Raw genomic sequence first — 72,089 nt, forward strand, 5'->3', positions numbered from 1 at the left:
AAAATGTTACTAATGCAAAAACTCCTTCAACTAAACAGTTTACAAGACATTAATATCTACATTTGTTGCTAATATAACATGCATTTCTGAAAAGGCTTTAATACAGGTGTCATTCCATTACACACATAGTGGTGAGGAATCAGGGAACAACTGCTAAATTGTATTTCATTTTAAAGTGTCTATCAAGTCATTCATTAGCAGTAACACACTTAGAAATAAACACTTCCTTTGTGTTGCTTGAATGAAGAGTTCAGTGAACAGACATCAAATGTGAACTACAAAGAAATTCTTGTCACATTGAAACTGGTGGGGTCTAATTGACTGTTTCTATGATTAATCTGTGTCCAGACATGTTTACTGCTGTCAAACAGCCCATTCATTCACCAGCTGTTCGTGCCTCATGCACATTATGTTCTTGTTAATGTACCTGCATTTACAAATAAAGGAGCAAATTGGCCACATCTTCCTCGAGAAGTTGTTATGTAAATTAGTGCTAACTATTTCTAGTACTTCCAAGGCTTTCAACTTTATTCTCTTATGGATTGAAATAAACATTATTACTTCTTATTAGTACTTGGTCTGATAAAACTCAGAGCTTTAAAATAGCTTCAGCATCAAGGCATATTCAAGAAACAGTACGTTCAGTTCAGCTGTAAATATAGGAAGCTCTTAATGCAAAGTGCATCTTCATTCCATGTTGTTTGAATTCGCTTCAATTTGACTTCTATGTGTACCATGGTCTTCCATTGATTAACTGAGAAACGGTCAGAAAGAAACAGGTGTTGTTGAGTAGTTTACAGTGTTTGTTTATTTCCAGAACACCTACAATGGGTGAGTGGGCACAAGCAGCCACCCCCCCTTTCCACTGAGTGTGTGAAACAGGCTCCTGTTGCTCCTTGTGTTGAAGATCTTTCAGTTCTTTACTTGGTTTTTATACAGTACCAGTTTGGAAGATGCTTTTAGTATCTAATTACTTCATGTTACTCCAACAGTCTACCATGCGACCGGACTATAGTCAAAGCACTAGCAGTATATCTATAGCGAATTAATAAACAAACAACACCACACACACTTGTCTAGTGTATTAAAGGTTCGATTAAAACATAATTTCTACTTCTAGACAAATATTTCAATCCATAAGCATCATAGTAAATCCATGTTGCATGATGGTCCTAAGTATTGTTTATATGGGTATTGTGTTCAATCACACTTCTATAGCAGGACATCCTCAGGACACACTGCAGGAGCAAAAACAACTAAAACCACAGCTCACTCTCTGAGGGCTTCATTTAAAACCATGGGACAATGTGGATCTGGTAGATAGAGTTGCCAAATGCAGTTCTCTCTCTCTCTCTCTCTCTCTCTCTCTCTCTCTCTCTCTCTCTCTCTCTCTCTCTCTCTCTCTCTCTCTCTCTCTCTCTCTCTCTCTCTCTCTCTCTCTCTCTCTCTTTCTCTCTCTCTCTCTCTCAATTCAAATTGGCTTGACAATACAAAATAATTGTGTTGCCAAAGCACATACATGAACAGCTAAAATATATAAAGACAGAGAAAATGTACCTTTTAAGACGAACAGTATCCCTCCTTCCTCTATATCAAATAACTCCCTCCCTCTGGGACTAAATCGCTGAATTTGGGGAAGAAAATGTCCCTTATGTTTTTATATTTTTCACAATGTATTAGAAAGTGAATCTCTGTCTTGTCCTCTCCTGTCTCGTAATGACCACAGAGCCTGTTCTCCCTGCCAGCCAGGTTTGCCCGTTTCTTTTTCGATGGCCAGGTTGTGGTCACTGAGCCGGCGTTTGGTCAGGATCTGCCTCTGCTTTGTGTTTCTCATAGTTACCAGGTATTCTGCCAGGGTGTCATTTCTATGTAGGGTCCGATAGCACTCTAGCTTGTTTTGTGTTTTAGTGTTTGTATCCCAAAGGCCCAGACAGAAATGATTGAGGTGTTTTATAATTTGGTTGATACCAATTGGAATGGTTTTTGCAGTGCTGTCCTGAAGCTGGCTGATGTCAGTGTTACTCAGCTCAGTGAGCTTCAGGACCAGCTGGCTGAGGGGACTCTTTTCTGGGCTCAGCTCTTGGTATTGCAGGGCTTGATGATGGAGTCAGTTTGGGTCACTGTTTTTTTAGATGTATCCAGTATTTTAATGCTCTTTTAAGGATATTAATAATCAATGGATAAAGGACCAATCCAGCCCTGCATGCATTGTTTGGTGTTTCTCTTTGTAAATTAATTATGTTTTTGCAGCACTCTACATGCATCATGCAGTGTTTGTCCCATTTTGTGTAGTCCTGGTTGGTGTTTGGACCCCACACCTCACTGCCATAGAGGGCAACTGGCTGAATCACACTTTAAAAAATTCTGAGGCAAATTTTGTCGTGGGATTTATAATTTAGAGCATCCTCTTTATGGCATAAAGAACCCCATGTGCTTCTCCTTTAATGCAACCTCTGCTAGGTTAAAGCTCCCTGAGGCATTGATGTCAATTTTCACACCACACTTATTTGCTGAATACATTGACTTTATAATGTTGTATACTGTATCCCTTATAACACTTTAAAGATGTTTAAGAAATATTAATTTATGATAAATTGAATCAAATGCCTTTTTAAAGTCTATAAAGCAGGTGAACATTTTTCCTTTATTAGTTTGATGGATGTGTTTATTTATTAGGGTGTGTAGGGTGTAAATATGATCAGAAGTGCAGTATTTTAGTAGGACGCCAATCTGACTCTTACTTACACTGTGCTCAGTAAGGAAGGCCAGTGTCTGGGCATTAATGATACTGCAGAATACCTTCCCCAGATTATTGCTCACACAAATGCCTCGGCAGTTATTGGGGCCAAATTTGTCTCCACTTTTATATTTGTTAGTTGCGCAGTTTGGGGAGATGGAGCTGGGAGCCTCTAATTCCCTGTCAATTTTTCTATTTAAGCCCTCATCACTTTGCTATCTAGTATTTTGTTTTCTAGCAAACGCTCAGTCCCCATTAAAAAGGGTTAAACTGTCTCTCTTTGTCTAAACTTCGTCTTCTCGCTCTCTCGTCCGATTCAGATTTTTTTCCTACCTGTTCTGAAGAGTCTTCCTTCTCTCGCTGCAGCAGTTTCATCGCCATAAGCCTGCAATTATCTAATCCCCAGCCACGTCGTTTGAATCGGCGCTCCATTATTCAACCTCCACTGCGTCTCCTTTATAAACTTTCAAAAGCCCGCCTGCAAGCAACTACAAGTAGACGTGCTCCCCCACCTTGTCATTTGATAACACACAATTCTCTTACTCTCTTGTCTCCTTGCAGATGCCATTGCAGCCTCTGCTCCTCTCACGCCCACCTCAGCAGTAGATCTGCCAATCATCTTGCTTGCGTCTGTTCCCTGTGTGGGTTCCTGGTTTAGCAATTCACTACTACTTCTAGCTGCCAAGTAAGAAAATCATAATGGGGAAGGACATTAATTTGGATTCAATTTCTCATTTCAATGTGGGAACCCAGCTTTGTTCTCATTCTAGTTTCGTGCTTTCTAATGTATTACATGAAGCCCACTTGCATAACGTTACTTTCAGAACAAATTGCTGACCGCCTAAACTGTAACTACACTGCTGTGCTGCAACTTCTTCACTGGTGCCTCACAGGCACACACTGAAGACTAATGGTGGCCTAAGGTATCAGGCAGGGCTGCCCCTGTCTGGCATGTACTACTACCTTTCTATTCAACCCCTCTTGCATAGGATCAGACAGTTGTCTGGCATCCTGATCCTCGCCAACCCCTCCCAGGCTGTCAAGGTCTCTGCCTATGCAGAGGACCTGACGGTGTTTGTGTCCAGTAGGCAGGATGTGGAGATTCTGTGTGACTGTCAATGCCAGTTTCCTCTACTAAGATCAACTGGACCAAAAGTAGTGCCCATTTGGTGGAGTCTTGGGGTGACATTCGCCCCCCTGACCTCCCAGCAGGGCTTCAGTGGAGCTGCTCCTAAGTTCCTAGGGGTGTTCCTGGGTGAGGAGAAGGATCTCCAAAGAAACTGGGAGGGACTGATAGAGAAGGTGAGGGGCAGATTACAGGCCTGATATGGGCTCCGGCCACAGCTGTTATTCAGAGGAAGGGCACAAATTAACAAGTCTCGATCCCCCTCCCGTGCTTATTAACCAAATACTGAAAATGCTGCTGCACTTCTTCTGGCATGGGATGCACTGGGTAAGGAAGGGGGTTCTGTACCTGCCAGTACAGGAAGTGGGGTCTCATTGACATTAGTAGCAGGATCTCTCAGTTTCGTCTGCAGGCTGCCCAGAGGTTCCTGTACCCCCCCTCAGCACCTACTGCCCTGGATGCTGTTTGCAGCAGCCATCCTGAAGTGCATGGGGAGACTCGGGTATGACATACACCTGTTTGTTTTACACACACCGAGTCAGAACCTGACTCCGCTCCCTCAGTTTTATAGGAGTGTTTTTAGTGCTAGGCAGCTTTTAAAGGGTTTTGAGACTTGATGACTTTAATTGGCTTTGATTTTTATAGGAGCCTCTGGTGTGTAATCGAGTAATTAGAGCTTTCAAATTTAAAAGTTTTATTTCTTTACTAATTAGAGCAGGTTTTAGAAAGTGAGGGCTTTATTGGTTTTAATAATTTTTGCTGGATAAGTGCAGACACCCTAACCACTTGTCTAGGTTTCAGGTCTGTAAGAGTGGTAGCCAGGTCTCTTCCAGATTTGAGAGAGTCCCTCCCTTTTACAGCATTATTGGCCAGACAGCATGCAAACGCACAGAGCACTGTCTCAGTTCTCAAGACGCTCGTAGTGTCCAGATGAAACTTGACCTTTGTTTTTACAAAATGACAAAAGATTTGGACAAATTCACCCTGATCTGGGTAGTGGGAGATGTGCTTTGTGACACAGAAAATGAGGACTCTCTCATGACTTTTAACTCTTAATTATTTATTGTTGATTTCAATCACAATCTATAGCTATTTTAATGTTTATGGGTTTGTGTTTTATGAATCTTTTGCTTTTGCTGTCCATGTGTTTTATTGAATTAATTCAATTTATTTATTGAAGAGTATTTATTGATTATTTTTGTTGTACATTTTATTGTTTCACTGGTGCCCTTGGCATTTTTATCAGTGCTTGTAGGTTGAGAGGAGCCTTTTTGTTTGGTTAGTTTTCTTTATTGACTGATGTTTACTGTTGTCCAAATTAGTATCTCTCTCTCTCTCTCTCTCTCTCTCTCTCTCTCTCTCTCTCTCTCTCTCTCTCTCTCTCTCTCATAATAACAACCCATTCACAATGCCATTTTAAATTATTGCTACTTTACTGTTTAATTGCCTCCATTAAATTTGTTCAAACTAACTAGCAGAGCTGTGTCTCTGAGGTCAGAGTTAGTCCTGAAGTGGATCTTGGAGCAGTCTCACTCCTGGCCTCTTCTGTTCAGTGTCGTCGATGTTACAGGCAGAAGGGGAATCCTGACTAGCAAGATAAGTGGGCTGTTCCTGTTGACACTTTACATTTAGGTGATCAGACCAAAATTTGTGCACAGGCACTACTGTCCATGCATGTCCTTCTAAAGGTTGATGAGGAGTATTGCTGGGTAATAGCACAGCAAAGAGTGGTGAAGCACAGTGGGAGGACCATTAAGAACAAAGTGGTGTTAATGCATAGTCTAGTCAAGGCTAATTGCTGGACTCAAGGGGCTCCTGGCTCTCGTCCTGGGGAGGCCTAAGCCCATACTAAATGTGCATACACGCAATTTTATTATTAACTATCCATCATGGGAGAATAAACAGATATAAAAATGAAATATCATGCAGATGCAGAAGGCATGAAGCAGACCTGAGGTGAATGCAGACCCTAATGTACATTTCGGTGGGTGGGGGGGGGTGAATTGTCTGGATTGTAAAGTTGGTGGGGGGGGTGAATTGTACTGGATGTACATTCCACCCACCCCCCCCACTTAATTGTCTGGATTAAAGTTCAGGTGGTGTGGGGGGAATCGACAAAATGTAAAGCCCACCCCCCCCCCCATTTGGGGGGGTAAATCGTTGGCCCACCCACCCCCCATTAGCAAGGACCTAATGTCTGGAGCCCACCCACGGGTGGGGGGGGGGGGGTGCTGCTGGTGGCAGTAATGTAAGTTTTGTAGTTATTTATGCTTCTTTTTAGTGGCATTGGAATTGGAATTGGAATTGGAATTACTGCTGCATCACTGTAACTGTAATTGCAGTGTAATTTAATAGAATAGCATTGTAATAGTAATTGCAATTTCAGTAAACAATGCTGCTCTCATTATAATAATAACTGAGCCCATGTCTGGAACGCCCTGAACAGATGTGATCATAAATGGGTTACACCTTTACTGAAATCAATATATGGTAATACTAATAAAACTATCACATGCCCTCAGTCACGGAGAGGCCACAGTGCACAAACACAGATAAGAATATGCGCTTTGTTTCAGAGACATTCCAAGATCCCTGCATTGGCTTTTTGGACTAGGAGCTACGGGGCCAGCGCAGCAGCTTCCCTTCCCAGTCTAACAATGGGCTGCTTGACAAACAAGGAGAGAGCAAAGAGGGGAAGGAGAGCGAGTGGCTATCAGCAGAAATATGACACACATTCCTCAGACCTCTGAATTCCTATTGAAATATGTGTATGGGAGTAACAATTGTGGGAAAGGTTTTTAGGCATTTCAGTCGCATGACTAAACTATGTTTCAGGAAATGATTAAAAAACAAGCAAACTTACCAGTGTATAGGAGGAGTGAAAGAAGTGCTAACCAAGGCCTTCCCGTCCATTTCTTACCTCTCATTAGCACTAGAAACATTATCCCTGAGCTCCTTTAAACTGATATCTAACTAAGGCTGTCAAATCCATTTTCTTTCCACTGGTTAACATTAGCAATATTATCACTGGTCACCCTATAAAAGACTGCTAACCAAAGTTTTCAGTTTATTTTTGTCTTATACTTATTGGCAGCTCCCCCCCCCCGAGAGGTGGGGTGCTCTCCCCTCCACCTCCCCCAATCACTGGGTCCCCTTCCCAGGGAAGGATCCGACAATTCACTGACCTGCAGGACTACACCCATCATTATACTGACATGTTTCTTTACCTGTAGAATGGACATCTATAGGCAAAAATATAATATAATATATATATATATATATATATATATATATATATATATACACACACACACACACACACACACACACACACACACACACACACACACACACACACACACACACACACACACACACACCATATGCTGCTTGTTAAGAGGGGAGTAAAACAAGTCTGCAGGGAGAAGCATTCCGAGGACAGTCAGAAACACTGGAAAGCAACCCGAAGAGATTCAGTTGGCATGCTGCGCTGTTGTGCAAACAGAACAAATATTGCAAGCATCTGGTTATGATGTGAGTCTGTTTATTTTGGCAATAGACAGCCATTATCCCTCAAAGCTGGAGCACTGTACAGAAAAACAAAACTCGTTGCTTAAGAAAAAGCACTCTTTCCCTCAACTGCACCCCTCGCTCTTCTTCCATGTGGATTTATTATAGATTGATTGAGATATTAAAGTATGACCTCGTTCTTCCTGTTTCTAATCTCTGAGGGGAATATTTGGCTGCTTGTGATTCTTATCGCTTATCGTCTCTTAGTGAAAGGTTTGAACAACACTGGTTGTTTTTCATGCTCAAGGAGCTATGCCAGGAATGTTCCCTTTTCATTACAACTGATGCCAGCCTCCAAATTGATTGTGGAGCTGTTAAGAAAATAGAAACCTGATCTGACTCAGTCATGAGCAGCACAGTCCACATAAGCAGAGAAGGTATACCAAGCCCTACCAGCCATTGATTATGAATGAATGATGAGATCAAAACAAGTCCTGCGGATAAGGACAGTCACTGCTGTTAATGTCATTCTCCCTTATTATCACCACATTGAAATGTCCCGAGTGCCTGGTTATAATGGGAGGCACTGGAGACAAGTTCCAGACAATAATATGACTTTGGTTATTGTCACTCTCACATTAATCAGTCATACAACTGATTTCCCACTTAATATCACACTGGGAAATAAAAGCATAGGATTGGAAAGTTCACCTGTAAGGAAGTTGCTGTGAAGTTTTGAACACACAGTATATCAAGAGAATGGTGCATGCACTGTGTATGTCTAGAGCTTTCTAACGTTAAGAAATATAGCAAACAGACACATTAGTTGTGTCAACACTTGTAGGGTTATATAGTTAAACAGCAACAGCGGCATTTAGAACTGCTGCAGTTTAGTTCATTATCATGGGTTTTGGGTACTAAGATGGGCACAATTGAATCAAACCAGGTAGGTCAAGAGAAGCATGCAATAAAGAAGATAAAATAACAGCATTGGTCCATTCAGCAGATGAACGATGGATATACTATCAATACAACAACAGCTTGGGAGACGTCTAACAAAAATTAAATTTTATCAAGCCATCATTAATGAAGGCCCCCCCAATATGTTTCTCTTCAATCCAATGCGACTGGCAGGAATTACCCACAGGGTTTCAGCTGTACAGACCAGACAACACTCACTCACAGGACAACTCACCCACTGGCTAGACTAGGAACAGGGGGAATTCTGCAAACTCCATTGTCAAAGGAACAAGGCCGTCAGCCTCAGGGTGCAGGATGAGGAGCATCAGCATTCATCACGACCACAAGCCCATCAATATGGATTGAAAGAATTACCTTGTACTTTATTGAACAGAAAAACTCAATGTACAAATTCAATTAAGAATGCCAGGAACAAATCCATATATTTGACTCTCTCTGGCATTCATTCGGTGACAGCAGCATGTGTTTATGAACATTCTATGGGAGAATTCCAGGAATCATGAGACTTCATGGAGCAGGGCACTTATTAAGCTCTAATTTAATGATCTAAACAAGGATGGATAGGGATACTCCTCTTAAGACTAACATTTTCCATGGACCTAATTTTACTTTTTTATTGTATGCAGTATTGTTAATAAATAAGACTAGTGAGGCAACACTGGCAAGGACTGTCTCTCCTCATCGCACTACAGCAAACCCTGCTGGCCAGGCGCTCAGTGAACTCAAAAGAAAGCAACTGCAGGGCTGGCCTTTGTCGTCCAAAGGTCAGTAGCTTGCTGTCATCTGCTCTTGAGTTCTTGGGTGTAAAAGAGGAAGATGGCTTGGTTGTGAGAGTGGAGAACACCCACTGAACCTTCATTTCTCTCGAGCTGGGGGAATAGCTGCAATGATGGGAAAAAATTACTGAACATTTTAAATTGTGCATAAATTCAAGGGTAAAATAACTGGCCACAGTAAATAAAAAATGAAAGGAAGGGACCCTTTGAGTGGTGCACCTCTCATGTATATGGTAAAATCAGTTGTTTTCTTCATCAGAAACATGTACAAAATCAAAAACTCTTTGCATGAAATAAATATCATTACTATTTTCGTGTCCATATTTCACTAGATGGTGTCAAAGTTAAATATCCTCCCTTCTTGAATGGCACCCGCTTGTAAATGATAAAGATCCCTCAGTGCCTATCCAAGGTAATCAAACACACACAGGACTACTGCCTGGTGTAGCTGGAGATATGTCTCTACAGCACCTTACTGCTCCTTCTACTGGAAACCAGTGAGCACACACAAAGGAGACAGCACCCCCTGCTGTTAGCACATGTGATTACATACGCACTGGGAAGAGGTGGAGGGGAATCTGTCATCACCCAATGAGAACATCCTGTACTCCACCAGTGTATCATCCTGATTTATTACTCGATAGCAGTGGACATTACAGTATGTAACAAAGATAGCTCTTGACCATGGCTCTTTTCATTCAGGATAACTCTTGACCATGGCTCTTTTCATTCAAGATAACTCCTGACCATGGCTGTTTTCAGAGGATAACTCTTGACCATAACTCTTTTCAGAGGATAACTCTTAACCATGGCTCTTTTCATTCAGGATAGCTCTTGACCATGGCTCTTTTCAAACAGGATAACTGTAGTAGAGTAGCTTCAAGGAAGAGACTCAGAGGAAAGGAAACTGCAATTTAAGCACTAAAGCACTGTGTGTATTTCTGTGTTATATGTTGCGTGTTAATATTGGTGTATAGTCACTGGTACACGGGATATGATATGGGTTACGAGCATGAGTATTTAAAATGCATATTTGTATTTAGGCATGAGGATTGCACAGCACTTCACGTGCAGGTAAAATGTAATAATATGTGAGCGCTGGACGTAGCACTTTATTAATTCACATGCAGTAGTACTGAGACTCCAATTGAATGATTGATTAGCAATCGAGTCTCGCTACAGCTGCATAAAAGCAACATATTTGCACACACTCAGCGTTCGTGAGTGGAGAACGGGTGTGGAGAGGAGGTAAAAACAGCGTAAATAACAATTGCTATTACTTACTGGAGAACCAGAACACTACTTGTTTGTGTCAGTTCGTTCATTTCTGGTCTGACATCACCACACACGCCATCCTGTTACAAGCGCACATTTAATAAATAAAACAGGACTGGGACAGGGATGGCTGAGGTGGTGACCTCAGGCCAGAAGCAAGAACTGACACACACAAGCAGGCAGGTATTCGGATGCCAACAGACCGTGGTGTTATTTTCATTTTCCAACAAAAATAAAATAAATATTTAAACACAAAAACACTGCTCACAGAGCAAAATAAAAGTTTAAACAACTTTCGACACAAACACAAAACTGACTACAGGTCAGGCTGAACGCTAAGGTCAGGCTGAGCAATCGCCTTCACTGTTCTTACAGTTTTTATTTTACTTTAGGTTTGACTTCTCTTTCTTGCTCACTCTCATTCCTCCTCCGAACACCCACCTGGAACAGGGAGAGCTGCAGGATTTTTATATCAGTGACTGAGGGATTAACTAGCTATCAACGATCTCATTATCTCTTGGTCACATTCTGCACAGGTTTTCTAATTACAAACTGGCAGAGGACGAGCTGCCAACCCCCTCACTACCAGAACACATTCAAAACAAAACACACAGCCTTTCACATTTATACCTCATCATCATCATAATAATAAATAATAATAATAATAATAATATTAATAATAATAATAATAATAATAATAATAATAATACAAAACATATATACTAGAGGGCTTTGCCCTGCCCCCTCTAATAGTGTGCAGGGCTGTCTTCTGCTGCCCTGCTACAAGGACACAAAACACAAACAAAAGGGTACGAGGGCCAAAACAAAAGGTGAACAAAACACAAAAATACAGGCTGGGCACTTACCTTCACCACTTACAAAATACAATATGGAGACAGCGGGGCTTCTCCCTCTCGCTCTGGAGACAGCGACACTTCTCCCTCTAGCTTTGGAGACAGTGGGGCTTCTCCCTCTCATGCTGGAGACAGCAGGGTTTCTCCCTCTCACACTGGAGACAGTGGGGCTCCAACCTCTCACACTGGAGACAGTGGGGCTTGTCCCTATCGTTTTGGAGACAGCAGGACTTCTCCCTCTCATACTGGAGACAGTGGGGCTTCTCCCTCTCACACTGGAGACAGTGGGGCTCCTACCTCTCACACTGGAGACAGCAGGGCTTCTCCCTCTCACACTGGAGACAGCAGGGCTTCTCCCTCTCACACTGGAGACAGTGGGGCCTCTTCCACTCATGCTGGAGACAGCGGGGCTTCTCCCTCATCTGCTGGAAAGAGAGTGACTTCTCCCTCTCGTGCTGGAGGAAGCGTGGCTCCTCCCTCTCGTGCTGGAGACAGCGGGGCTCCTCCCTCTCATGCTGGAGACAGCGGGGCTTCTCCCTCTCACACTGGAGACAGCAGAGCTCCAGCCTCTCATGCTGGAGAGAACGGGGCTTTTCCCTCCGTGCTGGAGACAGTGGGGCTCCTCCTTCTCATGCTACAGACAGTGGTGCTTCTCCCTCTCACGCTGGAGACAGTGGGGCTACTCCCTCTCGCACTGGAGACAGCGGGGCTCCTCCCTCTCATGCTGGAGACAGCGGGGCTCCTCCCTCTCATGCTGGAGACAGTGGGGCTCCACCCTCTCACACTGGAGACAGCAGGGCTTCTCCCTCTTGCCTCCTGAAATGGCCACCCTCCCCTTCTTGCTCTTCCAGGCAAGTGGCAACTCCTCCTTTTCACCCTGGAGGGGGCAGCACACCATATAGTGCATGACATGCACAGGTGAAGCACCATGATAAGGCGTCCAAACCACTGCTCCAGGTGACTTGGGAGGCAGAGGGGACCATCTCTGGCTTTTGGACGGGCAGCTGGTCTTGGGTTTTTTGGCAGAACCACTCATCAGCTGACTCCACCTTGTCCCGGTGGTATGCATCCATAATGCAGGGAGGGCACTCTTCCATGAGGTGCCTGACTCCCTGCAGACTATGCACCCTGCAGCTCCTTCAGCTTGCCGTCGCTGTTGCTCGTCATGCCAGTCCTAGTTAAAGTCCATGACACATTTTTTTTTCATTTAAAAACAAAGAAATCCAAGTCTCTAAGGCACTTCTCACTTCCAACACCATATGAGGCACTGTAGCATCAAGAACGAGACTCAAGTGCAAGGAAGCTGCAGTTTAAACTCTAAAGCGTACATTTAATAAACAAAACAGGGCACAAAACACAAACAAAAAGACACAGGGTCAAAACAAAAGGTAAACCAAACACAAAAACATACTCTGGGCATTTGCCTTCATTACTAACAAAATACAATATGCAGAAACACAGACACAATACAGATTCCTGTCCCCAAACACAGGCTTTCTGCCTGTTTTTATGCAGGTGGCCCATCTCCAATTACCACCAATCTGCACTAACTGGAGAGTGGCCACACCTGTGGTTGCTAGGAGAGATGTTAGCCCTGTCCCTGCCACAATAACTCTTGACCATGGCTCTTTCCAGTCAGGATAACTATTGACCATAGTACTTTTCAGCCAGGATAACTCTTGACCATGGCTCTTTTCAGAGGATAACTCTTGACCGTGGCTCTTTTCAGAGGATAACTCTTGACCGTGGCTCCTTTCAGAGGATAACTCTTGACCATGGCTCTTTTCAGCCAGGATAACTCTTGACCATGGCTCTTTTCAGAGGATAACTCTTGACCATGGCTCTTTTCAGAGGATAACTCTTGACCATAGCTCTTTTCGGAGGATAACTCTTGACCATGGCTCTTTTCAGTCAGGATAACTCTTGACCATGGCTCTTTTCAGTCAGGATAACTTTTGCTATTTAAAATCCAACTTGTTTATAATTGATAGGGCATGCATCACAGCACGTTGACTTGCTTGGCTTTGGCCCACTGCCTTGTCTTTTGGGGTTTTGGTTTGACTGCCAACTAAAATTTAAAAAATGAGGTTTGAGAGAGGGAGGTCAAGTACAGTAGGTTTAATATACCTGGTTTGATGAGTATTGGGAGCAGCCACTGCTTGGAGGTTGACATGAATGTGAGACTTACCTCCTTGTCAACTTGACTTCATGGTTATAGAGATGTTCCTGTCAATCATATGATCATTTCTGTGTGTGTTTGTTAATTTTCCTGCCTGAATTTTCTCCTAGCTTTACATTCTGTAGCATTGCATTTGGAATTTGGCATCCAAGCCTTAACATTGGTTCTGTGGTGAAAACAGAAAAAACTTCCAGCTGAGATTTGATGTCCTCCGTGAATAACAGAAGTTTTTTTTGCGTAGATGTATCTGTTAAATAAAACATTATTCTGGCAACTTTTCAAGCAACTAGTTGCATGTAACATTTCCCCCACATCTGAAAAGTTGAAGCAACACCATTTTAAACAGTATTGATGCGAGTCCCTAAAATTGCTTCGCCTTATAAGCCCATGAAGCAACTTTCACAAAACTATTCCTGGCAACATTACCATCATGACATTTTAAGAAATGTTCACCATTCAGTCTGCAACACAATCTAAACTGGTTGTGGCTAAGGGGCCCTTGACATTCATACACTGCCAAAAATACTTTTCTTAATAAGAAACAGTTTCTTCAATCTTGACTTCAGCATATTGCTGTGAAATTGCAAAAGAATATCCCCAGGAACAAATAGCTTGAACAGTTTGTCAATGCAAGATCACACCATTCTCCCCCTGGTCCTCCAAGTGCCCTGCTTTCTGAGGGTTACACAGATTCCCCACTCTGGAAGCTTCACATTTTTGGAAGGTTTTCGTGCTTTGCTGAGACTCCATGGAGAGTGAAGTATCTACCATGCCAAATTCCTTCTCTTTTCTGTTTGTTGAGTCTCACAGTGCCTGTAACCATGGCGATGTAATTCCACAGTTTACGCTGGCCTCTATACAGTTTTAAAAAAAAGTCTTTTATTTTCCTTTTCTTGTGTTATTGCACAGCAAATTGAATTCCTTTTTTTTTTTAAAGGTATTGCTTTCCCCATACTGTTCTAAAAATAGTATTGACATACCAGAAATGTTCTTTGCTTAGTTATCTAGATTAAAATGTTATCACTAAACAAAAAAAAAAAAAAAAAAAAAAAAAAACACAGAAATGTTCTGGCTGTGCTTTCATTTGTTGAAATGTTTGTCCCGTAGGTAAGCTTTTAAACTGTATCTTTGGGGAACATACAAACTGGACTGCCAATTTTCTCCCTGATAGTGCACAGGTTTAAACTATCAAGGACTTGCATTTTACAATACAAATGTAGCACATTCTTTGTGCTAATAGTACACATTCAATCAGTGAACTTTTATTTTATATAGCGCCTTTTACAGTGGACCACCATCATAAAGTGCTTTACAAGATAATGAGGAACAATGCATAATACATTTAAATACAGTGAAATACAGGGCATAGTACATTAAATGCGAACAGCAAAAAACAATGCAAATACATTAAATACAGAATCATATGAATAAGATGGAGTGAAAAACCTGAAATAGCAATTTAGACAACAGCTAATAACAGATATCAGGCTTAAATAGTATTGAAAGCAAGAGAGAACAAGTGGGCGACTGTGGGAGCTGCACGCACTAAAGCTGGGAGAGAGTTCCAGAGAGTCGAGGCCATGAAGCTAAAAGAGCGCTCTCAGAGTGTGGTGCACTTTTGCTTGGGTATAACAAGCAACCCAGTCAGAGGACCTCAGTTTGCGTGCAGGGACATAGCGGGTCAGCAGGTTGGAGAGATACTCTGGACCTGTGTGATGGAGGGCCTTGTAGGCAAGCAGGAGAATTTCGAAAGTAATCCTAAAATTTACAGGTAGCTAGTGCAGCTAGGCTAGAAGGGGGAGTAATGTGATCATGTTTTTACATCTGATAAGGATCCTAGCAGTGGCATTTTGAACCAGCTGCAATCGATTTATGGAGCGTGATGCATCCGGAGGTAGTAGAAGGAGGATTTGACTACAGAGGAGATTTGGGCATCAAAGGAGAGGTACTATCCAGAAGTACACCAAGGCTTTGAACAGTGGAGGAAGGCAGCAGCAGACCGTTTCCCAGGAGCAAGGAAGCAATTTTGAGATTCTAGAAGTTCAGATTTGTTAATGCTGAGCTGAAGAAAATTAGCAGACATCCAGGCCTCGATGTCTTGGATCCAAGCTGAGAGCCAGACCATGCAGAGGGGCTACCAGGGTCGAGTTTTAGTAGAGCTGGGTGTCATCTGCATAGGAGTGAAACAAGAGGCTATGTTGGCGGATGAGTTGACCCAAAGGAAGCATGTAGATTTTGAAGAGAAGAGGCCCGAGAACAGACCCTTGAACGACACCCCAAGTGACCGAGTTTGTGTCAGAAATGCTTCCATCACAGAAAACAGACTGCATTCTTCCAGATAGGTAAGAGGACATCCAAGAGAGGCAGGTTCCAGAGATCCCAGCAAACTTCTGAAGGCGGTCAAGAAAAATGCTATGATCTATGGTATCAAAAGCAGCAGTTAGGTCAAGGAGGACAAGGACAGAGGGAGCAGTAGCATCAGCATTAATCAGAGGATCATTTATGATCCGGAGCAGAGCAATTTTGGTACTGTAATGCGGCCAGAAGCCAGACTGCAGAGATTCAAGCAGATTATTATCTGCGAGATGTTTTATCAGCTGGATGGCTATAGTCCTTTCAAGAGTTTTGGACAGAAAAATGAAGATTTGATATGGGACGGAAGTTAAATAAGGCAGCCGGGTCAAGGGAGGGTTTTTTGAGCACTGGCATTACTCTGGCAGTGTTGAGGGCAGCAGGAACCAGGCCTGAAACCAGGGACAAGTTGAGAGTGTGCATAATGGAAGGAGCAAGATCAGAAGCATAGAAACGGATGAGATTTGTTGTCTATGGGTCCAAGGGGCATGTGCTAATAGTTGATTTCAACAACAGGCTGGAGACATCAGTAACGGAGAGAGGAGAGAAGGAAGAGAGAGCAGGAGGGGCAATTGGAGGGGAGTCAAGGTGGTCAAGTACTATACTGGGTTTGTGGCAGGAGAGCGTAGAATAAATGGCGTCGATTTTGTTCCGAAAGAAAGAGGAGAAATAATGGCAGGTAAGAGAAGAAGACGAATGTGAGATTAACTTATCGATGGCTGGATGGAGGATTTGATCAGTGGTTTTAATGAGAATATTTGGTTTACCGAGTCCCATGGATATGATTTCAGAGAAGTACTTCACACTGGCAGCAGAGAGCACACGCCTGTAGCTACTGAGGTGATCGGTCTAAATCGCTTTGTGAGCTGTTAGTCCAGATGACCTCCATTTGCGCTCAGACTTGTGGCAGGCAGACTTAAGGTGATCTTAACGTATAGCATAATGTACAGTTTGTAGCAGGCAGAACAGGGGGAGAGGGAGTTAGTAAAGGTATCTGAAGCTAGTACTTACCAGTGTTCATTCTGGGTGTGAGAGTGGGAATGAAGCTTCTAGTAGCCATTGGAAGAGATTTGGAAAAGGTCCTCACTCTGACAACCACAGCTCAAACTGCCCTTGGATGTGTGGCACTTCAACTGGCTGGCACTTAGAACGGCTGGCATGCTAAGACACTGTTTGCCAATTTATACTATTTGCAGGTCTAGAGCTGGTGCGGTTTACAAGCTATCTAAATTCACTTCAATCTACCACAATTCTGAACACTATAGAAAATGAATTACTTCAACAGCTGATGTACTTACCAATTGCTATTCTGTTCCCTTCCAACTGCAAACAGCAAATTGAATTCCTTTTTTTTTTAAAGGTATTGGTTCCCCCATACTCTTATAAAAATAGTTTTGACATGCCAGAAATGTTCTTTGCTTAGTTATCTAGATTAAAATGTTATCACCAAAAAAAGACAAAAAAAAAAAAAAAAAAAAAAAAATCACAGAAATGTTCTGGCTGTGCTTTCATTTGTTGAAATGTTTGTCCACTTAGGTAAGCTTTTAAATGGTATCTTTGGGTAAAATAAACAAACTGGACTGCCAAGTGTCTCCCTGATAGTGCACAGGTTTAAACTATCAAGGAATTGCATTTTACGGTACAAATGTAGCTTTACATTTCACGTTTTTATAGTACACATTCATATTATTGATATGAATTAAAATACACCTGCACTGCAGTTTTATTATCTACAGTTTACAATCTGATATGTATTGTCAGACGTATGATGATGATGATGTTTCTGTATCCACAGAGTCAATTGGATGTAACAATGACAATGTTGGAAATTCTGAAAGTGGCGGTAACTCTGAAATGCCAATGTCTGTAACCGTTTCAAATGGGGAAAATGTAAATACCGAGTCAGGTACAAGAAGTTCTGTGTCACTCATCCCAAAGCGTGCAGAGCGTGCAAAAAATTGTTACAGTGTATATCAACACGTGCAAGGCCGCGTGTTAGCTAGGGTATATAAGCAAAGGGGTTCTATTCTGTGTTCTTTGTTCTGGGTTCTGTGTGTACTTTTGTGCACTTCTTCTTGTCAGGGCTCACTTATTTCCTTACACACAATACATAACAACAATGTAGAACAGTTTCTACAGAATTGTATTTATTCCATCAAAACATTCACTAGCTTTGTGAAAAACATGATACTTTAACTTTGTTTCTGACTGAAGTGTATGACATAGAGAGAGAGAGAGAGAGAGAGAGAGAGAGAGAGAGAGAGAGAGAGAGAGAGAGAGAGAGAGAGAGAGAGAGAGAGGCTGCTCTCTCTACTACTTACTAATTTTTGTGTGAAAACGTCTATGAGCGGGGTGGATCTCCGTAATATAAGGTCGTGTTTGGATTGGACTGAATCCCTCTGTCACTTCTGCTGCATGAACTGTTCATTCCCAAAATAAATACCTAAAAGTTTGACTCCAATTTTTTTCCATCTTAAAACTGAAGGCAGTAACGGAGGGGGGGAACCCTCCCAGCTGCCAACAAGAAAGGGCACTTTTTGCCCAGTTTACTCGTGCTGAGGTTGCCTTTTCATATATTCTAATGCATGACTCCACCACAGCGATGTCTCGGTCAGTTGTGACAAACACGCTGAGATCATCAAAATATGCAGAGAGCTTCATAGGGGTTGCATTGGGCACAGCTGGTACTGCCAGTCCAGGCAGTTTCCCCCTCAGCTGGTATAGCAGGGGTTCTACAGAGAGGGCATAGAGCATCCCTGAGAGGGAGCAGCCCTGCCGTATCCCCCTCTGCACAGGGAAGGGGACAGTCAGACCGTTATTAATCTTCACAACACTAAAAACATTGTGATAAAGGAGTCTTATAAAAGAGGTAAAAAGAGGGCCAAAACCAAAAGCTTCTAAAACACGAAATCGATAATCATGGTCAACACTATCAAAAGCTTTTTCCTGATCAAGCGAAATTATACCAAAATCAACATTATAGACTTAGGATACATTAAAAAGATCTCTTAATAAAAGCAATTTATCAAAAATCGATCTCTCTGGCACACAGTACGAGACAGGGCGCCAGTTCTTGATGTCACAGAGGTTTCCTTTCTTGGGTAGCAGTGTTATCACTGCCCTGCGGCAGCTCAGCGGCAGCTCCCCATCCTGACACATCCCTGCAGGACCTGTCCAATCCGCTGCTTGTCCTCCTTGTCCAGGCTGGGGAGACCCTGGAGAAGCAGCTCTATCTCCCCCGGGTCACAGCCCTCAGCCTTGTAGAGATCAGTATAGAAGCTCACTGCAACACGCCTGAGCTCCGCAGGGCTGGAGACCTCTCTCCCCCCGGCAGCCTCAGACAGCACATTGTTTTGTGCTGTCTTTCTCTCCAGGCCGAAGAAGAACGCTGTGGAGGCGTCCATATCTTTAAGTTCAGTAAAGCGGGATCTGAGCAGAGAACCCTTTACCTTCTTCTCCAGCAGGCCGCCCAGGAGCTGCCTCCTCTCCTGCAGGCCCCTATACGCCCCTCATCACTCTCACTGGCCAGCTGGCTCTCAAACTCAACAATCTCTCAAATTAAATACAGTATAATCGTAAATCTAGAAAAACTACTCGCTACTACACTACTTTAGTATAAATACATGTTAATTTGGATTCATATGTTGTTTTTTTCTGACTTTATGTAAATGAAAAGACACACATTTGCCCGTTTTCCCATTGGAAATAGTGATATTTTGAAATATCACTGTCCTGGTCACAAAAGCAAAGTTTGTGGGGAATAATAGCCATTTTGTATACTTTTGAGGCATAAGCAATTAGGAAATAACACTTACTACTCAGGAACAAAAAAAAAAAAAATTGTTACACAGTGTAATTAGTGAAGTTTTTGTCCTGTAGCAGATTGTTGTTAATGTGCCAATATGATTTTGAATGTGATTTGGTTGATAGTGAAACAGTGACGGAAACAAAATGATGATCAGAAAAGCTACTGGGAGCTATAATACTTTTAGTGAGTTTGTTAATATGCTGTTGTGGAGTATAGAACCTATCCAGGAGCGCCCCTGACAGCTGATTTTGATTACATTTGATCCATGTATATTGAAAAATCCTCCAAATGTCAACCAGGTCAAAAGTATTTAATACAGAGGCCAATTAGAACTGTGGCTTAAAATACAGTCGCCCCTCCACTCAGGCTGTCAGTGAGACTGATTACTGCTATCTGAGTGTGTCTCCTGCAATAAATCACATTTGAACGCTTGCTGTTTAAAAAATCAAATAATTGTGCTCTTTTATTAAAATCCTTGCACCCGTTCATGTTAAAAGAGCCTAAAATAATTTCTCCATAGATAAAAATAGATTATTCAAAAATAACAAACACGTTAAAATAAAAGTTTTCTTAATAAAACTAGCCATTAAAAATGTTTAGATGTGGCTAATGTTTTCCGAACTGAGCTGACATATTTTTTAAGTCTGAACCTTTTTTTCTGGTCAAACTCATCCATAGACGATTTCCTTAATATTAAATTGGCAGAACACAAGAAAATTTCTGGTATGGGAAGAAGGATTTAATGTCTACTCGCCTCTTACCTTTTGTTCTTTCAAGAAAATTGCTGATCTCATTCAGTGAATACAGTTTCCCCCTCTGGCTGGCCGTGATGTCAGAGGGCTGCGAGGTATCGGAGAGCCCGTCCTCCCATCCATCCTTGTCCAGCACTGGGTCCTCAGACACGAGAACCGCGGGTTGAGGCCAGTCTTTTCTCCAGTCCTTCAAACCTGGCGCTCAGCTCCACCTCAGCGGAGGGTTGAGAGCCTACACCACTGTCGTGAGAGACCATAAAGTGCCCCACACAGACTCCTCATTGCCCGCCGCCAGGTCGGCAGCAGCAGGAGATATTCTTTTTTTAAGTTTTCTTTTTTTTACAGCTGCAATGTACACACCGTCCTTGTCTGCATCGACCGGCACTGCATCCCCCAGTTCCGCTGCAGCCACGCTGGTCTCCGGCTCCTCCGCTCTCTTCCTCTGGGGCTGTGGCTCAGGTCTCCACGGCTCCTCCACCTCCACTCTCTGAACCACCCCGGCCGCCCCCCCGTCACCACCACTACTACTTGTCCCTGCTTCAGTTATTAAAACGCCAAGCTACATTTAAAGTTTTATCCGGGTTATCAAGCAGTACAAATACTTGTCTCCTAAAAGACATGAAGTGCTTAATCTCAGGGTTTTTACATCCAAGGGGAATTATTTTGATCAGTGACATTACTTTAGCATATCTTGAAAGCTCTCTTTCGATCAATGAATTATTAATAAAAGGGGGGAATATTTGACAGTATTACTTTGGTAAGAGGTGTAGATAACGGTGTTACGGTTACCAAAGAATCATTCAACATAAATCCCTCTTCCACAATTTTGTTAACCAGATTTTCTTGGTTAAGGAAAACGACTATAGCTTTGTTCATCCATGAGGCGGATTTGATCTTTTCAAAAACCAACCACCTGCCCCAAGGCAAGCAGCACATCTTCAAAAGAATCATTATTTTCAGAAAAAACTTTAAAACCGTGGCACCTAGTAAGCCTCCCAAACCCACCGAAGTGGGAGCCCATCTCTGGGCACACACTGGCTAAAAAACCTTTAAAAAGTATTAAGATAACAAAAAATACTTTAAAAAAAAGTTTAACAAATATATAATAAGTAAATGGCGACACAGCTCACCGCTACCGCTCTCACACGGCTCGCCACTACCGCTCTCACACGGCTCACCACTACCGCTCTCACACGGCTCCCCACTACCGCTCTCACACGGCTCACCACTAACACTCTCACACAGCTCGTCACTACCGCTCACCACACCGCTCGCCACTACCGCTCTCACACGGCTCACCACTACCGCTCTCACACGGCTCCCCACTACCGCTCTCACACGGCTCACCACTAACACTCTCACACAGCTCGTCACTACCGCTCTCACACAGCTCCCCACTATCGCTCTCACATCAGCTCACCACTACTGCTCTCACACAGCTCCCCACTACCGCTCACCACTACTGCTCTCACACAGCTCACCACTGCCGCTCTCACACAGCTCCCCACTACCGCTCTCACACGGCTCACCACTACCACTCTCACACAGCTCACCACTACCGCTCTCACACAGCTCCCCACTACCGCTCTCACACGGCTCACCACTACCACTCTCACACAGCTCACCACTACCGCTCTCACACAGCTTCCCACTACCGCTCTCACACGGCTCACCACTACCTTTCTCACACAGCGCGCAAACCCTGCTTGCAGCAGCCTCTCCCATAATCCTCAGAGAGAGAGAGAGAGAGAGAGAAAGTGTATTAAAAACAAACTTTTGCAGATACTAGCCCCACCTAGTGGTGACAGTCTTTACCTACACACTGATTGAAAACTCTACATTCCATTTACCTACTTCTTATTAGCACTTGCAACATTATCACTGCGGTCAGATATGTGGACAACAGCTAGGGATGGGACGGAGCTACACATTACAGTATTAATACCATTCCTTTTATTTTAAACCGCAATTACGATAATTCGTTTATACTCCGGTTAACGCATTTTTCAACGGTACACGTATTTTTCAACTGCAAACACGCTTCTTCTAAATCAAGCAGTGGTACTTGCAGGCTTAGCAAAGTGTCTGAGGAAGATATTTTTGTGAACTGGTACTGAATTTTAATAACGGGTTTTAAGGAAACTGTCAATGACACAGAATACACGTTTCAATTGATGCGTTCTGTTACCCAGAGCTTGCTTCGCCGGCCAAGTATGTATGTCTGCATCCCCGCAGAGCCAAGCTGAGGAACCTCCCTCTCAGCCGTCCTACTCCAGATGTGACGTTCCCTGATATATGCCCAGGCTGGGACGCTGAGCTTCCATGGCAACGGATAGTAACATATTAGTTTTTAAGGGGAATTTAAGAAACGTGACAAATTTAGTCATATCCGACAACCTAGCAAGTTTACTAGCTAACGTTAACAGTCCTTGACTACAAATTGAGTCATTACTAACATTAGCCAGCCTCGCTAATTAACATTAACATTAGCTTATTACAGCTAGCGTTAACTAAAGCATAAGTTACTCTGATGTACGGTGCTTAAAATAAGGGACAACATTATGACAACAAAATAAAAGTAAAAACGTAATTTATTTTATTTATTTATTTTTATGTGTTTCAAGTGATTGAGTACCTGGGACAACAATGCAGGTAAACAAAGAGGTTTTATTTAGGAAAAAAAAGGTTCTTAATTGAGGGAGTGCTGCTTTTATAACAGGTGACAGTGAGCAATAAACCATTAGTCCTCTAACACAGTGGTTCTCAATCCTGGTCCTGGGGGAACACTGCCCTGCTGGTTTTTGTTCCAACCAAGCACTCAATTACATAATTGAACCATTAATTGAACTAATAATTTGCCTAATCTGAGCTTTTTAATTATTTTAAACAGATGGAGATTTCACTATAATAATGAACTTAAATTCTTACACTTTGTATAAGCTACTCTATTTAAAAAGTCAAATTAAGCTATTATTAGTTCAATTATGTAATTGAGCACTTGGTTGGAACAAAAACCAGCAGAGCAGTGATCCCCCAGGACCAGGATTGCGAACCACAGCTCTAACATCTCTCACTCCCTTAAGGAATATGTCCATGTCCTTTGTATTTTTAAAATAAAAACAAAACGGGGCTAGAATTTCCTCGGTCTCCCCCCATCTATATTCTGCATTTGGTTATAATATTCTTTGTACATCTTTAAAGCTTCTTGTGCTTCTTCGTCATTCATGGTCAGCAGAGAGAGTCACCGATGTCAGAGAAAGCTGGGTTGAATTCTTGCATCTATTGGACAGCTGAGTGGATGGCCTGCATCACTCTGAATTCCTAAAAACAAAAGCATGATGCAATATTCTTAATACACACAAATAAATAAATAAGCAAGAGTCACAACAAATAATATATAGAGAACGATGCAACATGCTACCTCATACTTTATTGAAGCAGGGTTGCCATGCCAACTTCAAATTGCTATTGTTAACAAAGACTGACACATAAGATACCCACATTGTAATATACACACTCCCCCTATGTAGACTACAGCAAGAAAGCATACCTGTGTCTGTGCACGTAGTTACCATTACAAAATTCTATTTTTTTTTTTTTCCTCAAGCAGATTGATGTTGCCATAATGTTTCTTTTTTAAGACTCTCAGAAACCTACATGCAATAACAAATATAGCGTACACTGTACTACACTTAAATAAGAGTGAAAACATACCGTTATCTGAATGGATCCTTCACTTGACTTTGAATCTTCAAGGAAAGTCAGAATTATTATTGTACTTGATGAAATGTTTTCCATTGATCAAAGTTCAAAGTTAATTTATTTTCTGCTACTTTTCCTTTATGAGACCACAACTGGAATCCACTGGAGACACCACAGAGAATAATACCTGGTTTCTCTGTGGGGGGCTGCAGTCGCCGTTTTTTTCCCCCACTCTCATTCTGCGCCTCACCTGTTAACACATGGACAACCTTAAACCTTTAATTTCATGTAATTGTGAATGAAATACTTTCCAGGTATTGGAAGAATCTTATGTTTTTCAGGCGTTATTCATAATTATTGAGAACTTTGAATACACAGACTAATACCTGGTCTTGTTGTAGAACAAATAGTCTTTTCAGCAGAAAGGCAGCCTCTTCTGTCCAGTGTGCAAAGCGTCTTCCATGGTTATTCAACATAAAAAAATATATACTAACTTAGTATATCAATACAGATTTAATCATTATTTACAAAAATAACAAGAGGTAATCTTAGGCCAGTTATGGTTGTCCAAGGTCCTTTGACAATCAACTCTGCGAGATTGCTGTAAATACACAAAACTTGTTAGTTCTACATGTTAGTTGGTGTGTTGGCAAATTAGTAATTTATGAAAAAAATACATAAAAACACAAAACACAAGCAGTTAGTATTGTGTAATTGGAAATTATGTAAACATGTATGGTCTAAAACAGAACCACCATGAACATCTTACATTAGTGTAAACTTTGAATTAAAGAAACAATTTGCAGGCTCTCCCTAGTAATTTAAACAGGGTTTTTCCCGCCAGTCTCCATGTTAGGTGGCCCACTGTGACAAAGTGCCCGCCCTGTGTATATTATCTGTTATATGTTGCGTATGGTGTGTTAAATGTTGGTGTATAGTCATTGGTGCACAGGATATAAACGGGTCTGTGTAACACGAGTGCTTAAAATGTATATTTGTATTTAGGCACGAGGATTGCACAGCACTTCACATGCAAGTAAAAAGTAGTAATATGTGAGCACAGGGAATTGCACTTTATTAATTCACGTGCAGTTGTACCACGACTCCAATTGAATGATTGATTAGCAGTCGAGTCTTGGTACAGCTGCATAAAAACAACATGTTTTCACCCACTCGGGGTTGGGTGTTCGGTGAGTGGAGAACGGGAGAGAGAGGAGGAGAAATTTAATAACAATTGCTATTACGTGCTGGTGGGACCAGCACGATACTTGTGTATTTAAAACTCACCGTTTGTCAGTGTCCATGCACCGTGTTGTTAAGTATAGTCCGTTTTTTGTTTATCTATTTATTTTGGCGAATGTGCCGTGTCCTGCCTTTTGTCTGTTTAAAACCCTTTTATTTACAATAAACCAGCGCAAGCAAGCGTCTCTTCATTTCACTTCATCCGTCCTGTCTGTTTTGTCTCGGTGTATTCCCTTCCTGGTTCTGATGTCACTCACTCCAGCCGTCTTTGTGACACCCACCTAAGAGTTTTTCTCTTACCACCTAAGGGGGACATGCCCAAAAAGCCACTCAAACCTGTTTTGTATGAAATTGACTTCACCCATCCATCTTGTATGAAATTTTTTCACCCATCCATCCCACAATCACCCAGCCCAGCCTTCCAAACGTTGGACTGGCAAGAATGCACCTGCTATCATGTATCCGGACCTTCCTTCATCCATCGCCCCGGTGCCACACTGCCATGAGCTCCCCGTACCCACTCCTCCGGAGAGAGAGCATCCGTCTTTAGAAGAGAGCAGCAAGTCAGAGAGCGAGGAAGACGTTGTAGATCCAGATGACAATTTCAGAGGTGGAGCTGAGGAGAGAAACCCATACTAACCCAACCAAAAAGACCTCAACGACTTGATTAGAGATCTTGGTCTCACCAAGTCCAGTGCCGAGCTTTTGACATCTAGGCTCAAGCAGTGGAACTTGTTGGATGAAAGTGTGCAAGTCGCAGATCAGAGGAAGCATCACCAACCTTTTTCCAGCTTCTTCATCCGTCAAGATGGGCTCTGCTTCTGCCACTATGTAACCAGTCTGTTTGAGGCAATCGGAATCACCTGTAATCAGAATGAGTGGCGCCTCTTCATTGACAGCTCATCCAGGAGCCTCAAAGCCGTGCTGCTCGATAATGGTAACAAGTACCCGTCTCTTCCCCTGGCTCACTCGGTGCACCTCAAAGAGGATTACAACAGCATCAAGACCTTGCTGGACGCCTTGAAGTATGATGAGTACGGCTGGGAGGTCATAGGAGACTTCAAAATGGTAGCATTCCTGATGGGTCTCCAAGGAGGTTTTACCAAGTTCCCCTGCTATCTTTGCCTTTGGGACAGCAGGGACACCAAGGCGCACTACCATAGGCAGGACTGGCCACAGCGGACCGAGTTCTCTGTGGGGAGGAACAACTTCAAGTGGGAGCCACTGGTGGACCCCTGGAAGGTGCTGATGCCACCACTGCACATCAAATTGGACCTTATGAAACAATTTGTCAGAGCTCTAGATAAGGAGTCGGCAGCCTTCAAGTACCTTCAAGACTTCTTCCCTAAGCTGTCTGAGGCAAAGGTCAAAACCGGTGTCTTCGTCGGACCACAGATAAAGAAAATCCTGCAATGAATTCCCCAAGAAGCTCACTAGTAAGGAGAAAGCGACTTGGAACAGCTTTGTCGCAGTGGTTCGGGGCTTCCTGGGCAATCACAAGGCTGAAAACTATGTGGAGCTGGTTGTGACTCTGGTGAAGAACTACGGCACAATGGGCTGTAGGATGCCCCTCAAAGTCCATATCCTTGACGCTCATCTTGATAAATTCAAGGAGAACATAGGAGCGTACTCGGAGGAGCAAGGCGAGTGCTTCCACCAGGATATACTGGACTTTGAACGCCGCTACCAAGGACAGTATAACGAGAACATGATGGGAGACTACATTTGGGGGCTGATTCGTGAAAGTGATTTACAGTATAATCGTAAATCACGAAAAACTACTCACTTCTAAATCTTTTGTAGTCATTTTTGTATTACTTTAGTATAAATACATGTTAATTTGGATTCATAAGTTGTTTTTTTCTGACTTTATGTGAACGAAAAGACATAAATTTGCCTGTTTTCTCATTGGAAATAGGTAAATTTCAAAATATCACTGTCCTGGTCACAAAAGCAAAGTTTGTGGGGAATAATAGCCATTTTCTATACTTTTGAGGCATAAGCAATTAGGAAATAACACTTACTTCCCAGGAACAAAAATTGTGTTACATAGTGATATCGATGTGAACAAAATGGACAATGATATGATGTACAACACTTGGTACATCTGCTGATTTCTGGGGCCTTGCGCAGAAAGGCTGAGACAGACGACTGAGAGCGAGGTCCCTCCGAGCCTGGTTCTGCCAGGACGCAGCCATACCCTTCTCTCGCCGGCTGCTCTTGGCTGCTGCCTTTCTGACGTCACACACACACACACACACACACACACACACACACACACACACACACACAGCTTTTAGAGAAATGCCTTCTCCAAACCTTGCATCACGAACACATTTTCAACGTGTTATAGTTACATTTGTCAGGATTATCAAAAGTCAGTTTAATGTAATTGATTAACATTAACTTTATTGTAAAATTATACATCACTCATCACGGATATAGTACAGTATGTTTGTTAAAATAATTGATTTGTTATTTCATGTAGCGTTGACAAGGCTGTTCACGACTTCATTGAATAATGATAAAATGTCGTTCGCCTCGTTAACAAGGCGGCAGCAGTAGTTTTAGTGGTTATTTGCATTGCGATTAGCAGGTCACTCCTGATCTTTGCATCGTCCCTTTGATTCACAGCCGCAGCCAGCCTCCCGCAATAACATTTCAAAGCTGTGCTGGGCTACAGTGACTGTAGTGACATCTACAGCGCATCTACGCGATTCTGTGCAGCGCTGGAAATCTGCTCAAAAAGAACACGAGGAAAGTGAAGTTTTTTTTTTTTTTTTTTTGCAAACTCCACATGTAATTATCATTGGAAGCTTACTTGTGAAATGTTGTGACGTGTAGCTATAAATCCAATAACACGTGCTGCTAAATAATAACCTGCTTTGTGTTTTAAGCAATAAGACCGATCATTTCCCAATTATATTTACCATCAGCTAAACAAAGTATTTATTTATTTGTTTGTTTGTTTATTTAATTTTATACGTTAAAATATTTTAATAAACTACAGCACCACGTCATTTTGAGCAAATACTAGATCTGATTTATGTCTTTATTTTATAACTTGCATGATGTACTGAATACCGTGATATTAAGGTTACCATGGTATTTTTTTTTAACAGTTATCATAAAGGGCACATTTTATACCGCCACATCCCATCCCTATCCACAGCACAGGAAGAACTGAAAGAACAGAAAGCAGCTGCTTCAAAAATTGTGAAGAAGCAACAAAGGACTGTTTCAGTAATATTACACAAACAAATATGTTCAGTGATTTCAGTTAATCAGATCAGTCTCCTATGATAGACCATTAGTAAAGAAACTATACACTTACTGCATGGTTAACTACAGTGTGTGATAATTGCATTGACACAGGAGTGGTCCAGCAGCACATGAATGGTAGAGGAAGCAGGGACAGCTGCAAAGACTCAAGCTTCCTCTCCTCGTGAAACTTGCCTGTCACAATGCCCCCCTGTTAACATTGGGATATGAAGGGTAAATAACTCCCCTGCCTATACAGTACTGCTAAGCATGTGGAGCAGCTAGAATATAAAAGGACACAGTTTTGCATCTTTTTTCCAGAATGAGTAAGGGGGGGAGTAAAGTAATAACACTTTATCTGGAGGGGGGGGGGGGGGGGGGGGGGGGGGGTTGTTTGGAAAGCACGCATTCATACAATAAAGAACGTTAATAAGGAACAATATTATTATCGGCAATGATAATGTCTGGTACTCTATTTGTGAACTTAATGATTGTGCATTATATTTTAAAACTTAAAATGACAAGGACGCAACCTCTACACAACCATGATCCAACACTGAGTCAGTTAAAATCATGAGGACGCCACCCCTACACAACCACAACTCAACACTGAGTCAGTTAAAATCACGAGGATGCCACCCCTACACAATCACAACTCAACACTGAGTCAGTTAAAATCACGAGGACGCCACCCCTACACAATCACAACTCAACACTGAGTCAGTTAAAATCACGAGGACGCCACCCCTACACAATCACAACTCAACATTGAGTCAGTTAAAATCACGAGGACACCACCCCTGCACAACCACAACCCAACACTGGGTCAGTCAAAATCACCACACAGTTTTGTGTAGAGTGTGCTCCCCCTTAAAGGATCAGAAGAAAACAAGCGTATGTGACTCTAGTGAGAACACTGGATAAGAAAGAGCCCCTTGGGGATACATTGAGTGACTGGCACCTGGATCACACTGGAAAGGGCAACTGTAGAGAACACTGAACACCTGTGCACTGGCGTGGGTTGCTGCAAGGTTGCCCTGAAACAGTGAGGTGATGGAACACCTACTACAGTGCCGCTGATGCCTACGCCTCGCTCAAGGACAGACCTGGTAGAACCCTCTGACATTGGGCAATGATGGACTGAAAAAATCTGATGTGAAGACTTGAAGACGACGACCAAGTTTCATGAGACTTTGATAAGCGATTACGCAGATCGTTGAAAAATGTAAGAATGACACACACACAGACGGAGAGTGAATGGAGAGACAGATACTCCCAGTATCCCCATAATTTGATACTTCAAAAACTTGAACAAAAAAATGTTAATATCAATCGGATAAGTGGTTTACCAGATAAATGAAGACATCGATGAAGTGTGACCTATGTACAGATGACTGCCTCCACTATATAGTCTCGGAGCCTAGAGGTAATATTTGAGTTTTCGTTGCACCCTCCCTCTATATATATGTTTTGTTTACAGATGTGACATGTGCCATCTTATATATGCAGGTGTAAAATAAATTCATGTGTATCTTCAGGAGATCGATTGCACCCTTGAAATGTTTTTTTTTTTCATTCTTTTAAGAAATGTCTACATTTGAAGTTAATGAAATGTTAGCAATATATTTAAATAATATATATATATATATATATATATATATATATATATATATATATATATATAAACATTTAAACATCATTTTTTGTTATAGTTTATATGCTGTGGTTGAAATTACTCCTTGACAAACGTTTCATTTTTGCTTAAAAAATGTCCTTACTTGAAATGTCATACTGTAAGTGTATGTAAGTTCTTACGTGTTTATGTAGGCTCCCTTAAGTTACCACATTAAATTAGCACAGTGATTTTTGCAGCTTCCTCAGCAGGCTGTTGTGGAAGCGACTCTCCTTGCGTTGCTGTTTCCTGTTAGCAACATTGCTTTGAAGGTGCTGGGCCTTCCCCAGAGGCTCTGTTAGGACTGTAAGGCTGAGTAGTATTGATAGATATTCTATCCTATTTTTAAAATCCACATCAAATTTAAAAGTAACATGGACTGTAGTACACTTCGAGAAAATATCTAATCTCTGGATTCGCCGTTGCAGTTCATGTCATAAAAACCGTTGATTCAATAATTTCTCCTAATGCACTGCAGCCCTTATATTATTTTATATGTAACTAAACCTGGTTGCTGGTGCAGCATTTCAAATACAATCCCTCTGTCTCTGGCAGTGGATTCACACACTTTTACAAGTTCACAGGAAGCTGTGGTGCTTGCAGTTGCAAAGGAAATCCCAGCACCTCTGTGTCACAATTTGTATGTGCTACTCTAGACTTTTATTTAAACCATGTGATTTTCCCACAACCTTTCACTTTCAAAACTGACTCAAAGTTTATTATAACTGGTAGGACTGTCCCCAGCCCATCTGGAATTCTTAAATGTAAAGTAACCTGTTCAATGCGAAGTTTGGAGCTTTGCATGCTAAAATGCAGCTGTTTCCATACTGAATTGAGAATTACAATTTTAAACAATATTTAGAAACACTGTGTCAATGACAGGCCACCAACTGGTGATGTCAATTCAACACAATAAAAAGACACTGCACATGCGCTAAAACAGAGATTGTCATTTTTCGATCACATATAGTGTATTTTATCCAAATTTAAGTGATAAGTTTCTTTTGATGCTCAGTATATATATAAATACAAAATAGTACAATAAAAAGTCAACGTTGGTGTTTTAAGGCTATAGTTTAAAGAATAAGTCACCATCTACACAAAAGATTAAACTTTTTTTTTTTTTACACATTTGCCTTGAGAAAAAAAAAAAAAAGCATCATGAATGGATTTTTTTGTATAACCTTTAATATTTTTTCTTCAACATCCTGGTGTTACTGCATGTTTGGATTTAATAGCACCCTTATACACACCTATATATATCTCAATCAATTGTTTTCCACTTGATATTGAAGCACCAAGGAGTAAGAGCTGTCAGTGGGTTTGTGCAGCACCATCACAGTCAGGTCCATACAGCCAGCGGTGCTGCAGCTCCCAGTCCAGTAGCCATCGCTGGACACACTGAGCTCCTGAGTGTCTCTGCTTTCCACCAGCACCTTCGCCACACCAGGGATCCTCACCTTGAACTGCAGGATGCGCTGAGCTGGCAGGACACCAGAGAGAGGCTCCACTAGCTCATATTCCTGCTGCCAGGAAGGGTAAACCAAAGGGAAGACTGGCCACTGCACGCTGGGATTGCTGCAGGAGATTAAATAATTACATACAAAATTGTGTTTTTTTCCAGGTGCAGAGTTTTCTTTGGCAAAAATGGTGAAAAGGTACATGCCGGCCCTAGGGATCTGGATTTTAAATTCCATCCAGTTCCCCTCTCTGTAAATAAAGACGTGTCTGCTCAAGTCATCAGAGGCATTGACATTCTCCAGACTCAGCTTTAGGATGAAGCTCAGGTCCTTCTCCAGCAGGAATCTGAAAGCACAGTGCCCATCCTGGGTGTAGACAATAGGGCTGCACTGGGAGGGCTGGAGGAGACCCTTGATCTCTGTTAGCCAGCTGGGGCCCACCGGGTTCCTCATGGCAGAGGGCAGCTTCAATTCTTTATTGACAGACTCACACTGAAGTTGATATTCACACACACAATCATAGGTTTCTGTTGAATCAAACTGATTTGTGTAAATTTTCAGCTGGTGTATCCCAATTGTCTTTGGATAGATATCCAGGCTCATCCCGTCTGCTGTCAAGGTGATGATGCCACATTCCTTTTTCTTGTTCAAGGTGTGTGTGAACAGAGTAGGAGACTGACTCTTCACAGTGATTGTAACCTTCCCATTGACTGTTGTAAAGACAGAAGCACAGATAGCATTTTGTATTCTCCTTTGTGAGTTGACATTATTTGCCATAAATTGACAGCCGCCCTGTAAGAACAGCCTGTGTTTACTTGAATGTGCTCTCAAGTACTGCAGCCCAATGCTTGCGCTGTACATATATTATGTAATTTAAGAAACCATACAACAGTCAACCTTGTTTTTTACAGGTTATGTTTGAACTATAAAAACTTGTAAAGCAATTGTGTGTAGTTAGAACCTTGGGCTTCAACACATTTACTGACAGAACAAGGTTTCAGTGAAGATGGCCCAGTGTCTTGAAAAGTGGTAAAGTAAAACTTATTAAACTATTATTTACATAACTACTGTATTATGTGTTTTTTGAAGTTTTACAAAGTTAAGTTTCAGCTAATACCTTCAATATGCTATCAGTCGTAAACTTCAGAAATGCACAGAGCTTTGGCGCCACCATATGGATTCTCAGGCACTGTGTGATTATTATGACAGATGCTTGTCTGTTCTAGACTCCCGTAATGGTACGTACCTGTTTTTATCAGAGACACATTGGGCTTGATGGATAGAAGGCCAATGCTGTAAAAATAGCTTTTTTTCAGCAGAGCATTTTCAAACTGCGAAAGTGACACCCTGGAATTCAGCAGCTGCCATTTCTCTTCCACTGGGAAATGATTCCCAATAAAAAGAGCAGGGTGTGTGAGGAAATAAAACTCATTGTATCTGGAAAACAAAGACAGGTTGAAAGGAAATATTGTATAGAAACCCAACCACCAGCTTTGAAAACTACACAAAGCTTTGAAAACTACAGTGCTAAATTAACAGTTTTTCTAAAACGCCAATGTTAAAAAGCTTCATTAAATAAATAACTCGGGTTGTTAAATTAGGAAGTCCTTCATGCACCTTGATTAAGAACATAAGAACATAAGAAAGTTTACAAACGAGAGGAGGCCATTCGGCCCATCTTGCTCGTTTGGTTGTTAGTAGCTTATTGATCCCAAAATCTCATCAAGCAGCTTCTTGAAGGATCCCAGGGTGTCAGCTTCAACAACATTACTGGGGAGTTGATTCCAGACCCTCACAATTCTCTGTGTAAAAAAGTGTCTCCTATTTTCTGTTCTGAATGCCCCTTTTTCTAAACTCCATTTGTGACCCCTGGTCCTTGTTTCTTTTTTCAGGCTGAAAAAGTCCCTTGCGTCGACACTGTCAATACCTTTTAGAATTTTGAATGCTTGAATTAGGTCGCCACGTAGTCTTCTTTGTTCAAGACTGAACAGATTCAATTCTTTTAGCCTGTCTGCATATGACATGCCTTTTAAGCCCGGAATAATTCTGGTCGCTCTTCTTTGCACTCTTTCTAGAGCAGCAATATCTTTTTTATAGCGAGGTGACCAGAACTGCACACAATATTCAAGATGAGGTCTTACAAGTGCATTGTACAGTTTTAACATTACTTCCCTTGATTTAAATTCAACACTTTTCACAATGTATCCGAGTATCTTGTTAGCCTTTTTTATAGCTTCCCCACATTGCCTAGATGAAGACATTTCTGAGTCAACAAAAACTCCTAGGTCTTTTTCATAGATTCCTTCTCCAATTTCAATATCTCCCATATGATATTTATAATGTACATTTTTATTTCCTGCGTGCAGTACCTTACACTTTTCTCTATTAAATGTCATTTGCCATGTGTCTGCCCAGTTCTGAATCTTGTCTAGATCATTTTGAATGACCTTTGCTGCTGCAACAGTGTTTGCCACTCCTCCTACTTTTGTGTCGTCTGCAAATTTAACAAGTTTGCTTACTATACCAGAATCTAAATCATTAATGTAGATTAGGAATAGCAGAGGACCTAATACTGATCCCTGTGGTACACCGCTGGTTACCACACTCCATTCTGAGGTTTTTCCTCTAATCAGTACTTCCTGTTTTCTACATGTTAACCACTCCCTAATCCATGTACATGTGTTTCCTTGAATCCCAACTGCGTTCAGTTTGAGAATTAATCTTTTGTGCGGGACTTTGTCAAAAGCTTTCTGGAAATCTAAATAAACCATGTCATATGCTTTGCAATTATCCATTATCGATGTTGCATCCTCAAAAAAATCAAGCAAGTTAGTTAGGCACGATCTCCCTTTCCTAAAACCATGTTGACTGTCTCCCAGTACCCTGTTACCATATAGGTAATTTTCCATTTTGGCTCTTATTATAGTTTCCATAAGTTTGCATATAATAGAAGTCAGGCTTACTGGTCTGTAGTTACCTGGTTCAGTTTTGTTTCCCTTTTTGTGGATCGGTATTACGTTTGCAATTTTCCAGTCTGTCGGTACCACCCCTGTGTCAAGAGACTGCTGCATGATCTTGGTTAGCGGTTGTTTCTTGCTCGATCTGTAAGCAGTTTGTTTTAATTGCCACGGTGTTAAACGTGTTTTAAAGTGAGCTGTCTTGTGTCCTGTTGGAATGATGGTCCTGCTTGAGGAAACTGCAATACTCATTCAAACCAGACTTGGCTTGCCTGTTTCACTTGATGCAAACACTGGACTGCTAAATCCGGTTTGAAGGATGCTTTAACTCAACCGTGCAAACTGTCCATTGAGACGTACTAGCAGTGACTAATAGCTGCCACATTTAATATGAATAACAGGTACAGACAATATAAAGAATATAGATGGGCTCACTGGAATGTGAATTGGGAGCAGTTGCTGTTGACATTGCCAGCTCCCCAGGTGCTGTCCAGGAGATGCCAGCTTCCCCCCAGACTCACAGCATTCCAGGAGTGATCTGGGTCTCTGCTGAACGGTTTCCCAGGCACATAGCTGAACCCTTTGGAGTAGCCCGACACCTCCACGCAGTCAATCCCTGCAAAACTGAACCCAACAAAGCTGTGGACTCACTCACACTAATGATCTTCTAAGTCATTCAGGTCAAAGAAGGTTTATAAGGGAGATGGGAGTCATGTGCTGGATGTAGCTTCAGAAAACAGTCATTTTAACCCTGGAAAATGTATTGAACACATTTCAGAAATCAATAGTTATTGTTATGCACGTCGTTGTAATTCTGATTTGACAGTGCTGTTTATGAAATTGAAGTAGCAATAAAGAATTAGGAACATTTCTCCAGAAGCTTCTGTTACTGAAATCCTGTCACAATCTTTGTTTCTGTTTTCTTTTACATTATTTGTTTGTAAAATACGCATTCATTTATGCACAATAAGCGTAGTACAGTGTTATAACACTTACTAGCACATCTCCTTGAAGAGCCCCGTGTACCCAGGGCACACAGCCTTTCCAGTCCGCAGCACATCTTCCGAGGCCCCCGTCCGCAGCCCTTCATCATGAAATGCCTCAGTGTTGTATTCTGTGAAGGCAGAAGCAATGCAGGTCATCCCATGTGATGGGATGGGGGGTGGACATTATCAACGCCAGATTCCTTTATTGAGCCATTGTGGTTTGAAGTTTCAGGAGACTCATAAGCTTTATATAACTGATCAATAACTACAGGAAGTGTTTGGTTGCAGTTATTGTTGATAAAGGTGGCATAACCAGTTATTGCGTCTAAGGGGGGGCGATTACTTTTCACATGGGGGCATTGGCTGTTGCATAACTTTCTTTAATAAATAAATGAAATAAGGATCAAAATTTTGAGTTATTTGATCTCTCAGGGTGGTTCTTCTTGGTTGAAGATCTGATAACATTCAGTGTCAAAAATACAGAAAATCAGATAGGTGCAAATACTTTTTCAATGTATATATATAATATATATATATATATATATATATATATATATATATATATATATAGCTCTGGAAAAAATTAAGAGACCACTGCAAAATTATCAGTTTCTCTGGTTTTACTATTTATAGGTATGTGTTTGGGTAAAATGAACATTTTTGTTTTATTCTATAAACTACTGACAACATTTCTCCCAAATTCCAAATAAAAATATTGTCATTTAGAGCATTTATTTGCAGAAAATGACAACTGGTCAAAATAACAAAAAAGATGCAGTGTTGTCAGACCTCGAATAATGCAAAGAAAATAAGTTCATATTCATTTTTAAACAACACAATACTAATGTTTTAACTTAGGAAGAGTTCAGAAATCAATATTTGGTGGAATAACCCTGATTTTCAAGCACAGCTTTCATGCGTCTTGGCATGCTCTCCACCAGTCTTTCACATTGATGTTGGGTGACTTTATGCCACTCCTGGCGCAAAAATTCAAGCAGCTCGGCTTTGTTTGATGGCTTGTGACCATCCATCTTCCTCTTGATCACATTCCAGAGGTTTTCAATGGGGTTCAGGTCTGGAGATTGGGCTGGCCATGACAGGGTCTTGATCTGGTGGTCCTCCATCCACACCTTGATTGACCTGGCTGTGTGGCATGGAGCATTGTCCTGCTGGAAAAAACAATCCTCAGAGTTGGGGAACATTGTCAGAGCAGAAGGAAGCAAGTTTTCTTCCAGGACAACCTTGTACTTGGCTTGATTCATGCGTCCTTCACAAAGACAAATCTGCCCGATTCCAGCCTTGCTGAAGCACCCCCAGATCATCACCGATCCTCCACCACATTTCACAGTGGGTGCGAGACACTGTGGCTTGTAGGCCTCTCCAGGTCTCCGTCTAACCATTAGATGACCAGGTGTTGGGCAAAGCTGAAAATTGGACTCATCAGAGAAGATGACCTTACTCCAGTCCTCTACGGTCCAATCCTTATGGTCTTTTGCAAACCTCAGCCTGGCTCTTCTTTGCTTCTCATTGATGAAGGGCTTTTTTCTAGCTTTGCACGACTTCAGCCCTGCCCCTAGGAGCCTGTTTCGAACCGTCCTCGCCGTGCACTTCACCCCAGCTGCCGTTTGCCATTCTTTTTGTAGGTCACTTGATGTCATCCTACGGTTGCTGAGTGACATTCGAATGAGTTGGCGGTCATCCCGGTCAGTGGAGAGTCGTTTTCGCCCTCTGCCGGTCTGTAGCTTTGTTGTCCCCAATGTGTGCTGCTTGACCTTGTTCTTATGAACCGCCATCTTTGAAATTTTAAGGATGGAAGCAACCCGACGCTCACTGTATCCCTCTGCCAGTAAAGCCAGAATTGAACCCTTCTTTTCCTCATTCAAAACTTTCCTTTTCAACTCTTTGGGCATGGTCAATAGTTATTTTTTGATTCCAATTACTTTTGAGGTACTACTAGCACTGTTTTGCCATCCAGCTGGTCCTATTGCAAGAGGATAGTGATGACCACAGGAGTGGTTTTTATACTTTTCCTCGTTAAATAAGATTTGGTTCAGGTGATCCCCTAATCAGTACCTCATTCAGTAGAATGAGGTGTGCCTGTGTTGGAATTCAACAGACACTGGAATGGAATGGCTGCCATACATGTAGAGATGCTGATTTAAGAAAAATTTGCAGTGGTCTCTTAATTTTTTCCAGAGCCGGTTTATAGATATACTTATATATAGATATATATATATAATATATCACTATATATATATTTATATTATATATATATATAATCGAGCTCAAGCTCAAACAGCATGATAACTATTTGTTATTGTTTACATTCAAATCCATGATTTATTCTTACATGATGTAATGGTGTTCTATATATCGTGACCTAATTTTTACTTCTATCTTCTAAATCTGTATTCATTCTAGTTAACATTTATATTATCATGCAATGCTGGCTCTGAAGATCAGCTTTGATATTGTCTCCCCAGCGCATCAGCATGCACAACTTTTGAATGAATTTTCTTTATATATTTATTTTTAACTTTTATATATTTATTGGAATTAATTAGTTCATTCTTTTCTGTTGAGTCCCGCTGGCATAATTGTGTTCAGTCTATTTATCCATTTACTTTCTTTCATTCTTCTAGATGTCGCATTGTCTAATTTTAGCTGTTCTAATACTACAAACTTTATATCATTCATGTCAAGTCCTTGACTTTTTTATTTCTAATTAATGAAAGGTGGTTCTGAATTATTTTATATGAAGTTGTTCCAGTCTCTCCAACATATTTTATTTTATTATATTTTTCACAGGCTATTCCATGAACAGCATTGCTATTTTTACAGCAGATATTAGTTTTTAGTGGATATGTGGTGTTCTTATGCTATATTATATTTTTACTTTTGTCCATGTATTTACACAATTGACATGCACTAGTGCAAGTATCTATAGAACCTATTCTTAAGAAATATCAATATAGCTTTAATGTTTTTGCTTTTTTTGCACACTTCTTCCCAGTTTTTTGTTTATGAGTGTGTGTTTATGAAAAGAGCATTTAGATGTAACAGTCGATCGTTTTTCTTTGTAAAACAGCACAGAGTAAAATTTAGTTTTCCCATATGTTGTGTGTCAATTATACTTGCAACTGCACTACAAAATAAAACTTGATTGGAACTTGATGCCTCCATATATAGTATGTGTGTGAGTGAGTGGGTAAGTGGGTGAGTGAGTAAGAGAAAGAAAGAGGGGAGAGAGATAGATGTTGTCAAAAGTTTGCATACCCCAATGTGTGAAAATATAAATATGTTGGGGATTTAAACTGTTGACAACAAACTTTGTTTTCAACACCTTGTGCTTAAGCATTTGTTTATTTCCTTCTAAATAAAACCCCGATTTCTACCCGCATGTTTATTCTTTCTTGATTATATATGTAGTTGTATGTTATGTTATTTCGTTGTCTATCTTGTATATATATATATATATATATATATATATATATATATATATATATATATATATATATATATATTATATACCATAAGTATGTATACTATACGTGCTATGGTTATTTTATTATACAGGTTGCCTATCAACCACATCGTTATTTCAGTGACATATTATTATAATTGTGTTATAATTATTATTATATATTAATAATATTATCCCTTCATTATATATGCTATAGTCCTGCAACTGTATGTGTCTCTGCTGTTTACTTGTCCAAGTAACTATTTGTGTGACACAGCACTTAAAGGTATTATAATAACTAGGTACACTATTAGATTTTTATTTAAAACCTCTAAACCTTTGTGTTTTTGTTTTTTTTTTTTTTTTTTTTTTTTTTTTTTTTTAGAGTTTTTTTTTGTATATATTTATATATATATATATAAGATATATATATATATATATATATATATATATATATATATATATATATATATATATATATATATATATATATATATATTTTTTTTTTTTTTTTTTTTTTTTTTTTTTTTCTACATGTTTTTTTTTAAAAGACATTCACCCAAATTTGGAAAAAAATTTCACCTGTCCTAAAATTAACCTAAAGATGGTCAGTAGTCTGCAATTTTTCAATGGATTCACATCGTAGTATTTATTTATTTATTTATTTTATTGACTTGAAACTTGGATGATATAACAATTCACCATCGGGATTTTAAGTCTTTTAGACCTGGTGAGATTCAGGCTTTAATGCCATTAGAAGACTTTTCTGGATGATCTGAGTCTGTTCCTTACCGATGTGGTGAGTGACCCACATCCAGATTGCTCGCAGCTTTTCTACATCAGTCTGGGCTTTCTGGAGCAGCTCTTTCACCAGGACCTCCACACTGCTCTGAGTGCTTACCTGCTGAAAACAAGCAGTCGTTCACAGAGGCAGTGCAGAGCAGGGTTTTTATAAATATCGATTCATTTGAAACAGTTTGTAAACCATACCTGAGTGGCAAAGGCATCAAGCTGATTGAATTTTGTCAGATCCACCTGGAGACTCTTTAAACTGGACTGGTCCCAAGGGAAGGCTGGGATCAGAATGAAAAACACATGTCAAACAAGATCTGGACATTTGAACAATTTTTTGAACATTTGAGCAATTTGAACAACAAATAAATACCACATTTGTCTTTGCAGTGGAAAATAGCCATATGGCATATATTTAAGGGATAAGGGCAGAAAAAAAAAACAAGAATTCACGGATAGGCCACCAAATAATCTGGGTTTAGCTACATCAACATACACAAGAGCTTCTAAATAGTACACCAAAACCAATAATATAAAGACTATTGCTTTTGACTTCTGGCAAGTTTAAATTTTACTTTCGAGTACAAAACTTAGTTAAAGGTCCTTTCACACCAACGTAACATTCTTCTTAAAAAATTTTTTTTATATATATATATGCTGTACAATGCAGGCTTTCACACCGGCTGCGTTGCAAAACAGACGGGGTCTGAAATAAACGGTGTTCCTGTTTCTGTTTTCGCGTCCATCGTATATATAAGGTGTCCATATTAGGACATCTTTGTACATCAGGCAAAAAGGAGACATTATGTGCCCCCTCTTCTGTAACTCCCTCCTCCTGTGTCTGAAGCTCCCTCCCTTCTCCCTCCTCCCTCCCAAATCATTTTTGTTGGTCTGAAGAGATCCAATAAAAAAAGTTTCCAACTTTTAGCGTTTTCATTGTTTAGATTAAATGCCAGTCATATTGCCTGGACCAGCTACATAATTGAATGTGGCTTAGCTAACTAAACACATTAATGTAATAATAATAATAATAATAATAATAATAATAATAATAATAATAATAATAATAATATATCTAAAGCAGAAAAATTATAGTTTTCGTGAGGTAATTACTGCAATTGTACATTTCAATCCATGCAAAGCAAGTGAAAAAGCACGTTAAAAATATACACACTTGTTTAAAAAACATGCTCCTTAAAAGTACTCATTTTTGTAATGTTATTTTGCACAAAAGCATACATCTCCCAGAATGCCATAGGAAGGAGCCAGGAGGAGTGTTAACTGGCTCCAATTTGTAATCATTATCACCTGCCTGTGATTAGCAGGCAGGCACAGCGGCTCTCAAAAGTATTCACCCCTGTTGGACTTTTCCACATTTTATTGTGTTACAACATGGAATCAAAATGGATTTAATTAGGAGTTTTTGCCACTGATCAACACAAAAAAAGTCCAGAATGTCAAAGTGAAAAATAAAATCTGCAAATTGTTCTAAATTAATTACAAATATAAAACAGAAAATAACTGATTGCATAAGTATTCACCCCCTTTGTTATGACACACCTAAATAAGCTCTGGTGCAACCAATTGTCTTTAGAAGTCACATAATTAGTTGAATGGAGTCCACCTGTGTGCAATTAAGGTGTTTCACATGATTTCAGGTTAAATACACCTGTCTCTGGGAGGTCCCACAGTTGGTTAGTACATTTCCTAACAAAAACTACATCATGAAGGCGAAGGAACATTCAAAGCAAATCCGGAATAAGGTTCTTCAAAAGCACCGATCAGGGGTAGGATATAAGAACTTTTTCAAGGCATTGACTATCCCCCGGAATACAGTAAAGTCCATTATTAAGAAATGGAGAGAATATGGCACAACTGTGAATCTGTCTAGAACAGGCCGTCCTCAGAAACTGAGTATCCGGGCAAGAAGGGCACTAGTCAGGGAGGCCAACAAGAGGTCTATGGCAACTCTAAAGGAGTTACAGTCTTCCACGGCTGAGCTGGGAGACACTGTGCATACAGCAACAATAGCCTGGGTGCTTCACAAAAGTGGCCTTTATGGAAGAGGAAAAAAAAAGTCATTGTTGAAAAAAACCCACATCAAATCTCAGCTAGAGTTTGCCAGAAGGCATGTGGGAGACTCTGAGACCAAGTGGAAGATTCTAATGATCTGATGAGACCAAAATAGAGCTTTTTAGCCTGTGGCGACCACAGAGTGATGCACAAGGAGAAGGCGTCCGGTGTGAACGGCCCCTAAGTCTGCTTGTCTTAGTATTAATGCTCCCCCATGTGCCTGGTCATTGATTAAGCAGTGGCAGGCTCTGTCAGAACTCTGCGAATATTCGTTTCTCCCACACTACAACACTGCTCCGCTCCCTCCACTGGCTCCCTAACACTGCTCACATCCAAAACTCTTGTTCTCGCCTATCGCTGCCTTTTTGTTCCCTCCTATCTCCAGACTATCATTTCTCCCTACACACCCTCTCACCCCCACCCCTCCACTGGCAGATTAGCTGTATCCCCCCCCCCCCCCTTCCACTCCCCTGCTTCCAGAGTTTGCTTCTTCTCCACCCTTGCCCCTCAGTGGTGGAACGGATATCAGGACTGCTCAGTCCTGACCACTTCCAGTGCCTCCTCAAGACACACCTGTTCCGACAGCATTTGTAAACCTCACAACTCTCGACTGTACTGGACTAGACGGCACCCAATTGTATCAGTACTTGCATCAGCTTACACTCGCATTGAACTGCTCCGTACCTTGTCGTATTCTACTACTGCTCTACTCCTGTATCTTGTATTTGATTTTACTCTTATAGGTATCCGTATTCACGTTTTTTGTAATTGCTCTTATTTGAAATCGTTCTCATCCATTTATCATACATGCTCTTAATGGACTTAACTTGTCTAAGCAAATATTTTTACTGTAAGTTTAACTGCTCTTTGTCGAGTTCGCTCTTAAATGTAATTATTTACTGTATTCTTTATTTTGCTCTTATTTGAATTTGATCTCATTTTCTACAGTTTTTACTGTACCTTATACCTGCTGTTATCTGTAATGTGATATTTTGCAATGTGATACTTTGCCCTGGACAGGGGCATCTGCTAAGAAATAAATATATTACACCCTCACTATAACGCCCTTCATTATAATGAACCTGGCTGCTGGACTCCAAATAAAAATAAAAAAAAACTGAAAAAGTAATAATATAGTGGCTCTCAAAAGTACTCAACCCTTTGGACTTTTCCACATTTTATTGTGTTACAACATGGAATCAAAATGGATTCAATTAAAGTTTTTGCCACTGATCAACACAAAAAAAGTCGTGGCTGAGCTGAGAGACACTGTTCATATGGCAACAATAGCCCAGGTGCTTCACAAAACTGGCCTTTATGGGAGAGTGGCAAAAGGAAAGCCATTGTTGAAAAAAACTCACATCAAATCTCGGCTAGAGTTTGCCCGAAAGCATGTGGGAGACTCTGAGACCAAGTGGAAGAAGATTCTATGGTCTGATGAGACCAAAATAGAGCTTTTTGGCCTCAACGCTAACGTTATGTTTGGCGCAAGCCTAACACCGCACATCATCCTGAGAACACCATCCCTAATGTGAAGCATGGTGGTGGCAGCATCATGCTATGGGGATGTTTCTCTGTGTCAGGGCCTGGAAAGCTTGTGAAGATAGAGGGCAAAATGGATGCAGCAAAGTACAGAGAAATCCTGGAGAAAAACCTGCTGAAGTCTGCAAGAGACATAAGAACATAAGAACATAAGAACATAAGAAAGTTTACAAACGAGAGGAGGCCATTCGGCCCATCTTGCTCGTTTGGTTGTTAGTAGCTTATTGATCCCAAAATCTCATCAAGCAGCTTCTTGAAGGATCCCAGGGTGTCAGCTTCAACAACATTAAGGGACTTGGGAGAAGATTTATCTTCCAGCAGGACAATGACCCCAAACATACAGCCAAAGCCACACTGGAGTGGCTTAAAAACAAAAAGGTCAATGTCCTGGAGTGGCCCAGTCAAAGCCTGCACCTCAATCCAATCGAGAATATGTGGAAAGAGGAGAAAATTGCTTTTCACCAAAGGTCCCCATCCAACTTGACAGAGTTTGAGCAATTTTGCAAAGAAGAATGGGCAGAAATTGCAGTGTAGAGACTAATCCAAATAGACTCATGGCTATAATTGCTGCCAAAGGTCCCTTTACCAAATCTTGACCAGGAGCTGCTGGCATTGGCCATGGGGTGGGACGAGGCGGGACTAACTGGGGCTAAAGATTAGGGTTAGGGGAAGTGCTTGCTGTTGTGAAGCTGACAGAAGCGAACAAACAGACAGAATTAAAAGAGAAAAGAAAACTTGAGGATCTGATTAACTTTTTCTGTTAAACTTTTCATGTCGGTTTGATTTGGAATAACAGCTCTGTTTGGGATTTTTGCATGTTAGATTAAGATGTGGTGCACATGGAAACGATTCATGTCAGAGTGATTCTGAATAAAAGTTTTAATAAACCTCTCGATATAACGGACAAAAGGCTTGGAGCCCGAGAGGTTCGTTATAGCAAGGGTGTAGAATAATAATAATAATATTAATAATAATACTAATATTATCTTGCATTTGCCAGATACAGTATAGTGTGTGTATATCCAGGAATGCTGTGTCAGTGAGCCCCTCCGTCTCCTCAGTTGCCCCAGCTGTGCAGCCCAAGATGAGAACTGATCACAACAGCACAGCTGCCAGCGCCATCTCTGAGAGGGACACGGCTCATACCCATCCCAGTGTTTTGCAGTGGCAATGCAGTCATGGGGTGAGGCTGTCAGTGACAGAATGGTACACTGTAACTATACCGCTCCTAAAAGCTCTTCAATGGCAATTCAGACAATGGCTCTAAAAATGAAACAGCAATCCCTTCCAAAATTAAAGATTAGGGTACAGATATGTTTCTCTCCTTACCTGGCATGGTGTTTGAATTGGTAGAGTCCTCCTTTGTGCTCTGCCTGAGTCTCTTCTCTTCAATAAGCACTGTGAAAACATGCAGCTGTATCAGGGGGTGTGTTAGAGGGAAGAACCATTAGATCTCTAATAGGGAGTCTGATTTTGTATGCTACCTTCATTACCAGGTCTCCCTTGAAAAAAAAGATTTTTATCTCAATGGGACTTTCCTGGTTAAATGAAGGTCTTACCATAGCATGATTTCAATCCCTCTCCCATGGACTCTTAAATGAAAGATAAGCCCTGCAGTTCTGTTGTGTAGCTGTTAAAAACCAAGGGTCATTTCTCCACCAATGACCATGTATACTTTTTAAAACATATTGAAGAGATTCCCTACAGTGGCTAACGCATATCTGTTCCACACATTTTAAATACACTACATTAATTTTTATTTGAATTTGTTTCTGCTTTTTTGTGTTTGTCATGGGACTCACATGAAGTCTAGTACTTTTCCACAGGCAATAATGGAAAAGAAAACTACTTTTTCCTAAAGAAACAAGCATGGAGCACCCTATTATTTTTTGCTTCACACTGAACTATATGAAAAAACATAGGATTCATAACTAAATTGTATTGATACATAATGCACCATGAAAGTTATTTTGGGTATATGTCACAAAGACAGCTGCAGTGGATGACGTCAGAACAGAAACCAGGAACCAGGAAATCAACAACAGAGGTGGAGTTTGGTGGAGCTGAGCGAATGGTCTCGCTCAGCATTTAATAATGAACAGACAAACAGAAAATAAAAGGTTGACGGACAAACAAGACACAGGACACGGCGCTCGTAGCCAAAACAAAGAGACAAACAAAACGGACTATACAGACAAAACACGGTGAGCTTATATTATAACTATTATTATTATTATTACAATTACCTCTGTTCCCCACTCACCGAACACACAACATACAACACAAAATACACAAAGGGGCGGGCACTTTGCCACAGTATACTATTTTATAGCTCTCATGCAGCTACATTTCCATGAGTTTCTATGTCATGAAAAGTCAGTGACCTGATTGCATTTTTCCATCGACAGGCTCTTTTGTCGTTGCATCCGCCCATGATGTAATACTGTATGTCACGGTTTTTCATGACATATTCTCTATTTTTTCTTTGTCTTATAACCTGTGCAATTTTCTATTGTTTTTCATAGGAGTCTGGGATGCTCATGTTCATTCCACCCCCATCCCCCCACCCCCCCAAACCAAAACAATAATGAATAACACATTTCTTCTTCATAAAACAACAACCATGGGCAGGAAGACATTTCCATGAATATCCAACACTATAGAGAAGCACCTCAATGAAAGCATGAATACAATGTAAAGCCTCCGACAATGTAGGTGTGAAAACAAACAAGAGCATTATTTTTACTTCCTTTAACCCTGAACAGTGTAAAATAAAGCCAAGCTAGCCTGTTGCTTTCCATGCCAGTCCTTTCCCATTATCATTGTTAGACTGGTTGATTATAAAGAAGCAATGCTGGACAGGTACGAGTCACAGCGGTGGGGTGGGGGGTGGTTGTTGGGCTCCAGTATGTGGCTCATTGGAGGATTTACAAGTTTGGTGTGATTTCCATTTGCTCAATTACAGAATTCATTCTTGGCAGGATGTTATAAATAGCTGATCTGAGCATCATCACTGCACTTTGTGTAAATCAGGGAAGCACAGGGCTACCTAATTAGTGCGAGTGGAAGTGTAACAATGTGCAGAAGATCAATTCCAGATTCCAGTGCATTCATTACAAATTGTAAGCATGCCCTGCAGAGGGACCAATGGTGCTCTGATCTGCATTTGCAGTCATTAATATGGCTTCTGCAGTGTAAGCTGACAACACAGAGCAGCATTCCACAGCATGCAGTGCAGGGGCACTCCTCCGGGAGGTCTCCTCTGCATACTAAAATCATGTCCTTTCTGTGGCTCATCCTTGTCCTCCTTACTTCTAATACAGACTGCAAAACAAAATATTGTTCTGGTTTTGTAGTACAGTACTATCATTTGGGATATACAGATTTTTGTTTTAAATTTGAAAATCGACAGATGAAAAAATACATTGCCACTTCTTCCTGTCCTGGTTCACACAGCCCGATTGGAACTACACCACTGGATTGAAGTGGACCGACAAGCACAGGAAGTGGTTAGGTATCAGGAGAAACTACTGCACTATAGTGTTGTTTTGGAACATCTGCATATTCCAGACTGAAATATGACAAAGCATACAAAGAAGCAGATCTTCAACAGTAAGTGAACTGTGTGGATGAAGCAGAGACCTTTGGGTACTTCAATTCACTATAGGTCCAAAAGTGCAGTTTTGAAAGAAAACATGCTGCTTTCATTCAAATGTAAATGAATGTTTGAATAGTCATTAAATTGGTATATTCTGGAAAACAAAAGTAATTCATACTATATTACAGTACAAAATAAACACCTTTGTACAACAGAATGTGTGTTATTGATTTGAGACATCAATTATGCATTGGTTTCCATTACATGCAATTCTGATCATATATTATCAAAAAGGATGCGATTTTGCTATGGAGGTCACAGATATAGTGAGAATCGTGAATTTTAACAGAAGTCTGTGAAATTTTGGAAATGGATGTAAAACACATTTGGTTCGGCACTGCTTTTACTTTCTTTAAACTGCAATATGCCATGCACTGAAAATACAAATTTGCGAGTGGAAATACAGTACACAAAACGGATCGCTATAATACTTAAGACTGCGGTTGAACATTACTATTTAAAAGCTCTTGTGTATGTTTATGTAGCTAAACCTACATTATTTGGTGACCTCTCCGTGAATTCTTGTTTTATTTTGCAAGTCGCCCGTGAAACATACAAAAAATCACGGTGTCAAAATCATATCCTTCATTATCAATGGTCAATTGTGTACTGCATGCAGTAGATTGAGAATGGATCACGGAAATGTCGGGATAGCTAATTGTAGGCTGAGAATGGCCAGAAACACGTGAACAATAAGTCTGGGTGTGTGGCGGAGTGTCCCGCCCCTTTATTTTATTTTATTTTATGATTTATATGTATATTGACGGCAAAAGCTAATGTTATTTGTTATTGTTTTATTTTGAAAACCTCATGAGGATGCGTGACTGATCAGCTACTTGTTAACTTGAAATCTTTCTGTTTCAAGAAGCGGTTCCCCTTCACCTCCTGTTCTGCTGGCCAGGGACCGTGTGTGGCAGCAGCTGCACACTGCATCAGGGCCCGAAACTCCTCCCTCTGTGATACATGCGGCAAGGGCGATATGAAGCCCCCCGCTGTGGCCTGCCCAACTGACATGACGGGGTCAGATATATCCGACCTTGAGGCTGTAAAAGACAACTCGTCTGGGCTTGGAGGTCTAGGTGCTGGGGATGGAGAGCGGGACTGGGGGAGCACGAGCTGCCCAGTGGTAGGGGGCAGTCTACTCTGAAACTTAAGCGATCTCCAGCATGGTCTGCTGGGCCCTCACCGACTCTGCCAGCTCTCGAAAACGCCCCTCAGCCGAGCCTGGGCATCTCTGTGGTGACTCAGAGGGAGAGTGCCTGTGTCTACGTGGGGAAGGACAGCAGTACCTGCGCAGTGACCGCCTGCTTCCTGGAAAACGTCCCCTCGAACGGTGCTAACCATCTCGCCTCCCCCATAGAGGTTGCAATGCATTTGCACTGAGAGTTTTCTTGCCACCTAATTATACCTGTCGATTTTCAACAGGGGCAGGTTCATTTCTCCTGCTCTCAATGCCCTTTGCGACTCCTGCTTACGACTGATTTAAGTGAAACAAAGGTTCATTAACAAGCCAATTAGTCACATTTCAATAGTCTGGACTCCATTTAAAGGTGGGGTGCCAGTGAACATGCATTCTCCTATTATTATTCCTTTTGAATTTTTGTCTGTTATTCTGCCCCATATTGATCCGGTTTTATTTTCTTTGTCCAGGTCTAACACCTCGGCTTCAAGACTGTTTCTTATGCATAATGCCCCCCCCCCCACCCCCCAAGTGCATAAAACAAGCCAATTAGTCACATTTCAATAGTCACTGAAGTTGATCAGACTGCTGATCAGTCTAGCTACCTGGTCTTTCTCTTTCAATGTCCTGTGGTTAATATATGCGTGACATCACATCGGGATAAGCTTAGCCAACCAGCCCGCTGGTTCCCTTTTTGTAATGCAGTTATAATAATAATAATAATAATAATAATAATAATCATCATCATCTTTATTTTATATAATGCAATTCATGCAGCAGATCTCAAAGTGCTTTACAATCTAAAAACACACTAACACATAATCATAAATGAGCACACAGACTATATTAAAACATAGCGCACAAAACTCACACACTATACAAATTCATAAAAGCAGATCTCCTTCATAGGCTGATATGCCAATTTAAAGATACGTTTTTAAGGGACTTAAAATTATCAACATTTTTTTAATACTTAATTTGTCTGTTCCATAACAGCAAAATGCCTGATCTCCCATAGACCGGAGCCTAGTTTTTGGGACTCTTAAGAGCCCAGCTTCAGCAGATGGCAGGTTTTGCATAAGAATAAATTAAATTAACATACTGGAGATGTAGCTTGGTGCCACACCGTTCAAGGCCTTATATGTCAACGGTAATATTTTTAAAGCAATCCTGGACTTAACAGGCAACCAATGCAGGGATGCCAACACAGGTGTTATATGTTCAAAGGGTTTACAGCTAGTCAGAATTCGAGCAGCTGAGTTCTGAACATACTGAAGCCTACTGAGATCATGTTTTGAAGCACCAGCAAGCAAGGCATTGCACTAGTCAAGATATGAGGAGACAAGGGCAAGTCTCTCAGCATCAGACAGAGATAGAATAGGTATTACGTAGGTGAAAGAAAAGACACCTTGGTGACATTTCGAACATGCGCTTCAAAAGCTAGACAAGGATCTTGTGACAGGTTTCGTTTTTAAGTAAATCGGAGAGTCATCAGCATTGGAATGAAAACTGACTCCATGGTGAAGAATTACCTGGCCAAGTGGAAGCATACAAATATTAAATAACAAGAGCCCCAGAATAAAGCCCTGTGGGATACCTCTGGAAACTAGACTGCTACAAGCAGTGGGATATGTACACTGATAGCTGCTGCTTGTCAAAGGGATATGCAGAGGATAAGAACGTGATCCTTTCATTACATTAGAATTAGCTCTTACAGTGGTATGAAAATAGGTATAAATTGATGCTATTATATAGTCCTAACCCTTCTTGTACATATTAATAAATACTGTAATAAAAAGTATATTTCATGTCATGTTCGAGTGTTACCGATTTCATGCAAGGCGGCTCCGTGGAGTAAACAGCGCCACTACTTCTAGTATGTATCAATCAAGCGATATTCTTCTAAATAAATTCACCATCCAAATAATAATGCTTGTCAAAAGCTTTTTAATAAATGCTGAAGATTAATATTCTGCTGACTGTTGAAGCTTGAAATGCAGCCAAGAAACAGACTTAGAATTAGAAAAAAACGTCATCAGGCTACAGTATAAGATTAACAACATACTCAGGTCACAGAGTGCTGCTTAAACTTAGATGCAAATTTAATTTAGGAGTACATGTACTAACCATTCAGACACATTCATTTCTGTACGTGGAGCAAGCACATCTTCCACCAACACTGCCATCTGTCTCTGTCACCTCTGGGTCTGTATGGCCCAAACGGCCCTGTGTATAAGTTCCGCTCATCGGAATCTGATGTCGGGGAATGTGGAGGCGAATCATCGTCCACATCATAACTCCCACGCGAATAGTCCAAACCTGTGAGATCGCTTTCAAATCCAGCATCTGCCACCTTACTGCATTTCTTGGCATGGCTTGTTGTCCTGGTGTGACATCACGCACACGCCCTCTTCCGGGTAGCGAAGATTTTTTTTAAAGCTGTCACACCAAAAACTTGCATTTTTTTTCAACTTGTAAGTAATGCATATGAATGAAACTTTCAGGCCGTTTTAGAATTGCAAAACATACACCCCACAATGTATACCACCGTTAACTGGAAAACAAAGTCCAAAAAAGATTCTGGGACCTAAAGTTTTGATGCACCCCCTAGTCTCTGCAAGTCACTTTGGATACATTTTTAAATGAGGGATTTAACCAGCTAATGCTGAACTTTAAAAGTAACCTTCCCTGACCAATCCCTTCATTTAAGTGTTGATAGTATAAACTAGAAAGGGGAGATTTCCTAATCAAAAGGGAATGCTGTATTTGCAACCTTCTATAAGCCCACATCATTATCAAGAAATACAGCACACCTTTCAAGCACAACACTGTAGTGCTTGAATTTTGAAGTTGAATTTAGAATATGCATATTTCTCAGAGACAGCCTTATCAATGAGAAGGGGTGCTGCTGATTCCTGTGTTGCAGCTCAAATTCATTCCACTGGTCTAGCAGCAAAGGACAATGATGAAGCACTTTGTCTATAGTGTCTACTTTTGTGCGTGCTGAACTGACAAAAAAAAAGTCAGATAAGATGTGCTTGTACTGATGACAATAACAATAAACTGTCAAGCTGAACTTACCCCACTTTATCTTTCCAAACATCAGAAATGAATTTGATAAATAAGCCTGTATCCTAAGGGGAAATCTATAGTTATGAGCAGGGCTGCCAGATTTCTGCTGTGTTTATAACCAAAAGTCACTTCAAAAATAGCCCAATTATTTGTTTTAACTGAAAGCAAGCTTATTATTAACACACAAGCCTACACATTAAAAAAGGAAAACATAAAAAAGATAAGAAGATCTCTCTCTCTCTCTCTCTCTCTCTCTCTCTCTCTCTCTCTCTCTCTCTCTCTCTCTCTCTCTCTCTCTCTCTCTCTCTCTCTCTCTCTCTCTCTCTATATATATATATATATATATATATATATATATATATATATATATATAATATATATATATATATAAATATATATATATATACTACAAGCCCCAGTAAAGCTCATCCAAACTGTTAACAAATTTAACAAATACGTAGAAGCTCTGAAGGGACAAATCAACATTCATACCAGCAACCGAATTACAGCGTGATTCAACATTATACCATGTCGGGAATACTTGATTGGTATCTCAACACGTTAGTATGTCAACTATGGTGAATTAAATTAATTAATAGTTGGGCGACTCCTTAGGATTTAAAGAGCGCCGACACAAAAATTTCAACGGGTTAAGACGCCCTTTTTGCGAGCGACCGTTCGTGACCAATATCTCAGGAACCCGTCTCCCTCCTCCACACCCACAGTGACCAGAGCTCTGTAAAGATAATCAGCCAGATACTAACCAAAATACTACGAGAATCTTTTACGTTTCATAAAAGCCTTTTCTTTTTTAACCCTACAATACACTCCCACATGCTTGTTCATTTTGATCAAATATACTCCTTGATGACTATGCGTGACATTCTTCTTCCAACACTTCTATACACTCCCCAGGGCTTCTCAAACTCGGTCCTGGGGACCCCCCGTAGCTGCTGGTTTTCGTTCCAACCGAGCTTTCAATTACTGAACTAGACCCTTAATTGAACAGATAATTTGCTTAATTAGACTTTTTTACTTGTTTTTAGCTCTTGAACAGTTGCATATTTCACGTTAGCTGTAACATTTGATAAGTAACTTGAACTGCAACTGTTTAAGAGCTGGAAACGTGTAAAAAGGTCTAATTAAGCAAAGTATCAGTTCAATTAAGGGTCTAGTTAAGTAATTGAGAGCTCGGTTGGAATGAAAATCAGCAGACCCAGGGTTTGAGAAGCCCTTGGTCTAAACAATGTAAACAAAGCTTGCTTGCTCACCAGTTTGTTTGCATTCTGTAATGTGTTCCAGTTGCAGGCACACAGGATTCCTCCTTCCTTGCAATCTTCTTGCCATTGTGTTACTAACCAGGAGCACTCCAGTTACTACCTGCAGCAGCAGGGGCTTATGAACAGCATCAATAAGCAGCTGTCGCTAAGAAAGCAAAAAATGCAAAAAACTGGTTTTGTTATACAAGTAATAGTTTTTTAGCACCTCTTGAACTAAAGTCGATTAATAAACAAAGTGTCCTGGGTTACAGGGCCAGTATGTGCCACCCACACAAAATCCAACAGGCCTCTACTGGGTGCGATTTGTCAAATTTCCAGGGGGGGATAAAATAGACAAACAACAAAACATCATGGCAAGCCTTGATGCATCTGTAGTACACAATTTAAACAGAGAAATCTATATGATAGATTCTTAGAGCTGTGTGAAGTGAGGTTAACCGTCAGGGCGAGGGGCGCGGACGAAAACATCAGGGCAATCCAGTTAAAATGACACACGATACACTTGGTCAAGTGCAAGAGTATTCACATAATCACATCACCCTTTGGTGAAACATACCAATTGTCGGGTAATTGGAAGACATACTTGCAAACTTTTGATAATGTAGATAAGCCAACTGAATCGTGACTATTCTACTGTAGCAACGGAAATTGAACTAACGGGAATTATTTTCCACACATTTTCCAAATCTGCTATCACGCAGGGCAAATGCAGTTATTATTACTTGTGTGGCTATGGTAGCAAGAGGCAATAATCAATTCACCCTGGGTCTATGTGAAAAGTTTAAAACGTTATTATTATTATTATTATTATTATTATTATTATTATTATTATTATTATTATTATTATTACTCATAGAGCAGCTATGTGCATCCTACACCACAAATCATCAAATCATGGCGCTTCCATCCCCTACTGCTTTTACTGAAACAGCTAGAAATGTTTTGTAGCTGTGAGCATCAATTAAATTTCAGAATATAACCGTTTCAAAACGTTTTATTTTACCGGAATACATCAAACCTAAGGTTGTGCTGTTTTGTCTCTAAATTAACATTTAAGCCTATAATTAAAAACAATAATAATAATAACTGAAACATAACAGAGTCAAATTCGTTACAATGTTACCAACATAATCGGGTAATTCATGTCAGAGATCACACACACCAGCGGAAAAATGATCAACGGCAACTTCTAAAAGAGAAACCAACGACGTTACCACGCCAGGACGCTGCCATTCCATATGGGTCTCTTTAGAGACATCTAGTGGCGAACATGAAAATCGCAGCCCTTTTCGTCATATCAATACTACATTCAGCAATGTGCGTAGACAAAGGTACTGTAGTCTTTTCAAAACTGGTTAAGGGTTCAAACCCGGGTTATGCTACTGTGGTAGTATGCACCACCCATGTGTTGCGTGTTGTGTTGCGTATGATGTGTTAATTTTGGTGTATAGGTAATGGTGCACGGGATATAAATAGGTCTGTGTAGAACGCGTGATTTAAATATATAGTTGTATTTAGCACGGGGATTGCATATTTACTTCACGTACAGATAACGTATGTAACAATATGTGAGCACGGGGTTGCACAAATTAGTTCACGTGCTGGGATTCAAGTGAATACTTAATTAGTAATATAATTCCAGTACAATAATGTATATAGATGCACGTTTTACTCACTCAGGTTTGGGTGTTCAGGGCGAGAGAACGGGAGAGGAAGTCGGCAGTAAACTTTAAAATAATAATACAATTGCCATATTCTACTATTCTGAAGTGAAGAATGTTCTTCCAGGTAAGGGCTTACTGGCTGCTTGTTAATCGTAAATACCTTCATAATAAAGCAACTAATCAAAGTGCAGATTTATGGATAAAATGTCCTTTAGCCATAAGCTAAGAGACTACATTTACATTAATAAAGAAAATATATAAGGCATGTCATATGCAGACAAGCTGAAAGAATTGAATCTGTTGTTGTGTGTCCTTGTTTTAATGTGTACCCTGCTTCATGTCCATTTTAATATCATTGTGTATTGTTTTAAACTGTAAAGCGCTTTGAGATGTGCTGTATGAATTGTGCTACAAAAAATAAAGATTATTATTATTATTATTATTATTATTATTATTATTATTATTATTATTATTATTATTACATCTCTTACAAACCTCTGTTAGTGCTTCTCAAAATGCATAATAAAATCAGACAGTCCAAATCACCATTCAACATTACAAACATTATCTATCATACCTGTTACTGCTGCACAGACAGCTGCTGCCAGGACACCTACTGGAGTGTTGCTGATTAGCAACATGAAGGAGCTTGAAAGCAACAGCTCCAGTCTGGGTTGAATTTGAATCTACAGTGTTTGCGCTTCGCTGAGTTTTCGAAAAGCGAAAAATCAAGAGTTAAATTAAAACCTGCTGCAAGATCGCAAGCAGGTCTTAATTTAACTGTCTAATTTGTGAGAGTTGGCAATACTGTAAATCACAGTGTAAGCTACTGTAGCTTAGCAAAAATGTGCCACATACAGTATGGAGTTACAGATACTGAAATTGAAGAATGAATCTATGAAAAAGACTTAGGAGTTTATGTTGACTCAGAAATGTCTTCATTGAGACAATGTGGGGAAGTAATAAAAAAGGCCAACAAAATGCTTGGATACATTATGAAAAGTGTTGAACTTAAATCAAAGGAAGTAATGCTAAAACTGTACAATGCATTAGTAAGACCTCATCTAGAATATTGTGTTCAGTTCTGGTCACCTCGCTACAAAAAGGATATTGCTGCTCTAGAAAGAGTGCAAAGAAGAGCGGCCAGAATTCCGGGTTTAAAAGGCATGTCATATGCAGACAGGCTAAAAGAATTTAATCTGTTCAGTCTTGAACAAAGAAGACAACGCAGCGACCTGATTCAAGCATTCAAAATTCTGAAAGGTATTAACAATGTTGACCCAAGGGACTTTTTCGACCTGAAAAAAAGAAACAAGGACCAGGGGTCGCAAATGGAGATTAGACAGAGGGGTATTCAGAACAGAAAATGGAAGGCACTTTTTTACACAGAGAATCGTGGGAGTCTGGAACCAACTCTCCAGTAATGTTGTTGAAGCTGACACCCTGGGATCCTTCAAGAAGCTGCGTGATGAGAGTCGCTGCGGATCAAGATCTCCCGCACAACTACTAACAGGAAACTAGCACTTTGGATGAATGCTCTCCTTTGTAAAATTCTAGGTTCTTATGTATGGGTAAAATAAAACCACAACAAACCCTTGCTCCAAACGACGAATATGTTGGATAATATAGACGGACGATCACAAACAAACCCATTGTCCTATCTTTAGCGCATAAACTTTATTTTAAGTTTACTATAGTGTTTTTTTTTGGTGAGTTCCATAACATGAGAACACCGTCCGTATTTGTGGATAGCATAATTTGTATGATGGGCGCCGTTAAAATGATGTAACATTGTACTCATTCTGAGGTTCTCTCATTTGTAAACTTTCTATGTATGGTAAAATAGAAACCACAACAAACCTTGCTCCAACAGAAATATGCTGTTAGATAATACGGACGATCACAAAAAAAAAAACCCATCATATCCGTATCTTGTGGCAGCATAAACGTTACTATGTAACATTTTACTATAAGCATTACTGTGTAACATGATTTCCATTACATGAGAATAGGTGTTAAAACTTCATGCTGATAGTATGTGCTGATGCGCTAGGGAGGCAAAATGAGCTGATCCCTGGAGCCAGCATTACACTTCAGCAATCAACAGCAGTCAGAAGGATATCTACATCATCAGGTGGAAAACAATGCAAATGAATGGAGATGCAGATGGATCACATTAGTTTACTGCAAAGCTACGTCTAAATTGGAGCTTAGCTTGGCGAGAGCCGAGTTCAAATCAGCATGAAGTTTAACATCTACTCTTATGTAAGGAAATCTTGGACAGCTCTCGTCAAGAGAAGCTAAGACATAGCTTCCTTTATTGTAAACTAATCCATCTGCATATCCTTCCATCTGATGATGTAGATATCCTGCCTTTTGTTGATGGCTGAAGTGTAATGCTGGCTCCATGCATCAGTCTATTTTGCCTCCCTGGTGCATCAACACACACAACGGCTGCAATGCTGGCTCCAGGGGTCAACCACAGTGCGGTCTACCTAGTGCATCAGCATGACAACCATCTGGACTGAGCTGAGTAGGGTACTTCTCTGGGATTTTTAAGTGGGCACCTTCCGTCCTCAGTGTTTCGTTGACTAGCCCACAACATACAAGAGGGCTCGACAATGATTCTGGCATTCCAGTATCACCCACCTCCGTCTCCCACTCAGCTCAGCCCAGCTTACTTACCCATACATCAGCTTTGCTTTCTTTCTATTGTTATTGAGATCCTCAGCCAGAATATTTCTGTCTCAACCACAGCCAGTTGTTGTTCCTTTCAGATAGGTTCTTCACTGAAAGACACATCTCTTGACCACTGAACCCAACATCTCTGAGAAACTGGGTTGTAGAGTGTGTCACAAATCCTCAACAACCCACCTCCACTAGATAAACTTGGAATCTCCATCCTTGCTGTTCCGCTTCAGCGACTAGTCTAGCATACTGAAGTTTCTTCCTCTTATGCACCTCATCCACATCATCCTCCCATGAAACTGTTAACTCCAGCAGATGAACAAGGCGTGCTGATTCAGACCAAAAGGTTAGTGCTGACAATCTCAGGTGGAAAAATAAGCCGTTGACCAACATCTGCCGGCATTTTCCAGTCCTAGCAGCTTCCAGTTGTCCGGGTGAGGCTTGGTTTTAACACCTTTTCTTGGTGGTTGTTCTCCTGGATGGAGGAATATTGTCTTTTGTGTGTAATTTTTTGATGGAACTGGTGGCAACTTATTGGTCATGTTATGCTTATCTTCCAATGCTAAGGCCAAACATCGCAGCCCCTGGTCATGGCGCCAAGTAAACCGTATTTGGCTAAAACCCACCTTACATCCTGTCAAAATGTGTCTTAATGTTGCAGGTGATGAACACAAAAGACATGAAGGATCCTCACCCACCCAGAGGTTTAGGTTCTGTGGTGATGAAGAACATCATATGTTGATCTGATGAGGAAACTCATCCTGCTCTGTTCCTTTGTCCATAGTTCTTGCCAGATGATCTTGCGTTGTTCCACACTCTCCCATCTCATCCATCCTCCCTGCTTGACCTGGGAACCTGGGTGGAACTCTCTACCATTTCCTGACGTATGAACTGATTAAAGCTCCCAGCTTCTCTATTGTTGTCAAAGAAACCTCAAACACAGTTAGTGGCCACAGCAGCCTTGGCAGTAAACCAAACTGAAAGCACCAGCGTTTCAGTTTGCCCTGTAAAGCGTTGCTGTCTATGCTCTTCAACCCTTCCACTGCTTGTTGTCTAACTTCTCTCAAAGAAAATGTGTCCTTTAGATCCCCGTCGTACCATCTCCCAAGACTTTTCAATGGCTTCTCAGACACTGTCGGTATTGCCTCACCATTAATGTAGAACCTTTTATATACTACTTTACCTTTAATTATAGAGACTTGCCTTGATTTAGTGGACTTGAACTGCATTTCTGCCCATTCAATGTTATTGGTTAATTTGCCCAATAACCGATTAGTGCAGGCTACTGTTGTAGTCACTGTTGTCATGTCATCCATGTATGCTCGAATTGGTGATAGTCGCATTCCAGAAGCCAAGTGCTCTCCTGCCACTACCCATTTTGACGCCCTAATAATTACTTCCATTGCCATGGTAAGAGCCAGTGGGGATATGGTGCATCCTGCTATTATTCTAGCTTCTAGGCATTGCCATGTAGTTCTGAATTCTGAAGTTGAAAAACAAAATTGCAAATCTCTGAAGTAGGCATGCACTAAATTTGTTATTGTCATCAGTACCTGAAAAAATCAAATGCTGCCCAAAGAAGTTCATGTGGCACTGAACCATATGCATTAGCCAAATCCAGGAGCTCCTCCCTCTCCTTTTTTGCTGATTGAATTTGTTTCCAGATTACGCTGATGTGTTCTAAGCATCCTGGGAAACCTGGAATGCCGCTTTTTGTATTGAAGTGTCAATGAAGCAGTTCTTTTAATAGGTAAGGTGACAATCTCTGAGCAATAATGCTGAAGAAAATCTTGCCTTCTAAGTTTAATAGGGAAATAGGGCAAAACTGACTGAAGCTTGTAGAATCTTTTTCTTTTGGTATAAAGACTCCACCTGCTCGGCGTCATGCTCTTGGTACAACCTGTTTTTCAATTTCACATATTTCCACAAGATTTGTAGAACTCTAGAAGCACTCTTGTATACGCTGTATGGAACTCCATTAGGCCCTGAAGAATCAGCCATGCAGGTCAGCTAGAGATTGGGAGATTTGTTGACATAATGTCCTTGGTCAAGGTAAAACTTGATTCCAGAGGCAATTATGCTTGTGTTTCTTCATACATTTAGGACAAAGAGAAGGCGATGTGATACCTTTTTTGGACAAATTAAATAATAATTATTCATAAGCTTTCAAGACCTCAAAGGTCTCTTCTTCAGGTGAAACTAGGAAAGAGAGATTGATGTTTACATTCAAAGGCTGCATCAGAACTTTGACAGAAATAACCCATTTTGAATCACTACAATTCTATTGTAAGGAAAAAAACTGCATGTCATAAAAACACACACACACACACACACACATATATCTATATATATATATATATATATATATATATATATATATATATATATATATATATATATATATATACACACACACATACAGTGGCTTGCGAAAGTATTGACCCCCCTTGGCATTTTTCCTATTTTGTTGCCTTACAACCTGGAATTAAAATGGATTTTTATTTGGATTTCATGTAATGGACATACACAAAATAGTCCAAATTGGTGAAGTGAAATGAAAAAAATAACTTGTTTCAAAAAATTCTAAAAAATAAATAACGGAAAAGTGGTGTGCATATGTATTTTTATGTTTTTCATCGGCAGGGACTGGGAAACTGATCAGAATTGAAGGAATGATGGATGGCGCTAAATACAGGGAAATTCTTGAGGGAAACCTGTTTCAGTCTTCCAGAGATTTGAGACTGGGACGGAGGTTCACCTTCCAGCAGGACAATGACCCTAAGCATACTGCTGAAGCAACACTCGAGGTGGTTTAAGGGGAAACATTCAAATGTCTTGGAATGGCCTAGTCAAAGCCCAGACCTCAATCCAATTGAGAATCTGTGGTATGACTTAAACATTGCTGTACACCAGCGGAACCCATCCAATTTGAAGGAGCTGGAGCAGTTTTGCCTTGAAGAATGGGCAAAAATCCCAGTGGCTAGATGTGCCAAGCTTATAGATACATACCCCAAGAGACTTGCAGCTGTAATTGCTGCAAAAGGTGGCTCTACAAAGTATTGACTTTGGGGGGGTGAATAGTTATGCACGCTCAAGTTTTCTGTTTTTTTTTGTCTTATTTCTTGTTTGTTTCACAATAAAAAATATTTTGCATCTTCAAAGTGGTAGGCATGTTGTGTAAATCAAATGATACAAACCCCCAAAAAATCAATTTTAATTCCAGGTTGTGGCAACAAAATAGGAAAAATGCCAAGGGGGATGTGGCAAAGTGGCTAGTGGAGGGGAACAGGTATAGCGGTGATGCGATGCAGGAGTGACAGGCAGACAACAGTTTCCAGTGAAAAGGTGCTTTTATTTATAATCCAGGCTGGTGACCCTTAAATAATAAATCCCCGGCTATACACAACAATGTGTAAAGCACGGGGATAGCAATAATAGGGCACAGTCCCGAACAAAACGAACACACGGTCACCAGTCCTGGGTGAGTGCAGACGTGCTTGTGGTGGGTGAAGACACTATATTTCGTGACGGTTCCGTGCAGTGGTGATCCGGATTGTGCTGACCCTGGTCGACAGCTCCGGATAGGTGAGTTAACTGTCTGGTGGTGCAAAACGCAGACAATTACAAACAAACACAGCACGTAATTCTCTGTAACAACGAGAGCTCCTCTCTCGCTCCTTCTCTCTCCGAACGTTTACCCAAACGAAGGAGAAGATCAGCGTTACCCTGGCCCCTATATGTAATCCCGCATGATATCGAGATAAACGGTTGCAGCTGCCTTATTACTTGCAGCTGCCTCTCGTTTACCTTTCAAATCAATACGGTCTTACAACAGAGTCGCGCTTCCCTCCAGGCTGACCATCTTCCCTTGCCCGGAAATGAACTGTCAGGCCAGCCCTTCCAGATACTTCTCCTCCCGTTCTTTAGCGCCCTCACAGGTCGGGAGGAAGATTCATCACCAGAACTCATCTTTCCGTCACAGGGGGTGAATACTTTCGCAAGCCACTGTATACATACATACACGTATACATATACACAAATATATACACACATGTATACATACATACATACACACATATGGTGCCTATAGAAAGCCTACATCCCCTTGAACTTATTTCATATTTTGTTGTGTCAGTGCCTCAGAGTTTCATACATTTAAATTAGGATTCTTTTCCACTTATCTTCACACCATACCCCACACTTTTAAGGGGAAAAAAGTTTTTATAGAGAAAAAAATTCTATATTAAAAATACAAAACTGAAAGATCATAATTGGATAAGTCTCCGCCCCTGTGGCAGGCTGGCGAGTGGATAGAGGCCCAGAGACAGACTGCAGTTCAAAAAATATATACTTTTATTATAAATAAACACAAAATAAAAAGGCACAAGGGCAAAAATAATGATGTTTAAACACAAATAACCAAACAAAAAAAAGCAAAACTTACAAAAATAAAGATTTCCAGGCTGGGCAATGCCTTCACTGGATTTAGAAAAATTTAGACAACCAAACAAAACCAACCTGCTTCCTCAGCTCCCTCCTCTCAAATGAGAAGCAGAGGCCTCCTTTTACGTCAGGTGGCTAGGCGCTGATTGATCGTTAATTAACCTAATCAACTAAAAAAGTCAAAAGTCATACACCATGGCAAGACTGAGCACAGCAACAAGACACAAGGTAGTCATACTGCATCAGCAAGGTTTCTCCCAGGCAGAAATTTCAAGGCAGACAGGGATTTCCAGATGTGCTGTCCAAGCTCTTTTGAAGAAGCACAAAGAAACGGGCAATGTTGAGGACTGCAGCAGACGAAAGACACATTATGCTTACTTCTCTTCGCAATCGGAAGATGTCCAGCAGTGCCATCAGCTCAGAATTGGCAGAAAACAGTGGGACCCTGGTACACCCATCTACTGTCCGGAGAAGTCTGGTCAGAAGTGGCCTTCATGGAAGACTTGCAGCCAAAAAACCATACCTCCGATGTGGAAACAAGGCCAAGAGACTCAACTATGCACGAAAACACAGGAACGGGGGTGAAGAAAAATGGCAGCAGGTGCTCTGGACTGATGAGTCAAAATTTGAAATATATGGCTGTAGCAAAAGGCAATTTGTTCACCGAAGGGCTGGAGAGCGGTACACGAATGAGAGTCTGCAAGCAACAGTGAAGCATGGTGGAGGTTCCTTGCAAGTTTGGGGCTGCATTTCTGCAAATGGAGTTGGGGATTTGGTCAGAATTAATGATCTCCTCAATGCTGAGAAGTACAGGCAGATGCTTATCCATCATTGTCACAAAGACGGCCAGAGTGGGTGGCATCAGACCAGAGCTAGGAAATAAGCAACAGAGAGGTGGAGTTTGGTGGAGCTGAGCGAATGCTTTTGCTCAGCATTTTAAATAAACAAACAGACAGAAAATAAACGGTTGTAACAAAAGATCAAAAGAAATTCCTGAAGACCTCTGGAAAAAAGTTGTTGATGCCTATCAGTCTGGCAAGGGTTGCAAAGCCATTTCTAAGGCTCTGGGGCTCCACCAAACCACAGTCAGAGCCATATTGTCCAAATGGAGAAAGTTTGGGACAGTAGTGAGTCTTCCCAGGAGTGGCCGTCCTGCCAAAATCTCTCCAAGAGCAAGCCGTAAAATCGTCCAGGAAGTCACAAAGAACCCCAGAACAACATTCATGTATCTGCAGGCCTCTCTTGCCTCGGCTAAGGTCAGTGTTCATGACTCCACCATCAGAAAGACACTGGGCAAAAATGGGATTCATGGCAGAGTCAAGGCGGAAACCACTGCTCACTATGAAGAACATGAATGCTCATCTCAAGTTTTCCAAAAAGCACCTGGATGATCCTCAAGAGTTCTGGAACAATGTTTTCTATGGACAGATGAGTCAAAAATTGAACTTTTTGGCCAACATGGCCCCAGTTATGTCTGGCGAAAACCAAACACTGCATTCCACAGTAAGAACGTCATACTAACGGTCAAGCATGGTGGTGGTAGTGTCATGATTTGAGGATGCTTTGCTGCATCAGGACTTGGACAACTTGCCACCATTGAAGGAACCATGAATTCTCCTCTGTATCAGAAAATTCTGTAGGAGAATGTCAGGCTATCCATCCGTGAGCTGAAACTGAAGCGCAGCTGGTTCATGCAGCAAGACAATGATCTGAAACACACAAGCAAGTCTACATCAGAATGGATGAAGAACACGAAATTTAAAGTTTTGGAATGGCATAGTCAAAGTCCAGACCTAAACCCCATTGAGATGTTGTGGCAGGACCTGAAACAAGCAGTTTATGCTCAAAAACCCACAAATGTCACTGAGTTGAAGCAGTTCTGCATGAAGGAGTGGGCCAAATTTCCTCCATGGCACTGTGAACAACTGATCAATAACTACAGGAAATGTTTGGTTGCAGTTATTGCTGCTAAAAGTGACGTAACCAGTTATTGAGTCTAGGGGGCGATTACTTTTTCACACGGGGGCATTGGCCGTTGCATAACTTTCTTTAATAAATAAATGAAATAAGTATCAAAATGTTGTGTTATTTGTTCACTCAGGGTCCCTTTTATTTAATGTTAGATTTTGGTTGAAGATCTGATAACACTCAGTGCCAAAAATATGCAAAAATGCAGAAAATGGAGGGGGGGGAGGCTATGGATGGACAAATCAATTAAAAATAAAAATCTGAAAAGTCTTCATTAGATAAGTATTCACCCCCTTTGCTATGACACTTCTAAATAAGCTCAGGTGCAACCAATTGCCTTCAGAAAAAGTTAAATGGAGTCCATCTGTGTACAATAAAAGTGGTTCACATGATTTCAGATTAAATACACCTGGCTCTGTAAGGTCCCAGTTGGGTAGTGCATTCAAAGCAAAGATACTACTATGAAGCCCAAGGAGCTTTCAAAACAGCTCCGGGATAAAGTTGTGGAGAGGCACAGATCGGGGGAGGGGTATAGAAAGATTTCAAAGGCATTGAATATCCCTTGGAGCACAGTCAAGTCGATCATTAAGAAGTGGAAGGTATACGGCACCACCCAGAATTTGCTTACAGCAGGCTGTCCTCCCAAATTGAGCAGCCGGGTAAGAAGGGCATTGGTCAGAGAAGCCACCAAGAGGCCAATAACAACTCTGAAAGACCTACAGCGTTCCATGGCTGAGATGGGAGAAACTGCCCATGTGTCAACAATAGCTGAGGTACTTTACAAATCTGACATGTATGGAAGAGTGGCAAAAAGGAATCTAAATCTCAAAAATCTAAAATCTTGCTTGGAATTTGCAAAAAGGCATGTGGGAGACTCTGAAAATATGTGGCAACAGATTCTGTGGTCCGATGAAACATAAATTGAACTAAATGCAAAGCATTATGTCTTGCGCAAACCCAACACAGCACATCACCCAGTTAATACCATCCCTACTGTGAAGCATGGTGGTGGCAGCATCATGCTATGGGGATGCTTTTCATCAGCAGGGACTGGGAAGCTTGTCAGGGTAGAGGGCAAAATGGATGGAGCTAAATACAGGCAAATCCTTGAGGAAAATCTTCTTTAGTCTGCAAAAGACCTAAGACTGGGACAGATTCACCTTTCAGCAGGACAATGACCACAAGCACACAGCCAAAGCGACACTGGAGTGGCTTAAAGACAAGAAAGTAAATGTCCTAGAGTGGCCCAGTCAAAGTCCGGACTTAAATCCGATTGAGACTCTGTGGCAAGACTTGAAGATTGGTGTCCACCAACAATCCCCATCCAACTTGACAGAGCTTTCACACCTCAGAGTTTAAGTATATTTAGTATATACTTAAACTCTGAGGCGTGAAAGCTACATTAGAAGCATGTCTTGAGTTCGATTCCCACACTTGGTTTATATTGCAAACTTAAATATATATATATTGTATTCTTGTGTAACAAACAGGTTTTTTATTCGGGGAGACGTGTTGAATTCTTAAAATACACTGCAACCCCAGTTAACAACATCACATTCTCCCCACTCATTCACTCACTCCCCCTTCCCATGCTAACATACAATTGAACAAGAATTGTTGAGTATTTATTTTCATTTCATACAGTATTAAATGGCAGTGTTCATATCTGTTAGCAAAAAATAAATAAATAAATGTCTATGTATCCATTTATGTATTCACTTATTTCAATATTTATTAATGTATTTATTTATTTATGTTATACTTTTACCCAATCTATAGGCTATCATTCAGCATATAGCTAATTCTCAGAAATGAACGTTCCTTTTTGTCCAGTGGGGACCACAAATAGTGTTACTCTCATCAACCAATATTGAGAGGAAACCGTACTTCCTTTCGTCAATAGAAACCACAATGACTGTTACACTGACAGGAAAACAACATTTTTCAGAGCACAAGATCAGAGAGAATTCTCAGCTTGTTGAATGTTTAATATAAATGATATTGACGTCACAATAAGTGCGTTCCCTAGTATATTTCCATGTTGACAAAATAAGTTAATTGTCATTAAACTCGATAATATACATATTTGGGGGGTGGATCTTTGGTTGAACAGGCATTTGGGCTATTGCAAGGGAGGGGGTGGATACTATTGAAGCACACTGACGTGAACCACAAGTTTGTTCCCCAGATTATTACAGCCTGCTGTATCCTGCACAATCTGTGTCAGGACCGTAAGGAGGTATTCAGGGAAGCAGAGGAACAGCTACCTCAGCCTCCAGCAAGAATTGTACAACAGAGATATGAAGAGGGTCCTGCTATTAGAGGTGCACAGCTATCTTCATTTTTGTTTCCCAATGGTGTACTTTTATTTTGTATCACATTTTTGTTTCATTAGCTTGTATTGTACCTCTTTATACCAAATATAGCATCTTCATTTGTTCTGTACTTGTATGACTGCTTCTGCTTAATAAAGAATTGGAATAATGAGTAGTATTGTTGATTCCCAAGAAATAAGTCACGAAAATTCCACATCACATTTTATTTTGAGAGTTAAACAATGTTCGTATTGTGCATTGTATCAGCTGCCTCATCATATCCTCTTCTCTTACGAATATTAACACCCGAGCCTCTTCATCGTTCCAATGGACATAAGTGCAGGATGGACACAGGTTTTGCTTAGACATGAGTAACTAGGAGAAATTGCATTGGAGTATAGTTACACACAATTAAACATAGCACTTAGTAATACTTTATAATAGACATTTTGACAGTTATTTGGAAAGCTATTTGCAAGTGTATTCTGAAGTACTGTACAGTAGCTGTAACCAAATGAATTCACAAACCCACGATGCCATTTATCAAACATTTGTAGTAATAGTTTTAAACAAATACTCGGTAAATACAATCTGTATGATACTTTACAAACACATTAGATCTGTTTATGATTAGCATTATGCAAAGTTCTAGGGAAGAACTTGCTTCCAGAAATTGGGGCCTCATTTTCATACACCTCTGGTGTTATTCTATATGGCAGTGACTTGGCCAGGTGGCAGACCTGGTCGGCTGGGGAAGTGAGACTCATTTCCACCCCAAAAAGAAGGACTCCCGACTCCTTGCAGAACCACACTGTGTAGATAGGAAAGAGACTGCAGAGCTGCACACATAGATGATAGGAAAGGCTGGAAAGAGAAACAAAACAAAGAGAGGTTAGTATAATGGACTATGGATTGGAGGCCATCTGCACTGTGGAGAGGAAAATCTCCCCCTATTGGGAAGAACCCTCTGTGGACCTGGTGAGAGGGCGCCCCCACTCCGGGCATACTAACGAGGGACTGGTGAGCTGCTGTCCATGGGAGAAAACCTGACATACCCCTCCACTGCCGAAGAGGACCAGCGCCCCATTGTTTTAATCAGGTGCTAGCTGACTCCAGCGTGTGCTGCAGAAATGGCTGTTCTGATCTGGAAGGAGTGGGGAGAATAGAACTGAGGGGAGAGCCCAGACCTGGAGAGAAGGATGTTGAGATGGGAAGCAAACTAATGTCTTGTAATGATGATTCTTGAAGATTCGACAAAGTGAGGACCTTAAGGGAGACAATAGTTCCTGGTGGCGAGGTACTTGGTTAGGGTAGAGCCGGGACAGAGCGAACTGATGGGATGGATAGGAGTAATGGGGAAGGGACGGAGTTAAGGTGGCAGAAATACTGAATTCCGGAGATGTAGGTTTTAATGGTAGTGGAAGCTAAGTGAAGAGAATCCCTTGCATGGACGATGGAGGCCACAATCTGATGATCATTAAATCAGAATGGGATGTATTTGGTTTTGAGCGCAGTAAGTTCTAAATGTTTTCCATCTGGTGGTGAGTAATGATTTGGTCGCTGGGGCTAAGGCTGTAGCCATGTAGTGGCAAGCAGATTGCAGAATGTTGGAGAGTGTTGTATTTAGTTAAATGGCACATGTCGGTGTTACAAACTTTGATGAGGGCTGAGGTGGCAGCTGGAGCTGAACAAATATATGAAATCGAATGCTGAGGAAGCTCAACGTTTTTTGGGGGGTTTATTTGCTCCTTATTCTTGAAACAAAGGCACAAAGATGAGATGCCAATCATCCTATGAGTTAGTGAATACGGGATCGATCAGCAGTTTGCTGCCTCATGTCTGCTTAGAATGAAAAAGGCGAACTCACATTCAGAGATTTGGGTTTCACAACTCCAGTCATTCGCCTAATAGTGGAACTCCTTAACTCAGAATCAAGACAGATTTCCAGTCTTGTACCAGGTCTCTCACCATGTATTAATGCTTGTAGTATCTGAGAGGATGAGCGGACATATGACTAAATTGCTACAGGAAAGCTGGAAGCTCTGGAAGAGGGTAGTTGTAGATTTAAACAGTAAACTAAAGCAACTTTCACATGCTGCAGTAGTGAGCAGATCTGAAGAGGAAGCAGAGATTTGCTGTAGTGAGGAGTGCAGGGCAAAATCTGTTGAACAGGCAGAGATCCAAGGGAGTAAATGATGGAATGCAATGTGCAGTGGCTTACTGTAAAGAGCAAAGATCTGCTGAATGCAATGGATATTGGTATTTCAGAGTGAAGGCGGTTTTAGATGATATCAAGATGGGGTTGCCTTTGGACAGAGATAAAGAATGAATAGTTTGGAGGCTGCTGCAGAACCTGAGAGGATGAGAATGCACTGCTCTGAGGCTGCTGCAAAACCTATAGATTTGATCAGGAGCAATCTATGAGTGTATTGACTTTTGTGGTGTAGAAGGACGCTTTGACTGAAACGTTGATAATCGTAGGACATGGTTCGCGTATCTGACTGGCAGCTCATGTTGAATGAAATGGTGACTTTGAAAGTTGTATAAAGTGCCTTGATGAGGTTGGGGGCAGATGAAGTGCGAATCCTGGAACAAGAAGGTTGTGGAAATGGTCTGAAATGAATGTGACGGTGGATTCTTAGCATCTCAAAAAGCTAATAAGCTTGGCTTCAGAACCAGGTCCTCAAGGGGAGGAGTTTGAAGAATAAAAGTTAATATAGGTAAGCAGTGACTACAAACTGCAGGAATTGATAGATAATTTGGAGTGTGCTGGTCTTTTCCCGCACAGTGTGCCATGTGGTATGTGAAGGGCTGCAATGCCAGATACCACCGAGTTATCCAGGCATTGCTGTCCTTCATTGTGCTTAACCACTTGAGTGGGGTGTGGTTTGTGAGAAGATCAAATGAATGTCCCAGGAGGTAGTATTGTAAAGAGTGAGAAGCCCATTTAATGGCCAAACACTCCTTTTCGACGATGGAGTAGTTGCGCTCCCGAGGGAGCATCTTTTTGCTGAGTTACAGTATCGGTGTTTTACTCCATTCAATTTTTGGGACAAGACTGCACCCAAATCGATGTCTGACGCATCGGTGTGGAGGATGAATCTCTTGGTGAAATCAGGTGTGATAAGAGTGGGGGCCTGGCAAAGTGTACGCTTAATAGTATCAAGCGCCCCTGACACTCAGCTGACCATTTGATTAAATTTGGAGAACTCTTTTTATGAGGTCAACTAAAGGGTTAACCACTGTCGCATACTCAGGGGTAAAGTGGTGGTAATGAATGGCTAATCCCAGTAGTGACCTCACCCCAGTCTTGGTTTTGGGGATCGCCGGGTCGACCAAAGACTGAATTTTGGTGACCACGGGTCTCACCCTTCCATTTCCCATTAAAAATTCCAATTGAGTCTCTGATTTGGCAAACGCACATTTTCTCACGTTAGCTGTTAGCCAGCCTGCCCTTAGTGACTGAAGAACGGCTGTAATCCTAGCCAAGTGATCTCACCAGGTGGAGCTGTAAATCACCACATCATCAATACACACTGCTGCATTTTCATGATGTAGGTGTAAAACCTGGTCCATCAGTCTCTGAAAGGCAGCGGGCACACCATGTAGCCCAAACGGCATAGTTTTGAAATGAAACAGCCCTTCTGGTGTTGAAAATGTGGTTTTCTCTCTAGAACTGCGGGTTAAGGGGATCTGCCATTATCTTTCAAGATAAACGTTGCCTTTCCCAGTCTGTCTAAAAGTTTGTCGACCCGAGGCATAGGGTACGCATCAAACTTGGCATTAGTGTTTACCTTCCGGAAGTCCACACAGAAGCGACTGGTGCTGTTTTTCTTGGCCACCATGACAATTGCACTGCACCACTTGCTCCTGGAAGGCTCAATCACCCCAAATTCGAGCATATCCCATACCTCTTTGCGAATGTCACTTCCTCGACTTTTCGGGATCCGGTAAGATCTCTCTCGTACTGTGACACCTGAGGGAGAAATAATGTCATATTCAACTAAGTTAGTCTTACAGGGCACGTCCGAAAAAACATCACTGAACTCCTCAATAAGCTTAAGAACATAAGATCATAAGAAAGTTTACAAACCAGAGGAGGCCATTCGGCTTAGCTTACTGATCCCAGAATCTCATCAAGCAGCTTCTTGAAGGATCCCAGGGTGTCAGCTTCAACAACATTACTGGGGCGTTGATTCCAGACCCTCACAATTCTCTGTGTAAAAAAGTGCCTCCTATTTTCTGTTCTGAATGCCCCTTTGTCTAATCTCCATTTGTGACCCCTGGTCCTTGTTTCTTTTTTCAGGTCGAAAAAGTCCCTTGGGTCGACACTGTCAATATCTTTTAGAATTCTGAGTGCTTGAATTAGATTGCCAAATAGTCTTGTTTGTTCAAGACTGAATAAATTAAATTATTTTAGCCTGTCTGCATATGACATGTTTTTAAACCCAGAAAAGTTCTTTGCACTCTTTCTAGAGCAGCAATATATTTTTGTAGCGAGGTGACTAGAACTGAACACAATGTTCTAGATGAGGTCTTACTAATGCATTATATTATTACTTCCCTTGATTTAATTCACACTTTTCACAATGTATCCAAGCATCTTATTGGCCTTTTTTTTTATAGCTTCCCCACAGTGTCTAGATGAAGACATTTCTGTTAAGTCTTTTTCATAGATTCCTTGTTCAATTTTCATATCTCCCATATGATATTTATAATGCACATTTGTATTGCCTGCATGCAGTACCTTACAGTTTTCTTTATTAAATGTTCTGAATCTGGTCTAGATCATTTTGAATAACCTTTGCTGCTGCAACAGTGTTTGCCACTGCTCCTATTTTTGTGTCATCTGCAAATTTAACAAGTTTGCTTACTATACCAGAATCTAAGTCATTAATGTAGATTAGGAATAGCAGAGGACATAATAATGAACCCTGTGACACTCTGCTGGTTACCTCATTCCATTTTGAGGTTTCTCCTCTAATCAGTACTTTCTATTTTCTACATGTTAACCACTCCCTAATCCATGTACATGTGTTTCCTTGAATCCCTACTGCATTCAGTTTAAGAATTAATCTTTTTTGCGGGACTTTGTCAAAAGCTTTCTGGAAATCTAAATAAACCATGTCATATGCTTTGCAATTATCGATTGTCGATGTTGCATCCTCAAAAAAATCAAGCAGTTTAGTTAGACACGATCTCCCTTTCCTAAAACCATGTTGACTGTCTCCCAGGATACTGTTACCATAGATGTAATTTTCCATTTTGGATCTTATTATAGTTTCCATAAGTTTCCATATCATACAAGTCAGGCTTATTGGTCTGTAGTTACCTGGTTCGGTTTTGTTTCCATTTTTGTGGATCAGTATTACATTTGCAATTCTCCAGTCTGTCGGTACAACCCTTGTGTGAAGAGACTGTTGTATGATCATAGTTAGTGGTTTGTAAATAACTTATTTTATATCTTTGAGTACTATTGGGAGGATCTCATCCGGCCCAGGGTATTTGTTTATTTTAAGAGCTCCTAGTCCCTTTAACAATTCTGAAAGGTTTGAAAGGTTCGAATTAGTGCATTTTTATTGTAATGCTGCTGTTTTCGGTGCTGACCCGATTTGAGGTTTTCCTAGGCCAAACGGCCGACCAAATCTAGGCGATCTCTTAGTAGGAGCACATGCTTCACTACATTTTTGGGTGAGCCTTTGTGCTTCTCCCACCCCTCTCTCAACAGACTGAGGATGCTGCGAGGCTGTCAACCGTACATGAGCTCGAAGGGAGAGAACCCTGTCGAACTCTGCGGCACCTCTCTTACTGCGAAAAGGAGGTAGAGAAGAAGCGATGCCCAATGTTTTTGCTCCTGCGTTACAAACCGTCCCAGCATCAATGTCAAGGTCTGATTAAAGCGTTCCCCCAAAACGTCCCTCTGTAGATGGTAAACAGACATCCTGATGGGACGTATTTTTTATATTTTGTATACCTGCTGTAATGTGTTAGACAGAAAGTAGGTTCCATGATCAGTCAAGACATCCTTGGGGTCCCCTACTCTCGCCATAATCTGTACTAACTTGGTAGCTATTGCAGCAGCACTAGTGGATCTAAATGGAACTGCCTCTGGGTATCGCGTTACATAATCTACCACTACTAATATATGCACATACCCCTATGTACGTTCAACAGTTTAACTTTAAATGGCATTATAAGATGTACTTCTAATTAAGTTACTTCAGTATAACAGTTGCTCCTAGAAATGGTAATATTATTTTATGAAGTAATTTAAGTTTTCAATGGAAGGTCCGGTTATTTACATCTAAATACAGGCCACTG

General features: G+C 40.9%; 1 protein-coding gene across 1 annotated transcript; it reads right to left on the bottom strand.

Annotated features, from left to right (window-relative positions):
* Window positions 1–16,146: 16,146 nt before the first annotated feature.
* LOC121323490 (kyphoscoliosis peptidase-like) lies at window positions 16,147–44,836 on the bottom strand. Its single transcript, XM_041264576.1, has 13 exons — window positions 44,830–44,836; window positions 40,084–40,166; window positions 39,886–39,994; window positions 35,641–35,758; window positions 35,080–35,268; window positions 32,934–33,124; window positions 31,890–32,397; window positions 31,526–31,805; window positions 20,711–20,909; window positions 20,360–20,545; window positions 18,946–19,196; window positions 18,386–18,577; window positions 16,147–16,182 (listed from the first exon to the last, which is right to left on the bottom strand). The coding sequence occupies exons 1-13, from the start codon at window positions 44,834–44,836 to the stop codon at window positions 16,147–16,149; spliced, it is 2,349 nt and encodes a 782-aa protein (XP_041120510.1).
* Between the last annotated feature and the right edge of the window lie 27,253 nt (window positions 44,837–72,089).

Source organism: Polyodon spathula, chromosome 11, assembly GCF_017654505.1.
Source record: "Polyodon spathula isolate WHYD16114869_AA chromosome 11, ASM1765450v1, whole genome shotgun sequence".
In the NCBI taxonomy this organism is placed as follows: Eukaryota; Metazoa; Chordata; class Actinopteri; order Acipenseriformes; family Polyodontidae; genus Polyodon; species Polyodon spathula.

Excerpts from the sequence above, each read along its gene's own strand:
- LOC121323490 (XM_041264576.1), bottom strand. Across the intron at positions 39,995-40,083 it reads TTGATGCCTTTGCCACTCAG|GTAAGCACTCAGAGCAGTGT; the intron begins GTATGGTTTACA and ends TGTTTTCAGCAG. Across the intron at positions 20,546-20,710 it reads GGTCGATGCAGACAAGGACG|GTTTGAAGGACTGGAGAAAA; the intron begins GTGTGTACATTG and ends GCTGAGCGCCAG.